Raw genomic sequence first — 72089 nt, forward strand, 5'->3', positions numbered from 1 at the left:
GTTGTCGAAGTCCGTCGGAATACACAATGGACATGAATGAATGCAAGTGATCATACAGGATGCTTACGTACGTGTCACCTGTCAGAGTCGTATTAGGGATCCTATACCACTCCAGTTGGACACGTTCCAAAACGTTACAGAGCCTCCACCAGCTGGAACAGTCCCCTTCTGACATGTAGGGTCCATGAGACTATCTCCATACCTGTAGACGTCCATCCGCTCGGTACAATCTGAAACGAGACTCGTCCGACCAGGCAACATGTTCCCAGTCCAATGTGTGTTGACGGGCCCAGGCGAGGCGTAAAGCTCTGTGTCGTGCACTCATCAGGGACACACAAGAGGGCCTTCGGCTTCGAAAGCGCATATCGCACGCTGACACTTGTTGATGGCCCAGCATTTAAATCTGCAGCAATTTCCGGAAGGGTTGCACTTCTGTCACATTGAACAATAAAATTCTCTTCGGTCGTCGTTGGTCCCATTCTTGGAAGATCTTTTTCCGGCCGCAGCGTGTTCCATCGCTCGTGCGCTGACTGTAACACCACGTTCAAACTCAATTAAAACTTGATAACCTGCCACTGTAGCAGCAGTAACCGATCTAACAACTGCGTCAGACACTTTTTGTCTTAAATAGGCGTTGCCGACCACAGCGCCGTATTCTCCGTATTCTGCTGTTCACATATATCTGTATTTGAATACGCATGTCTAAAGCAGTTCCTTTGGCGCTTCAGTGTACTTTATTACTTACGCAGATCGTGCCAGTGTTGACGTGATCCTGTTGCATTTCAGTACTGATCATGTTATGGGAATTATCAGATAACCTGGATGATGAAAGAAAGTGCTTCAGTACTAGAAAAAATCGCAGTTCTCTAAAAGGACAACATCACCAAAACAAGCAGGTTCGATATCAATAATGATTACCGGTAGTGCAGCAAGATGCTCGATCGTTCGGTCATCAGATGAAGCATCAAACAATTCAGGCGGTGTAAAGGAAATCCATAATGGCGGTTCGAAAATATAAACAATTTCAAGCATTAGAATTAAGAGGAATGTTAACAGCAAATAACCAGTACGATAATACAGTATTTGCTTAACTTCGCTATAGTATCTGGCGCATTTATCATTAAGATAACACGTTAGTACAATGGCGCTAATTTGCACACACATCACTTATATCAGCTCTATTCTAGACAGCAAAGGCAATAGAGAACGCTAATCAGAACGAGTAAAATTTTATCAGTTATTACTAAAATAATTGAGTCATAATATAGATAAACTGTAGCTCGCACATCGTCGCTGGGATGTGTGCAGAGATATAACAAAACATTGTTGACAATTTTATGCATAAATTCTTCGTGTTATATATCGATCAAGAAGCCAGATAGCATATCACACAGTCTAAAAGTATAGGATGACCATAATTAAAGTTATATATCGATCAAGAAGCCAGATAGCATATCACACAGTCTAAAAGTATAGGATGACCATAATTAAAGTTTCAGTATCAAAACGCGTAGAAAAAGAAGCACTGCTCAGAATGACGTCAAATTTGAACAGCACATTATTGACACTGGGGGGGGGGGGGGGGGGGAATATCATTGGACAAAAAAATTTCACCAGTAGATGTAAGCGTCTTGATGTAAATGGAATCGGCTACAAATAACAGACGAATCGCAATAAGAAGGTTATGGTTTGAGATGCACATTACACCAGTCATACTGTTCGATGTGCATGATTGCACAAGTTCGGTGTGAACAGTTGTGCCACTGTTAGGTAAGCCAATCGACCACGGTATGGTTGTATTACAATGGTAGGAAAAAATCGGTTTTTAGTTGCCTGAAGCCAAAAGCCGCATAAAAAGGAAAATGACATCGGTTTTTATTTGTCCTGGGACCAAAAACCGCATATAAAGCAAAATGACATCGGTTTCTAAATGCCGTGAGACTGGCATAAGACTGCCACAAGTAGAAATCGATAAACAGCGTGTTTCACAAGAGAGCGGAGAGTCTCGGGAGTCACGTTCAGAATGCGATGCGCAGTGCGTGCTTTCAATTCAGCTACGTTCGTAATTTGAGCACTGAACACAGCATCTTTCAGATAAACCCACAACCAGAAGTCACACGGATTAAGATCATATGATCTAGACGGGCAAGCTGATAATTCTAGCATTACCGAAGTCCCTCTGCAGCAGCCGCATCACGGACTGTACAGTATGCGAAAGAGTATAAAAGTGATCCTACCCAGACATCTACGCTGTTGAAGGGTTGGAATGACGATGGTGCGCAAAAGGCTCCTATAGCGTTTACCAGTGACGGCACAGCTGACACGACCCGCAGTAATAATCACAGTGCCCTACGATAAACCATGCTGTCAACCCCCGCCGCACAGTCACCTTTGCCGCATGAAGTGGTACCGGTTGATGTGTGTGCGGATTTTCCGTTGCCCAAATTATGCAGTTCTGCGTCTTGACATGTCCTTGGAGAAAGGAATGAGCTTCGTCCGTCCACAGAATATTCCAAAGCCACCCATTATCCACTTGCATGCGAGTAGTCAGGTCAACAGGAATCAACCCCTGAACACCGGTAATTTTGTATGGATAGCAATGCAACATGTTTCGTAGGGTTTTACGCATCGTGCTCATAGGCATGTCCAACTTTCTAGCTGTTTCCGGTGCACTGCATTTTTGCACATCACCGTTCGACCCCTCTTGCAATGCTGTGGCCACATCTTTGACTGACGTCGGACCAACTGCTTTCCTGTCCCTGCGACACTGCGCTTCAAAACAACCCGTCTTTTCGAATTTTGTCATCATTTTCTCCAGACCCTTAGCAGATATCAGACCAACGCCTTTTTTTTTATATACCCTTGAGTATCCGCAGTTTCTGCGGGGCTACAGGCGAACAGTCGCCGTTCTTGTAAACGAGCTTTACCAGCAGTGCGCGATCCTTCATGGAGACAGTAACGTTTGGCGTCTCCGACCCAAACTGAAAAACAGTCGTGTGCCACACGTCTGTTGGTGTGCATGTTCTGGTGTCAACTACTAATCAAATTTTCGTTAATTTTTCTGTTTTACGACGTTTTCCTCTGCGTCAATAATATTCTGTTCACATTTGGCGTGATTCTGAATAGTGGTTATCTTTCTACAGCATTTTGAAACTGGAACTTTAATTATGGACAACCTATATAAGATAAAAAAACTACAACTTGACTTGGAATCTAACTCTCGATTCAAATATTCAAACGCAAAACTCCACTCACTGCACTTACTGTGCAACAGAGCTGCGTAGTACTGAAGGAAAATTCAAGTGCCAGACAAAAATATGGAATCACAAGAATAAATAATACTTGAACATAAATGTGCATGCTGGACAAGTCTGCAGATGACACTATTGTACACTACTGACCATTACAACTGCTACACCAAGAAGAAATGCAGATGATAGACGGGTATTCATTGGACAAATATATTATACTAGAACTGACATGTGATTACATTTTCACCCAATTTGGGTGCATAGATCCTGAGAAATCACTACCCAGAACAACCACCTCTGGCCGTAATAACGGCCTTGATACGCCTGGGAATTGAGTCACTCAGAGCTTGGATGGCGTGTACAGGTACAGCTGCCCATGCAGCTTCAACACGATACCACAGTTCATCAAGAGTAGTGACTGGCGTATTTGTGACGAGCCAGTTGCTCGGCCACCATTGACCAGACGTTTTCAATTGGTGAGAGATCTGTATCCAGAAAGGCCCGTACAGCACCTGCAACATGCGATCGTGCATTATCCTGCTGAAATGTAGGGTTTCGCAGGGATCTGAAATGTAACGTCCAATGTTCAAAGTGCCGTCAATGCGAACAAGAGGTGACCGAGACGTGTAACCAGAATATATGCTTCCAATGTGCAATCACCGCGATGTCGCCAAACACGGATACGACCATCATGATGCTGTAAACAGAACCTGGATTCATCCGAAAAAAAGACGTTTTGCCATTCGTGCACCCTGGTTCGTCGTTGAGTACACCATCGCAGGCGCTTCTGTCTGTGATGCAGCGTCAAGCGTAACCACAGCCATGGTCTCCGAGCTGATAGCCCATGCTGCTGCAAACTTCGTTGAACTGTTCGTGCAGATGGTTGTTGTCTTGCAAACGTCCCCATCTGCTGACTCAGGGATCGAGACGTGGCTGCACCATCCTTTACAGCCATGCGGATAAGATGCCTGTCATCTCGACTGCTAGTCATACGAGGCCGTTGGGATCCAGCACGGTGTTCCGTATTACCCTCCTGAACTCACCGATTCCATATTCTGCTAACAGTCATTGGATCTTGACCAACGCGAGCAGCAATGTTGCTATACGATAAACCGCAGTCGCGATAGGCTACAATCCGACCTTTATCGAAGTCGGAGGAGGAGGAGGAGGAGATTAGTGTTTATCGTCCCGTCGACAACGAGGTCATTAGAGACGGAGCGCAAGCTCGGGTGAGGGAAGGATGGGGAAGGAAATCGGCCGTGCCCTTTCAAAGGAACCATCCCGGCATTTGCCTGAAGCGATTTAGGGAAATCACGGAAAACCTAAATCAGGATGGCCGGAGACGGGATTGAACCGTCGTCCTCCCGAATGCGAGTCCAGTGTGCTAACCACTGCTCGAAGTCGGAAACGTGATGGTAGGCATTTCTCCTCCTTACACGACGCATCACAACAACGTTTCACCGGTCAACTGCTGTCTGTGTATGAGAAATCGGTTGGAAACTTTCCTCATGTCAGCGTTGTAGGTGTCGCCACCGGCGCCAACCTTTTATGAATGCTCTGAACAGCTAATCATTTGCATGTCACAGCATCTTCTTCCTGTCAGTTAAATGTCGTGTCTGTAGCATGTCATTTTCGTGGTGTGGCAATTTTAATGGCCAGTAGTGTATTTAACCACGAATAGCACCCGTCAAAGTCTTCAATACTTTGCAAGTATAAGTCGTGTTCTCTTCTGGTTGGTTGGTTTGGGGAGAGGGGACCAAACAGCGAAGTCATCGGTCTTAGGGAAGAATGAGGAAGGAAATCGGCCGTGCTCTTTCAAAGGAACCGTCCTGGCATTTGTCTGAAACGATTTAGAGAAATCACGAAAAACTTAAATCAGGATAGCGGGACCCGGACCTGAACCGTCGTCGTCCCGAATGCGCATCCAGTGTGCTCGTGTTCCCTGTAGTTGTGAGTGCATCTAAGTGAATTTGAACGGGGAAAATGTTTGGTGCTCGTATGTTGGGTGCTTTCGCAACCAATAAAGCTGAGTTGTTTGGTGTTTCAAGGGGCACCATATCGAAGATTTATGCCGCACACATGCGAAGTGGGAAAACAGCATAAGCTACGTCACAGCGCAGCCGAAAGTGTGTGTGACAGACGGGTATTGGACTGTGACGCAAAATAAGAGGACAACACCTTAAAAGTTGCTGCAGACACGAAAGTCGAATTCGTGAACGCTGTCAGCACCAAAACACCACGAAGGGAACTTCACAGCAAGGAACTGCAGGCCGAGCAGTAATTCTAAAACCACTCATCAGTGATTCAAATACCTGTAACAGGAGAGATGTGGCAGTTCATCGCCGTGTTCATAAAACCAGTCCTGGACGAGGAGAGAAATCGGAACAGCAGCTTCGGTATCGAAGCTATAAACTCAGCAGTCGGATGAATCTCGTTTCACACTGCTTCCAACTTCTCGCCGAGTTCATGGCCCAAAAGTAAAACGTGGTGTGGGTGCGGAGACGATTTAGGCAGCAATATCGCGGTAGTCCAAAGGCTGCATGTTTACTGTGTCGGGTCACATTATTGGCAACGATTTTGTGACCGTTTTAACAAATTAGGTCCGCCCCCTGGTACAAAGTTTGTCCCCCACTGGTGATACTGTGTTTCAAGGCGGCCGAGCCCCTGTTCACATTTCTCGCATCGTCCAGGACTGGTTATGAGAACACAAGGACGAATTGCCGCATATCCCTTGACCACCACAGTCACTAGATTCCAATATTATTTAGACTTTGTGGTCTGCTTTGTAGAGAAGGCTGCGTTGTTGCTTTCCACCTCCATGATCGTTACGTTAACTTGCCACTATTTTGCAAGAAAAATGGTACAAGATTCCCTTGAAAACCGTGCAGGACCTGTATTCATCCATCATAAATTGTAAATTTGTGGTATGTCCTCATGGGACCAAACTGCTTAGGTCATCGGTCCCTAAGCTTACACGCTAATTAATCTAACTTATGGACAACACTCACACCCATGCCCGAGGGAGGACTCGAACCGCCGACGGGGGCAGCCACGCAGACCGTGACAAGACGCCTTAGACAGCGCGGCTACCCCTCGCGGCTTATCCATCATAAACGATTGGAAGGCGTCTCAAACGCCAACCGGTTTCTTACACAATGTTAGGCAAACTAACGTGTTTCCAGAATGTGATTTTCACTTTTCAGACTTTTCAGCGAAGTGTGCGCTGAAATGAAACTATGAGACGAGGTACTAGCGGAAGTAGGGCTGTGAGGACAGGGCCTGAGTCGTGCTTGGGTAGCTCAGTTTGCCGAAACCGAATGGTGGTTGTAGGTGGCAGGACTTTCGCCCACTCACACTCCTCAACAACGACTACAAGATCTTCGCCCGTATCCTCCGCGCGCGTCTCCACACCGCTATCGGGAAAGCCATCCACACCGATCAAACATGCTTAGGTGGTGTCAGCAACATTCATACGGCGTTAGAAGCATACCGCGACGTAATTGCTTTGACGGCGGCCTGCAAAATACGAGGCGCCCTTGTCGCCGTAGATTTTGACCACGCATTCGACCGCGTCGACCACGGCTTCTTACGCGCAGTTTTGCAACGCATGGGCCTCTCTCCGGAGTCTGCACAGGTGGTCCTTCGACTGGTCCACGGAGCGCGCTCCCGCATGATGGTCAACGGTTATCAATCTGGTCACATTGTTGTTGGACGGTCAGTGCGACAAGGGTGCCCCCTGTCGGGTGTATTATTTGCTGCAGCGCTTGAACCAGCTTTACATGGTCTACGACAGCGATTAACTGGTATCTCCTTGCGGGACGAGACCTTTCGTTGTGGTGCATTCGCCGATGACGTGGTGTTCCTGGCCAGATCAGAGGATGAAATGCATATGGCGCTACAGTGGCTACGCCAGTACGGGGCGGTCGCTGGGAGCGTCATCAACGTGAAGAAGACAAACTACATGGATGTCGGAGGGGGGCTTTCCCACACAACGGCGGTGCCCTTTGACAAGGTGCCCGTACTCAAGTGTTTAGGAGTGCAATTTTATAGCAATGTCCGCCGCACGGCGGCGGCTACGTACCGCCGGCTCCTACACCAGACACGTGCTCTGCTGCAGGACAACAAACTGCGTCGCTTGGATATGCTTCTCAGAACACGTTATGTCAACACCTATCTTGTCTCAAAACTGAACTATTTTGCGCATATCCTTCCCTTGACGGCTACGATGGCCGACAGATTTCAAGCAGCATATGGACATTTCGGTCTGGTTTTTAAAGTCCGATACGCCACCCTGACGCTGCCGCAGCGAGCGGGCGGTATCGGTTTAATTCATGTATATAACCGTGCGCGATCGCTTTATCTCAACACTATGCGTCGCAAGTGGACCTCTGCCCACGCCACTCTGACGGGCACCCTGATAGCGGAAGTGGCACCACACTCTCTGCATCCCCCGGTTTCTGTAGGACACATTTCACCGGCAGTCACCCACATCAGAGAGTTCTTGACTTCAGCTACTTACGGTCAGAACTCCCGACGACACGGAAGCCCAGCACAAAAGACTATTATAGCCACTATCAACAGCAGCAACCTGTAAATACGGTCACCCACAGACACCCTGAAGTTGCCTGGAACACGGTGTGGCGAGCGGTACACACGCCTTTTCTACCTACGACGGTGCGTTCATTGTGGTACGTGGTTGTGAATGGGAAGTTCGCTACTCGTCAGAGGCTACATTCCATACATCTGACGGACGACCCCTTGTGTCCGACATGCTCCGTCGCTGACTCGGATGCACACCGTCTGACTTGTGCCGCGACCAGCGAGTGCTGGCTACTAACACAGCGCATGCTGGCGTTACTCTTGCGGCGATTGCCGGAGTCTATCTCCCCTGATGAAGTATTGCGCCCCGACAGCGTATACTTTCCATCAACGAGAACGAACGCCGTTAACTGGCTAAAAGGCATGGCCGTTTACTACATGTTTTGCGATGCTCCCGAAGGCACACTCGACTTTTGGTCCCTATTGATGACGACACATGCAGCTTTCAGCCGCCACCCGAAGTACAGAACTCGTTTCGCAAATTATTTAGGTTCATTATTTGCGGATCCTCCTGCTCACTGGGGCGTTCCGGGTATGAGACGCTGAAAATGAAGAAGAATCCTGGAGCATATTGATCCTCTACGGACGGAATAGGGGGGAACCCCTCCCAACAGACGAGAAGACGACTCGGACGCACGGCTACGGCAGTTGTAGGATCTTTCTTTGTAATGAAACAAAAATATCTATATAAAAAAATGTTATAAAAATTAAAGAAATAAATAAAACAACATCGACAAACCCACTACATCCTCTTCCTGATCCTTCGATCCTCGAACTCGAACACGTTGCTTGGGCGTGGCGGCGGGATGGCCAGGCTTCGGGTGTCGACCCCTGCCCTACCCGTCGTCCTGCTCCTGCAGCGGTTCATTAGATTTATATATATATAAAAAAAAAAAAAAAGTTGGTTGACCACCTGCCCGCGAAAGGCAAATGTCCCGAGTTCAAGTCTGGGTAGGGCACGCAGTTTTAATCTGCCAGGAAGTTTCATAGCAACGTCTTGATTTTGTGGTCATTATCCACTGAAAATATGCACAGGGCGATAATTTGGTACAGACATTTTTGAACTTTTAGAACTCCAGGATCGCGCAGTGGTGTAAGAGTGGGCGAATTTTGGTTCACCCGTTGTACCCAGATAAGTGGATACTAGATGGCAAGAGGAACAATTTCGTTGGAACCCAAGAGATGAAAAAGAGAACTTAATGGAAGGTAGACACAAGACCTTATAAGAACTGCAGGAGTAACATTAACAAGTATAACTAAAGACTGCAGTCCGGGCAGTCGCCTCGAGGAGGTCGTCGCTCAGGATTCGATGTAGAATGGCTGCAGCTGCTGATGACGATAATGACGATGACGACGACATAGAGATAAGCTATAGTTGCTAATTCAGTTTTCTCTGTTTAACTGACATTTGTTGTCATCATCAGCTATTCGTAACACATACACTACTCAAAATCTGCACGGCTTACATGGACAATGAAAGGAAAACAAGTAGAGGGCAGCTTATTCAGAGTAGTTATTCCGAAAAACTAAACCTTCCGGACACCAAAAGGCAAACCACAAACTAAAATTTCTGTAAATCTTCATTCGAGAGTCATGTCTATTAGGTACAATGATACACAGGATAATTACCAGAGGCGTTCAGTAACCAACGCAACACATTTTTTTCTCAGCCAGTGTCGGTTAAAGATGTCGAATTTGTTATGAGACATCGTGGAATACTCCCGCTTCAGTTCCTATAGTTTCGTGAAGTTCTGATAGGTGTCGGCGCTACACGTACCCTTCAAAATGGCCTCTCTATCGGAGATGCGTTCCAAGCAGCGAGCTGTTACTGAGTTTCTCTTGGCGGAAAACCAGAGCATCGCAGATATCCATAGGCACTTGTAGAATGTCTACGGAGATGTGGCAGTAGACCGAAGCACAGTGAGTCGTTGGGAGGGCGTCCGTCATCATCGTAACAATGTCGCGCAAACGTGTCCGATCTCCCGCTGCACACAGCCGTGACCCTTGTTGGAGCGTGCGGACACTCACACTCGAGGTGACGGACGGACCACAAACACCTCGCTCTTCAAGGGAACATCTGTGCGGAATTGCTTGCGCGTTACGGGGCTGATCGTGACAATTTTTTGTCAAACATAGTAACAAGCGATGAAACTTGGGTTCATCATCTCGAGTCGGAAACATAACCGAAATCGATAGCGTGGTGCCACACAACCTCACCTCTAAAGAAAAGGTTCACGGCCGCTCCCTCTGCCGGTAAAGTCATGACGACGGTATTGTGGGACTGTGAAGGGACTGTTCTGTTTCATGTCCTCTCTCAGGGTGCAAGCATCAACTCTGAAGTGTTTTGTGCTACCCTCTGGAAACTGGACAAATGACTTCATCGTGCTCGTCGCTACAAAGATACAAACCAAATTCTCCTTCCCTTCTCTATGACGACGCAATGTCTCACACATGTATGCGCGCCCGAGAGGCCCTCACAGAACTTCACTGGACTGTTCTTCCTCATCCACCCTGCAACCTGGACCTCGCACCTTCCGACTCCCATCGGTTCGTCCCAGTGAAGGGTGCACTCCGGGGAAGCAGTATGTGGATGAAGGTGAGGTTATTGACGCAGCAAGACGTTGGATCCTACGTCTAAAAGTAGAGTGCTATCATGCGGGCATACAGGCCTCCCTAGTAACGTGGCGTAAGCCCGTCGCATTGAATGGAGGTTATGTTGAAAAAGAGTTTTGTAGCCAAAAGAGTGGGAACTAGTATGACGTATTGGAATCCTAAGCAAAACCAACCTGCTTTCAGAAAAATAATGTGTCGTGCTACTTAATAAACGCCCCTTGAATAAAGTTCATGAAATATTTCAAAAAAATGATGCAGATACCGGCAAGAACAACAAAACAAATGACACAGTATGTGATAGCCAAACTCTCAAAGTTTTTTTTATAATGTTAAAAATGTTCTGTCTGTCCATCCTTCCTCAAAAGGCACACATCTAATCGGTTGTCCAATTCTGTTCACACACGACCCAGTAAATCAGTAGAAGTCTTTAAGTTTCAGTGGTAGAGGCAGAGCAGAAATGCGCTCCTTGATAGAAATCCAAAAGAACAAATCGCAAGGCCTCAAATAAGGCTACCATGGTGGACAATTGAGTAGCACCAGCTCAGCAGTCGCAACACGGCTTATCCAGAGAGGTCTACAATGCCTCTTTCAGGCAATAGGGACACAATTGTGGAAATGTGGAGACCAGTTCTGCTCTAGCTCAATAGGTATAGTTTGTGTGACTTGGCAACGTCGCGTCCTTCAAAGGTCCCCTGTCTGTTCCGACATTCCCGGTCGGCCGAAAGCCCTGCATAGCACAACCAACCATCCTAATTCACTATGTTGTTGTATTCTTGTGGTGTCTTGTGAAATTTGCAATGGTAAGCTCTTTGCACACTCACTACAGATTGGCAACGGGCAAATCCTAGCATAAAAAATGCTTTCTCTGCCTGGTTCGCCACCATTTTCAACAAATAAGGTCGATGGTGCCCTTGCCTTGTCGTCGGTTTACCAAACTGACGTGCTTGCACCACTTTAAAACAATTGAGAGTTTGGCTTTCACGCAGTGTATCGTTCGTAATGCTATACCAATTTTTTAAACTTTTCATCGTCTTTCTTATTACCCTCTACTTTACGGGTATTATCCAAGCCTCGATTTACTAACCAAACTTCTAACATGCAAATATAAGTAAAACATGGTATATCTCTCAAAATCTGATTTAAATCATGTGAACTGTAATAATCACGCCATACAATGCGTTTTTAATTTTATAGCGGGCAAACATCACATTAACAGTTTTTTTTTTCTCTAATCACTGTAGTTGACGTATTCGTTGACGTATATAAATCACTTCCAGTATCGTCTCTTCACGGCTATAATATTTCAGCTGGCGCTTTTCGTTTGTCTGCAGTTTCTTGAAGTATTGAGAGTAAATACAGCTACATTAATTTTCCTTAAAACTCTATTAATTAACGGTAACTCTAAGTCAAAAAAGAGGCCCTGTTGTTGGTGAACACATATTGCACTGCTTTATGACTGAAAAACCAGCAAAAATGTGAACCTAAACTCCGCTGAAATTCTCTAATAGTTTCTCTCTGATACGTTCACTAAAGACAGGCAGACTGTCACACAAAAGCTAAGGAATGGGTTTATCTGTTGTATTATTCATTGAGATCTCTTAATAGCTTTGTGAACTATATGTAGAAAAAAGCCACATTTATAGTTCCATCTCATATATAGGGCGAATTATATCGATACGAACCGTTTTAGATGTATAGACAGAATATGGAATAAGACACTTGTCCAAATTATCTTTACTAGGGACATCTCAGACCAAAAAAATTAAATTTCTAGACACAGAATAAATATCACCGAGGTACTACGAACAGGTTGTTGAATTTTTACATGCAAAACATGGGTGTTGCGTTTCTTTTCTAGAGCACCCGAGCGTAACAGGTGGCGAGTGGGAGATCCGTTTACGTGGGTCCCGTGTTCAAAGAATGCTGCCCACAAAAAGCGAAGCCCACGTACGTGGCGCGACCCTCCACGTGCGTCACATGAGGACAAGTTCTCGTTCCCCTTGGGCGAGTCACGTCAGCAGCCAAGCGCGAGGCGACGGCGGCGATAACCGCAAACAGCTACGCCGTTGTTAAGGCGCGGAACACATTGCTCCATTTGAGTCAGACATGTGTGAGTTTTTCTTATTCTGAAACATTCTACATGCAATTATAGCCAGTATACTTTAAAACAAACGAATCTAAGTGATAACAGATTAACTGTGAAATGTTAGCGCGAGGCGACGGCGGCGATAACCGCAAACAGCTACGCCGTTGTTAAGGCGCGGAACACATTGCTCCATTTGAGTCAGACATGTGTGAGTTTTTCTTATTCTGAAACATTCTACATGCAATTATAGCCAGTATACTTTAAAACAAACGAATCTAGGTGATAACAGATTAACTGTGAAATGTTAGCGCGAGGCGACGGCGGCGATAACCGCAAACAGCTACGCCGTTGTTAAGGCGCGGAACACATTGCTCCATTTGAGTCAGACGTGTGAGTTTTTCTTATTCTGAAACATTCTACATGCAATTATAGCCCGTATACTTTAAAACAAGCGAATCTAAGTGATAACAGATTAACTGTGAAATGTTAGGATGAAAATAAAATGTAAATCACAATAACATTTTGTGTATGTTATTCCATCTAGTTTATGGAGTTTTTTTTTAATAATTACTCACCTTACAGGTGCCCAATGTTTTTAAGGGCTTTATATTTGGTATCGGGGTTTTCACAAGATCTAGAGAGCGCAAGGACGTTCGAATTCCTGTTAAGTTGTTTGCTAATGAAAGTCAGAGAGAAATGACGTAAGATGACAGAAGACAGAACCTTATTAAAATGACTGAGGAGAGAAACGTATAAGAATTAAGAGTAAAAATCTATTAGAATAGAGAGCCCATTTAAAACCATCGAGATATGAGACAAGCCAGAATGTAGTCTAAAAAACACTTCCTGACTTTTCGAATGATACAGAGTTGAAGGAAATGGTTTGCAAAGGAGCAGAAGAGAAAATTATTGTGGTATGGAAGCGCAGAACTTAACGGATTTGTGGATATTGTTTCCAATAAACCGAAAAATTGTCGAGTATTAAACAAAACACAAACAAATTGCATCTATACATTTAAATATCTTCACGTATAGATCCAAATAACAGACTGGGGGTAGAGGAGTTAAGAACCATGAAAATGAAAATACAGTTCCAGACTTCCCTCCCATGATATATACAAAAAGAGAGGACGTGCTCATTTCGGGAAGCACTATGAGTAAATTTAGAGAAGCGGCATTTGAAGTAGACTACAGAAAGATTCTACTGCCGCCAAAGTAAATTTCGTGTAAGGACCTTGAAGATAAGGTAAGGCAAATAGGGCTCATATGGGGGCTTATAGACAGTTGTTTTCCCCCGTTGTATTTACGACTGGAGTAGGAAAGGAAATGACTAGTTGTCTACCCTCTGAAATGCACGGTACGGTGGCTCGCAGAGTATGTATGTACATGTAGATATAACTGAAAAGAATTATTGGGTAGTCAAGCAGATCTACAGTATTCCAGTGAGTTACCTCAAAGGAACAACGGAATAAGTCCACTTAGTGACAAAAAGATTGGTGTGACGTCACGTACGCTGAACTGCTGTTGAAGTTGTTCGTCAATATTTTATAAAGTTTTAGAGTTCAGTTACTTATTTTAAAGTTTATTTGTGTTAATATTCGCTGTAAAAGTAACTTATTAGTGGATTGTCATTAATCTCAGTCATTGTTTCTGTGTTATTCACTCGAGTGATCTGTTATTCGTGAGTGTGCTTACGTCGTTTCTCCAAGCCTCAAGCTTCAGTAGTGTGTTAAAATTTCGAGGCGTGCAGTTGCAGGTGTAGCGGGTATAAAGCTAAGTACTGACAAAGTTACTTGTGCGCTGTTATACAGTTATTAAATTTAATAGTTTTCAGCGGTGTTTCGTGATGTTTGTGGCGAAATTAAGATTTAATAAACTTATGGAAACGTTCACTAGCTGTGTTTTTTAGAGTTTTCTGTGCGTTGAAGTAGTCTAGTAAATTTCGTGCTTTAGTTTTCAGCTGATGTTTCTTATTGTTTCTAGTGAAATATTTCAGTAAAATTTTCATTCAGTGTTTTAACTTCGTTGAGTGTTGCAGTGGCAACTCAATTTTTGGCTTTAGCTAATAATTTTGTGAAGTTTTGTTGGTATTGGTATTAGCTGTGGTGTAGTAGTATTAATACAAGTAGTTGCTTTCTTAGTAGACAGAGAATTTCGAGACAGCTATTGTTAGTTCTATAATTAGTTCTACTGGTGTAACTGAACTTAGGTATAGTTTTTTTTTCAGTAACAGTAAAATTTTACCACGAGTGAGTGGTGTGAGCTCTGTCGTAGGTTGTGAGTAGTGGATTAACGTGTGGGATTTGTTCAAAGTATTTTCTTTGGGTGCAATGCAGTAGGGAAGCCAGTGGGCATTCTAGCGAGATCCCCTTCTGGGAATGCAGAATCTGTAGTAGAAATAAGTTGATGGAGGAGCAGGAGCATAAAAGTGCAAAGGAGGAACTAGATAGGTTGAGGAGGGCGAAGGGTGGTGGGGAATGTAAACTGGCAGTTGGCAAGAAGGCAGCTAGGAAGAGGAGGTGTTCAGACAGTTATACTTGGCGTATATGCAATAGATTTGACCAAATGTCAGAGTTGAGTGGAGAGGAACCTCTTGTAGCTGTAGATGTAGGGAACATGCAGCAGCCCACAGCAGTTAGGAGACCTACGTTAGTTGCAAAGTCAAACAGAAAGAAGGTTCTGCTGCTAGATAGTTTGCACAGTACAGATGTGCGCCATTGGTTGCACGAAGTGTTGGGGCGTGAGTAACAGGTCACCAGCATTGTAAAGCCTAGTACAAGGTTGGCTCAGGTGACTGACAGCATAGAGGAGTTATGTATGAATTTTACAAAGGAGAATCAGATAGTGATAGTGGGTGGGGCAAAGAAGTCTTGATAGGGACGGGGAATATGATGTAGGTGGTGACCTGATAAAGATAGCTACTCAAACTGGTGGTACTAATGTGCATTTCGTGCAACTGTTTCAGCGTCATGATCGGCATCTTAATGCGGCTCATATTTCGGTGGTGCCAGTTCAGTCTATCAATAGATCAGGTGTCACTAGGCATGGCTTGCACCTATATAGGTATGGGAAGGGGAGGCCGGAAAAGCTTATAGGTGACAGTGTAGTCGGTGGTGGTGGGATCACTCATGGAAAAATTCCTGTAGTAGTTGTGTTAGAGGTGCACCTTTTTTAGATTGAAGTCAGCTGATAGGTATACCTGCTTAAAGGAAGTCCCTCTAACTGAGGAATCATCTTCAGAGGATGTTATGTTTCCAAGTAGAGAAGGAATTAGCATACTTCATCAAAATAAAAGAGGTATTAGAGATAAAGTTAGTGAACTGCTTATAGATGTTGACTCTGAAACTATTGGTATGTCGGAGCACCACTTAATTTGACAATTCAGAGGCTTCCTTCACCAGGATACAGATTAGCAGGCTGTTTTTCATGGAGTTCCTTGTGGGGTGGGGGAGTGGCTATGTACGTAAAAAACCGTATTCAATTTGAGTCCATAGACGTATGATGGCACTACACTGAACAGATATTTGAATGTTGTGCAGGGGCAGTTGAATTTAGTTAAACTATACATCCAATTGTTGTTATTTATAGGTCCCCTAACTCTGAATTGAGAGCATTTCTGCTCAAACTAGAGATGGCTCTTGATTCACTTTGTAGGAAGTACCAGAAATTAGTTATATGTGGTGACTCAATATAAATTTTGTGTATGATGGTGCAAGAAAAATGATGTTGGAAGATCTAAGTTGATATGATCTGATGAAGACTGTGTTTTTTCCAACTAGGGTGCAGGGAAACAGCAGCACAGCCACAGACATATTTTTATTCACTCTTGATTAGTAGGTATACATTCTGTTAGTAAAAGGGTGAATGACGATTACGGAATATGGGGAGTAGCTCACAATTGGTTCATCTCTTACTTTAGTGACAGAGAGCAAAAGATTATTATATACAAGGTTGGGAAAGGCTGTGATGTGGGGTCTGAGTGGGGTACAGTCAAGTGCAGGGTGCCCCAGGGATCAGTATTGGGGCCACTCCTGTTACGGGTAACTCTAAAATATTTCTGTCTGCTGATGACACTAGATTGGTAGTAAAGGACGTGTGCAGCATTGGCTCAGTTTCAAACACTGCAGTTCATGATCTAAGTTCAAGGCTTGTAGAAACTAAACTAACGCTAAATCGCAAAAAGACTCAGTTTTTACAGTTTCTAACAGAATTCAACAAAACATGACGTTTTAATTTTACAGAATGTGCATATGGTTAGTGAAACTGAACAGTTCAAATTTCTAGGTGCTCAGATAGATAGTAAACTGTCGTGGAAAGCCTGAGTTCAGGATCTTGTTGAAAGACTTAATGCTGCCATTTTTATTATTCGAACGATATCTGAAATGAGTTATCGTTCGACACGAAAATTAGTCTACTTTGCTTATTTTCATTTTCTTATGTCATATGGTATTATATTTTGGGGTAACTCTTCCTATTCTAAAAGGATATTTTTGACTCAGAAATAGGTGGTTCGGGCAATAAGTGGTGTAAGTTCACGAAACCCTTGTCGACCCCTGCTCACGAGTCTGGTTATTTTGACACTGGCCTCTCAATATATATACGTATATGTATTCCTTACTGTCATTTATTGTCAACAATAGTAGCTCATTCCCAAGAATAAGCAGCTTTCATTTAGTTAATACTCGGCAGAAATCAAACCTGCATTTGGATTGAACTTCCTTAACTCTTGTGCAGAAAGGTGTGCAGTATACTGCTGCATTCATTTTCAATAAGCTACCACTCGACTTCAAAAATCTTAGCAGTAATCCAAGCGCTTTCAAATCGAAACTGAAGAGTTTCCTCATGGGTAACTCCTTCTAATCCGTCGAGGAGTTCCTTGAAAATGTAAGCTGATTCTTATTGTGTTTACTTAAACTAATGGACCGACTTCTTTCAGGTTCATAAACATTTTATTTTTATGTTATTATTTTTCTGTTGTATTTTCATGTACTGACATGTTCCAAGACCTTGGATAATTGTTCCTGAATTTGGTCCTACGGAACTTGACGTGTAAATAAAAAAAAATAAACAAAAATATTAAAACGGTTATAAATGACTGACAATTATCTCTGAAATACTGTTTTTACACTACGTATAACCATGAAGGATGTACCCACTGTTACGGCACAAAGTCAAGCGACCGCAAGCCAGTTGGGAATGATAGGGAAGAGATGGCTGTAAGGTGTCCGGATTTTAGGGACCTTACATGAGTTTGGTCCATAACAACAGGACGGTACAGTATGAGATGCTCAGAAAATAATTTCATTATATCAGCAAAAGGCATAGTTAAACTCATGTACTGAAAACTAACAAAACAATCTCTATCAATATGGACCGTGGTATGGAACAAAACAAGTTAAAGCGAAACGCAATTTGGAGACGAACCGAGCAGGTGGTTAATGGTATCGTAAAACTCCCATTTAGCAAGAGAATGGCGAGCTTCAGAGCAGAAAGGGATAAGACCAGAACATTACATTCATTTTTACGTTAATAAGGCAGGGACCGCGGGTAAGTGGCTGCACGTCACTAACAGGGCTAGGCTGCGACCCAGCAAGAAAAATATAAATGTTTATTCACCTCTAGGGAGGCGGTGACTGGCTGAAGCCATGCTTGGCGACGCAGACGCGGCACGACGGGGAGATCCTCATTATATAAAAGCATTTTGAGGCCTTAAGGCTCTCCCCCCCCCCCTCTCTCTCTCTCTCTCTCTCTCTCTCTTTCTCTCTCTCTCTCTTCTCGAGGCCGACCGCACAAGTGTGTGGAAAGAAGCGAGGGCGTTGAGAGCTCGTTTTCTGCAAAGTGAGGGCGATATGCTTCACGCATAGTGGCGACAGATAGCAAAGCGGTAGTTAATTATTCCTGCGGGAATTTTTGCAGGCAAAGAAATTGCGCACGTCGCTCCAGCCAATAGCGAGTGTGCGGTAGCCATTATTTCATTTAGAGAAAGATTAACGTTCTACAGAACGCTGGAAAGTTGCGACTGAGTGAATTCTACCAAGGCCAGAGTAGGGAATCAGTGTTTCAGATCCAGCACGGAGACAATGCCGTTGTAGATCCCGCTTGATAAAGTACCATCGTGCATTAGGCCACCGTAAATGTTGAGTCTAGATTTTGGTCACTCCAACTTGCTTACACTTTGACCATTGAATATCAAAACCTACGATATTAGCCTACCCTCACATCGAGTACATGAGGTTTTTCATTGGTTCAAAAAGTAAATTTATTGTCCACCAACTCACCACAATGACCAGTTACGACAACGCAGATTTAAATGAGCTGATGAGAATTTTTAATAATCATTCTTTCCTGCGATAAAAATTTTCTTGAGTAGAGGTAAAGATTTTAATAATCGTCATTTCAATATGTCCAAGAATTAAATATTTTGTTGTAAAAAATAATTGAACATAATTGTTTTTTATCACTTGACCCCTGAAAGCAACAGTTGATAAATTATATGTAGAATAAAAGAGGAAACAGCTGTGTTGTCTTTCTAGAATAGACTGCAAACTTTCACTTTTATTAATTCATGCATTTTAGGTACGTGACAGCAGCATTTGTAATGATTTTTGTTACAATCCACACCTGATATTAGCTGCCTTACAGGGCCACGGTCATATTTATTTAGAATGTCTGACACCCTGGGCTTGAGAAGACAGTTCATATGTTTTATCCATTTGCGTGCTAAGTGGTAAGCTAAGTTTGCACACATTAGTACACTCACTGTGCAGATAAAAAGGTCGGACGTACGACATGGCTGTGAGAAGACATCAGCAAATCACACATTGACATACCCCTCTCGAGGATGTCAACCCGACAGCATCGGCCCCTGTGCGTAGAGGACTAAGTGCCCTGTCTGACCGGTTGCGGCCCAGTGGAATAGTAGCTTCAAGGGTAGCGAGTTCTATAGCAACTTCGAGATTAGACACTTGTATAGCAGCGACAGGATTGTTTATACTGAAGACGATTGCTTATTTTGCATGTCGACCTTTGCTTGGGACACATTGACCAAGTTAATTATTGTAATCGTTTAATATGTTTGAACTGTTTGTCTAGCAAACTTAGTGCGTAGGATTCCTAGACTCCCCATATTCAACGACGAGCTTAGAGACATAAAACCCACGGTCACTGTTCTTAACCAAAGACTACCTCTTTACTAGCCAGAGTTCTATCAGAATAATTTGAATTCAACTACTGTCCTCTCTAGACTAATACGTGAACAAGTCTTTGGTCTCCATTTACTAACACAGGGTGAACATTAACATAACCGACAGGCTGCAGGAACGGATTCCTGACTGTAAATGGAAAAGAAAATGTCCTATGAACACTCCCAGAAATGCATGGTTGCCATGGTGGAATGCAAGTTCCTCTGGCCACCTTGCATTCGTTGCAGGTGATAGGGGTCATACCGGTCTCATGAAGGATACATATAATCAGACTTTGGCCATGGGCGCTGATGACCACGCTGTTTAGCGCCCGAAAACCTCAAACCACATACACACACTCCACCGTTTACACCATGTTGGCGAGCCACATTCCTGGTGCTTGCACCAGGGTTCGTCCAATACCCTGTATGAAACCGGTCCTCCAAATCCCGTGTGTGTACAGCCCACTGCCTCCTTGCACGTTCGTCTGTCTGAAAGGACCCTTAACAACACAAACTACCAAAAAGGGCTTGAAATGCTATGTGATGTGGTTGGTTTCTGTGAGGGTACTTATTTTGGTATAGCCGTGCTGCCTCTCGACCGTTTCCATCTACTAAGCCGTACACAAACACCAGCTCGGCTTACAGTACGCTGAGTCAATCAGTCAGCCTGCAACGCACAAGGAACACACGGCATGTGGTCAGAGGAACTTTCATTCGTCAGCACCATTTACCGTGAAAATGATACATTTCTGGACACATGTTCATAGGACCGTTGGAATTAATGCTCTCCTTCAAGATAACAAGGACCTAAGGCTTGAGTTTTATACGGTAAAGTAAAGTCTTCGACTGCGATTAACAATCCAATTTTTCCCAAGGATAAGAAAAAAGGGTTCATTATTAACTTTAGGAATAAGCTGTTCATAAGCACTTTGCTGTTAACTAAGTTTTAAATGTTTCCCGCCAAATGTTATTCACTTCACATCTAGGCATTCGTGTCCTTGTTGTGAAAATGGCTGTCCAAAGATGCAGGATCATTTTTCTCAATGAGATGTAATTGCAGAGGCAGAAGAAGATCGCTGAGTCTGCGGCGCCGCAGATGATCTCCTGGACCAAAAGAAGCTGGTAGTAAGGCGATTTGTCATCGAAAATTAGATAAAAATTCTCACATTCGGCGACATTAGTGAAATGACTTCAAGACGAGGAATAGAGGTGCTAATTCTGTAGGTTATATTACTAACACAAAGTTATCTGGTATTAAAAATGGACACCCATGCAATAATATATTTAAGTGGCATGGCGTCAATTTATTGAAACTTTCACTATCAAATTAATCAGTGGTCGGCCCACACAAGAAATAACCTTCACAACCAATACACCATTCCAAGTCTGTTGTGTACCGCAAGATGTTTGCGTAACATTGTTTTGATCACGCCGTCCAGTTCTCTGCACTGCTCTCAGTCGAAATAAAGAGCTGCTCATTTCTTCATACAATTTCACTGCTGTCGTTCCATATACCAATGTTTCCTTACGAAAACCGTAGGATTCTCGTTCATTGGGCGTCTTGAATTTTTCGTTCTTGGCGACCTTCTGCATCAACTCTCCTGAGAAACCTGTGTCGGTAAATATTGAATGGCTCATTATAAAAAATGACGCCATCGCCCACCTTACCATCCAACCGTTACGACGAAAGTACAATTTCCGTTATGTGAAATACAACACATTTCTCCGCTAATAAAGTCTTGTCCTCTTCGGCCATCTTTCCTCTTTCGCCTTCTGTTGTCAAGTGTCTCTTTCTTCTCGACAAAATTCCAAAGATTAGTTTTACTTGCCGGACCAAAGCATGTTCTACTAAATGAATATTACATAGGATTTACATTTGAAGGTACAGGAAATTCGGTAAATACGTATATATTTACATACAACATTGTACTCGTGTGCGCTTATATTCCTGCTATATTTTAGAATTTGTGTGGACATTTATGAAAAGAATCAGTCAAGTACATATTACATTGACTCAGTGTTAAATTCATCGTCTATAACGGAAACTATTCTGTGCTGATTTACAGCGGGGAAAATCGCCGACACAATACAGTCGAGAAACACTTCAGGTAGTGTCCAATGTTTTGTGAAACGAGGTAGACCAGCAGTGAACAATAACGTAGTACTCCACTTTTAAAAGTTCATCTATGCTGCATGATCACACTACAGTTTCCAGTTTTTGAAATGCATCGCACAAATAAATAGAGGCACGCAATGACATAATCTCTAAAGGGAAATTGGCATGGCGTAGATACTTTTTGCGTTGGTATAATTCAACAGCTGCACTTGAAAATTGGTGCTGGACCAGGGTTCGAACCCGAATGCTCCGATTCTCTAGAACGGTCTCCTTAACTACCGTTTTCGCAAATTTTTATTTATTTTGGCGACGAGTTAAAAATATGTTCATGACCGAGATTCGAACCCGGGATCTCCAGCTTACTTTTTTAAAATAAAGAATAGAGTCTTGGTTTTAAAGAATAAGACAACAAACGCCAACTACACGTTGCAGGTAAAATGATAAAGCAAATAAAAATCTCTGTCGTTTGAAAATAAAAGACGATGTTCTGTTCTTCACAAAGTAGAATATTTCTGGAAAACGTGAATAACTACGCTTTTTCAGTGTCACTTTTCTTCTTATTGACATAAATGGTGTAATAAATAACTAACATAAACGGCTTATTATAGCATAAAAAATAACGGATCGCATACCTCTTTGTGAATGCGTTCCTCACCAATCCGTTGTACCTCTTGTTGCAGTCAGGCACGTCTCCACCTATGCTGGCGGATCCTCTCCACTGTCCTGGTCCTATCTTGGTCAGGACAATCATTTGTAGCAATTACATTATCCTATCCGGTACACCCTAATTTGAGTAGGGTGGGGGAAGGGGAGGGGGATCAAGCAAGGCACTGCCTAAAATATTTGCATATCATGTTCGGTATCTCGGATTTTGCAAAATCAGTGAGTTACGTTCTTGCAGTAAGGCCCTAAAGTCTAGCACATTACCACTTCCCTCTCGGAAAAGATAAACCGAGCTGAGTTGCGCAGTGGTTAGCACACTGGACCCGCATTCGGGAGGACAATGGTTCAAACACGTGTCCAGCCATCCTGATTTAGGTTTTTCGTGATTTCCCAAGAGCGCTTCAGCCCAATGCCGGGATGGTTTCTTTGAAAGACCGACATCTCTCCCCAGCCTTCCCTAAGAGGATGGGATCGATGACCTCGCTATTTGGTCTCTCCCCAAAAACACCAGTCGAAAAAGATAAAGTACAGTCAGTTCCTGAACCCAAGTCACTGCGTTGGTGTTTGTTGCCGGCCGGGGTAGCCGAGCGGTTCTAGGCGCTACAGTCTGGAATCGCGCGACCGCTACGGTCGCAGGTTCGAATCCTGCCTATGGCATGGATGTGTGTGATGTCCTTAGGTTAGTTAGGTTTAAGTAGTTGTAAGTTCTAGGGGACTGATGACCTCAGAAGTTAAGTCCCATAGTGCTCAGACCCATTTTTGGTGTTTGTTCGGGGAAAGTATGTCACATCTAGGAAATGTAGTATCCGCGAATCAGTTGCTTGCGGCACCACCCAGAGGGGGAAGGCGATAATTTTCTGGACCAAGCTCCACATTGCCGCCAAAGTCCCACATATCAGACGATTTTCATCCGTGTTTATAACATTGCACTATGTGCACAGTGGAGTATCCATCATGTGAACTGTAACCAGGAAAATCTCACATATTCCGCATTTACAACCTGATACCATATGCAACCGTCCCCTTATCGAGGTGTAGGTGGTGCACTGTAGCCCTACCACTGAGCATGTCACTGTTTGTGCCGCTTCTCTACGGCCTTACTCGGCCGTCCTCGAGTCAAGATGCGAAAGAAACTGGCACACCTGCCAAATCTTGAGTCGGGCCCCGCAGAAGTGCCGCAGCATTACGTCTGCAGTAATGCTGCTGGGAATTGACTCCATGAATCCGTAGGGCTCTCCATAAATCCGCAAGAGTAAGAGAGGGTGGAGACCTCTTCGGAGCAACAAGTTCCAAGGCATCCCAGATATCCTCAATAACGTTCATGTCTGGGAAATTTGGTGCCCAGCGAAATTATTTAAACTGAGAAGAGTGTTCCTGGAGCCACTCTGCAGCAATTAAGGACGTGTGAAGCAATTCTGGAGTGAGTGAGGAGGGACACATTGTCCTGCTGGAATTGTCCAATTCCATCAGAATGCACAATGGACATGATCAGACAGGATGCTTACGTATGTGTCACCTGCCAGTCGTATCTAGAAGTATCACGGGTCCCATATCAATCCATCTGCACACACCCCACACCATTACAGAGCCTCCAACAGCCTGAACAGTCCCCTGATGACTTGTGGGGTCCATGGATTCACAAGGTTGTCTCTGTACCCGCAGGCATGCATCCTGTAAGTAGGCTGTTTAGGTTCTTATATTGGTAATGCCGCCTCCACGTAGCGCTCTCTGTATGAAAATCACTGACTGTGCTGTGTGCAGTCTGTGGCTGGTTTGCATTGTTGTCTGCCATTGTAGTGTTGGGCAGCTGGACGTGAACAGCGCGTAGCGTTGCGCAGTTGGTGGTGAGCCGCCAGCAGTGGTCGATGTGGGGAGAGAAATGGCGGAGTTTTGAAAGTTTGTAAAAATGGATGTCATGAACTGCTTTATATATTATGACTTTAGATGACTATTAAGGTAAATACATTGTTTGTTCTCTATTAATATCTTTCATTTGCTAACTATCCCTATCAGTAGTTAGTGCCTTCCGTAGTTTGAATCTTTTATTTAGCTGGCAGTAGTGGCGCTCGCTGTATTGCATATGAAACGTCCCCTTTGAAAAATTTATACAACACTGTGCTTAAACTGACACACAATGTTTTTAGCGCAACGCAATCTGACTATCAAAGATCCCTGCAAAAGAATGGCCCTGAGTAACATTAAACTATACCTTTCAGAAATCGCTTACCTCACAAAAATCTTCATTACTCGAACTACTGCAATACAGCGAGCGCCACTACTGCCAGCTAAATAAAAGATTCAAACTACGGAAGGCACTAACTACTGATAGGGATAGTTAGCAAATGAAAGATTTTAATAGAGAACAAACACTGTATTCACCTTAATAGTCATAATATATATAGTAGTTCATGACAAATTACAAAACTCCGCCATCTCTCTCCCCACATCCACCACTGCTGGCGGCTCACCTCCAACTGTGCAACGCTACGCGCTGTTCACATCCAGCTGCCGCTGCCCAACACTACAATGGCAGACAACAATGCAAACTAGTCACAGACTGCACACAGCACAGACAGTGATTTTCATATAGAGCGCTACGTAACGTTGCCAATAAGAAAACCTAAACAGCCTACTTACATAGCCCCCATGCTCCCCACAAAAAATTTTACAAATTGTTTTGGGCACTGGCCAATAATGATTTGATAAAATTTTTCATAATTACAATACCAAAGATATCAAATACACACACTTATTGATACAATGTTGGTCAAAAGCTAAAATTTTCTCACAGTCCATAAATTACAGTTTTTTTTCACAAAGTCTCATTAGTAAAATAAATTGCACACAGAAGTAGTGGATTTCCATGCAGGCTTGAAGAAGTAGTGTTGTCCTTCCAACGGAAAGACAGTGCTGACTCTTGACATGCAGACGCCTCCACGTAGCGCTCTCTGTATGAAAATCACTGGCTGTGCTGTGTGCAGTCTGTGGCTGGTTTGCATTGTTGTCTGCCATTGTAGTGTTGGGCAGCTGGACGTGAACAGCGCGTAGCGTTGCGCAGTTGGAGGTGAGCCGCCAGCAGTGGTGGATGTGGGGAGAGAAATGGCGGAGTTTTGAAAGTTTGTAAAAATGGATGTCATGAACTGCTGTATATATTATGACTTTTGATGACTATTAAGGTAAATACATTGTTTGTTCTCCATTAAAATCTTTCATTTGCTAACTATGCCTATCAGTAGTTAGTGCCTTTAGTAGTTTGAATCTTTTATTTAGCTGGCAGTAGTGGCGCTCGCTGTATTGCAGTAGCGTGAGTAACGAAGATTTTTGTGAGGTAAGTGATTTGTGAAAGGTTCAGGTTAATGTTAGTCAGGGCCATTCCTTTGTAGGGATATCTGAAAGTCAGATTGCGTTACGCTAAAAAAATATTGTGTGTCAGTTTAAGCACAGTCATGTATAATTTGTTCTAAGGGGACGTTTCAATCCGCTTGATACAATTTGAAATGAAACTTGTACAACCAGGCAACATGTTTCCAGTCGTCAACAGTCCAACGTTGGTGTTGATGGGCTCAGGCGAAGCGTAAGGCTCTGTCATGCACTCATCAAGGCTACAAGAATGAGCCTTCGGCTCCGAAAGCCCATATCGGCGATGTTTCTTCGAATGATTCGCACGCTGCCACTTGTTGATGGCCCGGCATTGTAATCTGCAGCAATCTGTACAAGGGTGGTACTTCTGTGACGTTGAACGATTCTGTTCAGTTGTCGTTGATCCCCATCTTGCACAATCTTTTTCCAGCCACTGCGATGTCGGAGATTTGATGTTTTTCCGGATTCCTCATATTCACAGTACACTCGTGAAATGGTTGGAACGGAAAAATCCCCACTTCATCGTTAGCTCGGAGATGATGTGTCCCATCGCTCGTGCGCCGACTATAGCACCACGTTCAAACTCACTTAAATCTTGATAACCTGCCATTGTAGCGGCAGTAACTGATCAAAGAACTTCGTCAGACACTTGTTGTGTTATATAGGTGTAGCCGACCGCAGCGCCTTCTTCTGCCTGTTTACATCTCTCTGTATTCGGATATGCATGCCTATATCAGTTTCTTTGGCGCTTCAGTGTATATCACGTTCAGTTGAAGTCCTGGAGTCGGTAGTTCCATACCTACATAACTGTATTTCTTAAAAGAACATTCGTATGTGGGCAAGTTATGGTGCTCTATGAGCCACCGTTACTAGTGCCACACGAGAAGATGGTGGCAGTTCCTCTATCAAGGTGCCCGTCAGACTTGTTGAGTGTCGTATCCACATCTTAATAGTCGTGTGTACATAAACCGCCACTGCTCGGTGGCAGAAGGGGACTAGCCCAAGACTTCCACGATTACTAGGAAGGGTAAGGGTTTCAAATCCAACTTTAAAAAGAGCCTTGTCCTCATAAAATATCCTAATACATGATCAATGCATGATAGACACGATGCACCATGTAAGGCACCCTTTCCCAACTGGCTCGCTCTTCCGTAAAATTTTGAAAAATTTGGCAATGGAAGGACTTGGACCAGATGGGGGATACGGAAAGCTAGATAAACGTTGGCAAAGGTGGACCCATTATCCATGTGTAGTGCCCTTAACTTGTCCGCTCCCCCCCCCCCTGATGGTCAGGGGGTTAGAATAGGCCCGAGGTATTCCTGCCTGTCGTAAGAGGGGGCTAAAAGGAGCCTCACACGTTTCAGCCTTTATGTGATAGTCCCCTGTAGGTTTTGGCCTCCATTTTTCAAAATTTTACCGAAGAGCGAGCCAGTTGGGAAAGGGTGCCTTACATGGTGCATCGTGTCCATCATGCATTGAGATCTTTAGCCCACTTTCTCGTCATCTCATTGCAGTCCCGCCCATTCTCCATCTCTTGGGCGAGGACACCTTCCTGGGTGCGTTTTCCTCCAGGCCTATGTAGTGTCATTTTCTGTGCTGACGATGACCTTGGACTTCTTTGCATCTCATACGCAGCACGGTAGCCAGTCCATTTTGTTGGCGCCCCCCAACATCACAGGGATGGCTCTGCCGATGCCTGCACCATTAACTCCCCATATATTCCAAGGAGTAGATGCCCATCACCCTGGGGCGTCGGGACTCTCAGCAATTGTCATCCTGCCAGGTGGCCTTTGTTGTGGCTGGGTGGCGCCCGTGGGGAGGGTCCCTGGTCGGAGTGGGTGGCATCAGGGCAGATGACACGCCATGAAGCGTAGTACGTCTTTCACCATGTATCGCCTCCCATATCTCGTTTAGATTCATTTCCTGTAGCAGTCGTCCTCGTGTGTTTTATGACGTGGCTACAAATCCTTTGTTGCGAGCGAGCAGCTGAAGTCACCTCCGATTAAGATATGCTCGTAGCGGCTTAAAAGTAGTGGCGCAATCTCCTCTGTGTAAAATAGGGAATGATCGCGCCTTTTGTCGGACCCCGAAGGAGCATAGATATTAATGATCAATACTAGCGCTGTTAGCACCTGCCCTCGCGCTGACGGCAGGCACACTACATCCTCGGTTACTGTGCCATCGCGTAGAAGTATCGCTGTTCGGCTGCCACCGTCTATTGTGTGTGTAATGTATGTATCGTTCTCGGATCTGGAAAGCTCTCGACACATATTTTCTGCAGAAGGACGATATCGACCTCTAACGAACGCAGCATGTCTCGTAGTAAATACAACTAGATCGGCGTTCTGACTGTATTAATTTTAATACAGGCTTTTCTACATGCTGCGGCTGTGCCTCAATAGGTAAAGTACACATGAATGCCGCTCCGCAACCGTCTGTAATTTTAATAGAGGCCTTTCTATATGCTGCCGCTGTGACTCAATAGATAAAGTACACATGAATGCCGCTCCGCAACCGTCTGCATCTTCTGCGTTGCTAACGTCCGGTGGACGCCACACTCACCACTGTGGCTGCGTCATCGATCTGTGGATCAAAGTCGCAGCCATCGGCCCAGTTCCCGTGGTGAAGGTGCTTTTTTTCGGCGTGTTTCTCTCACTGGGCAGATCGACAGCAAAGGTGCTGTTGCGGTGTATGGAGGGACTGCTACTGGCGAATCTCCGTCTGGTTGTTGTGCCTTCGGTCCTTTCCTCGTGTGATTCGCTCCCTACTGCTGCGAGGGAGGAACAACCTCCAGTTGCGCATCCGGATTCACCGTGTCGTCGTTGTGCTTAACTCCGTCTGCCGCGTAGTTCCTCAAGTAGGTGTACGACGGCCCTAGCCGTCGTTTCGTGTGGCACTTCGGCGATCGTCGATTGCACGTGTGCACCTACGTTTCCGAGTGCGGAAGTGACTCCCGGCGCTCAGGAACGAAAGCACTACCATGGACGCCATTTTGCATCCCTCCTACTGATAGCTCCCCGTAGGTCAAAGTCGTCACCGAGGAATTGTACGTCGTTTCTTTAGGGGTAGCGGTCTCTGCTTACGGCGTTTGTCGCAAACTGCCAGGTCGTTAGTGTCAGCGAACACGGCGTGGCCGTAGGCATGGGTTCGTCACTTGCAACTTGCACAACCCTTCTCTACATGCATACCAAAAGGACGTGGCCTTCTTCCTCACATCCCGAGCATGTTTGGGGTTGTCCATCAGAGATGATTATTTCTCTGCATCAGCCGATGGACAAGTAGGAGGGTATAGGCTATATTGTGTCAGTTCTATTCTGATCTGTCTCACCCCACTGAGAACGGAGTAGGTAGTGAAGTTAGACCATTTTTCCTCCACGTGGCTAAGCACCCTTCCACACGGACGTGCTGCATTCATCACCAGTCAGACGGAACCTCGAAGGGTAGTTCGAAGATGCGTATGCTTCGTAACTCAAGTCCTGCATGGACATGTTTGTCAGAGTGATGAAATTTAAAACCATATTTCCAACATCGAATGATTTTGTAACACACTGCATCGTTAATTAGTTTGACGTAGACGGAACTGCTCAGTATCGAAAGAGTTCGTTGTAATGAAATTTAACTTCGTCCCGTAGTGACCATTCAGTTTCATAGGCCTTAGATCCTGCATATTCGTTCGAAAAGCAGATCTTGAGAGTCGACTTTCGATACGCATCTGCCATTCTATATCGGTTGCTTCAAAACTTGCGAATACGCCGATGGGGTAAACAATCGCGAGCGAGCGAACTTCTGCGGCTAGGTCACAAACGGACGTCCGTATAGCAGCATCGCCGAAGGCAGAGCGTCCAACGTTTTGTGAAACAAAGTAGAACAAAACTAAAGCAATAACTTAATACTCCACTCTTAAGAGTTCACCTATACGGGATGATAAAACTACAGCTTAGTCGTTTCCAGGTTTTCCAGTCTTTGAAATGCATCGCAGAAAGCAACTGAGGGAGGCAATGACATAGTTCGTAAATGGAAATTGGTGCGAAGTAGTTACTTTAGGCGTTGTCTTGTGACAGCCAGAGCGAGAGCACCAGCAGCAGCGAGTACTGTTTGTATAAAGCGTTTATTTTGCATTTTGTTTACGACCTTCCACTAAGGAAGGGATTCTATTTGTGTTTATCTGCTCTGCATAGTAACTAACAGTTCTTGATAAAACTTTACGTAGTTTTCGTGTTAGATTTCTTAGTGTTTTCTTGATCGTTTAGAACAGAAAGCGCCCTAAAACCGTCTTTTGTTTGTTTCGCGGCCGTTAGCCACTAGTCACTTGAATCAGCAGTTGTCTTGTGACAGCCAGAGCGAGAGCACCAGCAGCAGCGAGTACTGTTTGTATAAAGCGTTTTTGTACTTATTTGCTGCGCTTAGCTTTTAAATAGTTTTTCTGGGAAAACCTAGCGTAGTTTTCGCGTCTCGTATTTCCGTGAGTGTTTCTTGATTATCAGAGTAGCTCATCAGAAGATTATCTTGAGAATTTGTCATCGTATAGAGTAGGGTAAACATAGTCATGTGTAGGGACTGTGGTTGTTGTGAGCGGACGCAAGGAGAATTGGCCACTCTTCGGGGGCAGGTGGAGGCTTTGTCTGTTAGGCTCATCGAGCTCGAGGCGCAGGCGTCGGCTCGTAGTGGCGTTGGGGCAACTGTGGTGAGACCTATGCCTACTTCGGTGGCCTTGGAGTCACATGGAACCCCTGATGTCGCTGCATCTTCCGGCAGTGAGCATCTTACCGGTCAGCCATCACTCCAGGGTGAATGGCGGACAGTGGTGGGCTCGCGCGTGCCTGGCCGAAAGGCGAAGGTGGGATCTGGCCGCGTGGCAGCTGCCTTACCCCTTTCCAACAGGTACGGGGTGCTTCCTAGTGGTGATGACATCGTTTCCGAGCCACCACAGGATGCCTCGCCTGTTGGGCCAGTGGCCGATTCTCCGGCAAGGTCCCGACAGTCACAGAGGGCGGGCCTATTAGTTATAGGGAGCTCCAACGTTAGGCGGGTTATGGAGCCCCTCAGGAAAATAGCGGGTAGGTCGGGGAAGAATGCCAGTGTGCACTCGGTGTGCTTGCCGGGGGGTCTCGTCCGTAATGTGGAGAAGGCCCTTCCGGCAGCTATTGAACGCACTGGGTGTGACCGGCTGCAGATAGTAGCACATGTCGGAACGAATGACGCCTGCCGCTTGGGTTCTGAGGCCATCCTTGGTTCCTTCCGGCGGCTGGCTGATTTGGTGAAGACAACCAGCATCGCACGCGGAGTGCAAGCTGAGCTTAATATCTGCAGCATAGTGCCCAGAGTCGATCGCGGTCCTCTGGTTTGGAGCCGTGTGGAGGGTCTAAACCAGAGGCTCAGACGACTCTGCGACTATAATGGTTGCAAATTCATCGACCTCCGTTATTGGGTGGAGAACTGTAGGGCCCCCCTAGACAGGTCAGGCGTGCACTACACACCGGAAGCAGCTACTAGGGTAGCAGAGTACGTGTGGCGTGCACACGGGGGTTTTTTAGGTTAGAGGGACCCCCCCTTGGGCGAAACGATAAAATACCTGACGGCTTACCAGAGAGGACATTATCATCGTTGATAAAGAACGTCCGTCCTCAGAGACCAAAAACAGGAAAAGTTAACGTAATATTGGTAAACTGCAGGAGTATCCAGGGCAAGGTTCCTGAATTAGTATCTCTTATTGAAGGAAATAGTGCGCATATAGTATTAGGAACGGAAAGTTGGTTAAAACCGGAAGTGAACAGTAACGAAATCCTAGACACAGAATGGAATATATACCGCAAGGATAGGATAAACGCCAATGGTGGAGGAGTATTTATAGCAGTAAAGAATTCAATAATATCCAGTGAAGTTATTAGCGAATGCGAATGTGAAATAATCTGGGTTAAGCTAAGTATCAAAGGTGGGTCAGATATGATAGTCGGATGCTTCTATAGACCACCTGCATCAGCAACCGTAGTAGTTGAGCGCCTCAGAGAGAACCTGCAGAACGTCGTGAAGAAGTTTCGTGATCATACTATTGTAATAGGGGGAGACTTCAATCTACCAGGTATAGAATGGGATAGTCACACAATCAGAACTGGAGCCAGGGACAGAGACTCTTGTGACATTATCCTGACTGCCTTGTCCGAGAATTACTTCGAGCAGATAGTTAGAGAACCAACTCGTGAAGCTAACGTTTTAGACCTCATAGCAACAAATAGACCGGAACTTTTCGACTCCGTGAATGTAGAAGAGGGTATCAGTGATCATAAGTCAGTGGTTGCATCAATGACTACAAGTGTAATAAGAAATGCCAAGAAAGGAAGGAAAATATATTTGCTTAACAAGAGTGATAGGGCACAAATCGCAGAATATCTGAGTGACCACCATCAAACGTTCATTTCTGAGGAAGAGGATGTGGAACAAAAATGGAAAAAATTCAGAAACATCGTCCAGTACGCCTTAGATAAGTTCGTACCGACTAAGGTCCAAAGCGAGGGGAAAGATCCACCGTGGTATAACAATCATGTACGAAAGGTACTACGGAAACAAAGAAAGCTTCATCATAGGTTTAAGAGTAGTCGAATCATAGCTCATAAGGAAAAGCTGAACGAAGCGAAAAAGAGCGTAAAGAGAGCAATGAGAGAAGCATTCAACGAATTCGAACATAAAACATTGGCAAACAATCTAAACAAGAACCCTAAAAAGTTTTGGTCATATGTAAAATCGGTAAGCGGATCTAAATCCCCTATTCAGTCACTCGTTGACCACGATGGCACGGAAACAGAGCACGACCGAAGAAAGGCAGAAATACTGAATTCAGTGTTCCAAAACTGTTTCACTGCGGAAAATCGTAACACGGTCCCTGACTTCAGCCGTCGCACGGACGCCAAAATGGAAAATATTGAAATAAACGATATCGGAATTGAAAAACAACTGCTATCACTTAGTAGCGGAAAAGCATCCGGACCAGACGAGATACCCTTAAGATTCTACAGTGATTATGCTAAAGAACTTGCCCCCTTTCTATCAGCAATTTATCGTAGATCGCTGGAAGAACGTAAAGTACCTAGCGACTGGAAGAAAGCGCAGGTCGTTCCCATTTTCAAGAAGGGTCATAAATCAGATGCGAATAATTATAGGCCTATTTCGCTTACGTCAATCTGTTGTAGAATAATGGAACATGTTTTGTGTTCTCGTATTATGACGTTCTTAGATAATACAAATCTCCTTCATCATAACCAACATGGATTCCGCAAACAGAGATCATGTGAAACTCAGCTCGCCCTATTTGCCCAAGAAATTCACAGTGCCGTAGACACTGGCGAGCAGATTGATGCCGTATTCCTGGACTTCAGGAAGGCATTTGATACGGTTCCGCACTTACGTTTAGTGAAAAAAATACGAGCTTACGGAATATCGGACCAGGTTTGTGATTGGATTCAGGATTTCCTAGAAGAAAGCACACAACATGTCATTCTTAACAGTTCAAAATCTGCAGATGTAGAGGTAATTTCGGGAGTACCGCAAGGAAGCGTGATAGGACCTTTATTGTTTACAATATACATAAATGACTTAGTTGACAACATCGGTAGCTCCGTGAGGCTATTTGCAGATGACACGGTTGTCTACAAGAAAGTAGCAACATCAGAAGACTCGTACGTACTCCAGGAAGACCTGCAGAGGATTAATGCATGGTGCGACAGCTGGCAGCTTTCCCTAAACGTAGATAAATGTAATATAATGCGCATACATAGGGGCAGAAATCCATTCCAGTACGATTATGCCATAGGTGGTAAATCATTGGAAGCGGTAACGACCGTAAAATACTTAGGAGTTACTATCCGGAGCGATCTGAAGTGGAATGATCACATAAAACAAATAGTGGGAAAAGCAGGCGCCAGGTTGAGATTCATAGGAAGAATTCTAAGAAAATGTGACTCATCGACGAAAGAAGTAGCTTACAAAACGCTTGTTCGTCCGATTCTTGAGTATTGCTCATCAGTATGGGACCCTTACCATGTTGGATTAATAGAAGAGATAGACATGATCCAGCGAAAAGCAGCGCGATTCGTCATGGGGACATTTAGTCAGCGCGAGAGCGTTACGGAGATGCTGAACAAGCTCCAGTGGCGGACACTTCAAGAAAGGCGTTACGCAATACGGAGAGGTTTATTATCGAAATTACGAGAGAGCACATTCCGGGAAGAGATGGGCAACATATTACTACCGCCCACATATATCTCGCGTAATGATCACAACGAAAAGATCCGAGAAATTAGAGCAAATACGGAGACTTACAAGCAGTCGTTCTTCCCACACACAATTCGTGAATGGAACAGGGAAGGGGGGATCAGATAGTGGTACAATAAGTACCCTCCGCCACACACCGTAAGGTGGCTCGCGGAGTATAGATGTAGATGTAGAATAATTGAACAGCTACACCTGAAAAATGTGTGCTGGACCAGGATTAGAACCCGGCTGCTCAGCTTCTCTAGAACGGTTTCCTCAACCGCCTCGGCTATCCGGACACACTTCCCGTGCACCCCAGCTTTCCAAGTGCTGCTCACCGTTGATGTGGCTACCCCTGTTCATTTTCCCAGTTGCTCACATCCTCACAGTATCCCTGCAAGGAACGAACGATGGTATGTTTCGAAAATGAAACCTTGAAACTGTGCAACTACACTCCTGGAAATTGAAATAAGAACACCGTGAATTCATTGTCCCAGGAAGGGGAAACTTTATTGACACATTCCTGGGGTCAGATACATCACATGATCACACTGACAGAACCACAGGCACATAGACACAGGCAACAGAGCATGCACAATGTCAGCACTAGTACAGTGTATATCCACCTTTCGCAGCAATGCAGGCTGCTATTCTCCCATGGAGACGATCGTAGAGATGCTGGATGTAGTCCTGTGGAACGGCTTGCCATGCCATTTCCACCTGGCGCCTCAGTTGGACCAGCGTTCGTGCTGGACGTGCAGACCGCGTGAGACGACGCTTCATCCAGTCCCAAACATGCTCAATGGGGGACAGATCCGGAGATCTTGCTGGCCAGGGTAGTTGACTTACACCTTCTAGAGCACGTTGGGTGGCGCTGGATACATGCGGACGTGCATTGTCCTGTTGGAACAGCAAGTTCCCTTACCGGTCTAGGAACGGTAGAACGATGGGTTCGATGACGGTTTGGATGTACCGTGCACTATTCAGTGTCCCCTCGACGATCACCAGTGGTGTACGGCCAGTGTAGGAGATCGCTCCCCACACCATGATGCCGGGTGTTGGCCCTGTGTGCCTCGGTCGTATGCAGTCCTGATTGTGGCGCTCACCTGCACGGCGCCAAACACGCATACGACCATCATTGGCACCAAGGCAGAAGCGACTCTCATCGCTGAAGACGACACGTCTCCATTCGTCCCTCCATTCACGCCTGTCGCGACACCACTGGAGGCGGGCTGCACGATGTTGGGGCGTGAGCGGAAGACGGCCTAACGGTGTGCGGGACCGTAGCCCAGCTTCATGGAGACGGTTGCGAATGGTCCTCGCCGATACCCCAGGAGCAACAGTGTCCCTAATTTGCTGGGAAGTGACGGTGCGGTCCCCTACGGCACTGCGTAGGATCCTACGGTCTTGGCGTGCATCCGTGCGTCGCTGCGGTCCGGTCCCAGGTCGACGGGCACGTGCACCTTCCGCCGACCACTGGCGACAACATCGATGTACTGTGGAGACCTCACGCCCCACGTGTTGAGCAATTCGGCGGTACGTCCACCCGGCCTCCCGCATGCCCACTATACGCCCTCGCTCAAAGTCCGTCAACTGCACATACGGTTCACGTCCACGCTGTCGCGGCATGCTACCAGTGTTAAAGACTGCGATGGAGCTCCGTATGCCACGGCAAACTGGCTGACACTGACGGCGGCGGTGCACAAATGCTGCGCAGCTAGCGCCATTCGACGCCCAACACCGCGGTTCCTGGTGTGTCCGCTGTGCCGTGCGTGTGATCATTGCTTGTACAGCCCTCTCGCAGTGTCCGGAGCAAGTATGGTGGGTCTGACACACCGGTGTCAATGTGTTCTTTTTTCCATTTCCAGGAGTGTATATGTGCGGTGCCTGTTCTTTCGGACATGTCCTAAAGAACAGACACGGCACATATAATTGTATGATATAGCTTTTAGTGGGTTTTATCCCGCCATTGAAACAAAGGCGTTTTTTCGTTGTGGCAGGACGTTTTCACGAAATTTCAATCTCGGACTTTCTACTCTGAATGAGCAATTATTTTGGTGGCGCCCACGTGCAAAGAGAGAAGTGATCATTATAATGGAAAATGGAAATGAGCGTTTGGCGCTATTGTCCAGGAGGCCCCTTGCAGGGAAGGTCCGGCCGCCTTGGTGCAGGTCTTATTACATTCGACGCCACATTAGGCGACCTGCGCGCTGGATGAGCATGAAATTATGATGAAGACAACTCAACACCCAGTCCCTGAGCGGAGAAAATCTCCGACCCAGCCTGGAATGGAACCCGGGCCCGTAGGACGGCAATCCGTCACGCTGGCCATTCACCTATCGGGGCGGACAGCATTGTGATAAAAGAAGAGAAATGAGAGCTTGCATGGAAAGATGGCGTTAGACGGTTGAGTACTGTAGAAATAGCTTGAAGGTACTTAATTGTGAATTTGAGTGACTCCATATAGATGTAGCCCTATTCCATTGCTCCCATTGTTACTTTGCAAGGTCGAATTACTGCCACGAATTATGTATCGAGTTTGGATGATGAGCTCCATCCCACGGTACAATGGTGGTAATTGCGTTTCAAGAAGACAGAACACCTGTTCATAAATCTCGCATCGTCCAGGACTAGATTTATTAGCACGAGGGTAAACCGTCCCATCTCCCTTGGCCGCCAGCCACCAGATCTCAATTGTATTGAGCCTTTGTGGTCTACCCGGGAGGGGAGAGTGAGTGATCGCTATCCACGTCAATCGTCGTTTCCTGAACGTGCCGCTATTTTGCAGGAAGAAACGCATGGAAACCATACGGGACCTGTACTTATCCATTCCAGGACGAGGTGAAGCTGTTTTGTATGCCAATGTTTTTCCTACGCCTATTAGACATGATAATGAGTTGCGTTTTTCATATTTCTACAATTTATGCCATCCCCTGACATCTATCGACAAACCATGCCACAATATCCTTTCTAGTGCCGCTGTGGTATAGCCCCTTCCTTGTTCAGTTTTTGGATAGGGAGCGGAACGCCTTCGTATGAGCTGCAATTCCTCAGATTTTTCCCTTATTGTAATTTTGCAAAAAGGACGGGAACGGAAGCAATATGTTGCCCAACGCATGCCCTCGGAATTCTAACAATATACTGTAAGAAGCCAGTTAATTCTAAGCCTGCCGGCCAGAGTGGCCGAGCGGTTCCACGCGCTACAGTCTGGAACCGCGCGACCGCTACGGTCGCAGGTTCGAATCCTGCCTTGGGCATGGATGTGTGTCATGTCCTTAGGTTCGTTAGGTTTAGGTAGTTTTAAGTTCTAGGGGACTGATGATCTCAGAAGTTAAGTCTAATAGTGCTCAGAGCCATTTGAACCAATTTCTAAGCCTTCGTGGAAATACTGAAACAATTGAGGAAATAAAAGAGCCAAACAGCAGAAGCCGAAGTCCATGGGGATGAAGATCGTCCAAGAATATGAAAAATTTGTATTGTGTTGTATTCTATGTCAACCGGGGGCCTAGAAACGACGGAAAGGCTCCGTCCCCGCCCCACCCGCTGTGGTCCACAACCCCACGGCGACTACCGCAGTACACTTCACCCCTCCGCCGCCCCACCCCTCCGCTCTTTCAGGGTTATTGTGCAGTTCGGTCCCCGGTGGACTCTCAGGAACGTCTCACACCACACGAGTGTAACCCCTATGTTTGTGTGGTAGAATAATGGTGGTGTACGTGCACGTGGGGAACTTGTTTGCACAGCAATCGCCGACATAGTGTAGCTGGGGCGGAATAAGGGGAACCAGCACGAATTCGCCGAGGCAGGTGGAGAACCGCCTAAAAACCATCCACAGACTGGCCGGCTCACCGGACCTCGGCACAAGTCCGCCTGGCGGATTCGTGCCGGTGACCAGGCGCTCCTTCCCAGTCCGGAAAGCCGTGCGTTAGACAGAACAGGCTAATCGGTCAAGCTATATGAAAACTACTAAGACTAATACGAAGTATTCACACAACGAAACACAAACAAGATTACATATCATAAGACGTGTTCACACATTTAGTGAATCAGTTCTACTGAAAACAAGAAAACACGTTACATAAGACACTATGGAGTCATATAACATCACACGCCACTGACGTACTGCCACACGCCAAAGCGCAGTGTTCGACAGTTCGCTCGGGGACAGGGGCGGTGCCACTCCAGTCGGAGTCGATTACCCCCGTAGCTTCTCGATGTCCACATCACGGCGTCCATCATCTTGCATTGGCTGGCATTGTGACAACTCGCTGCTGGTCATTGTTCTCCATGGACGAGGCTGTACCCTGGGCCTCGCTAGCGCTTGTCTGGTTGGCTGATTTGAGGGAGGGGACGAAACAGCGACGTCATCGGTCCCATCGGATTGGCTAACGATGGGGAAGGAAGTCGGCCATACCCTTTGAAAGGAACCATCCCGATATTTCCCTGAACCGATTTAGGGAAATCACGGAAAACCTAAATCAGGCTGGTCGAATGCGGGTTTGCGCCGTCGTCGTCGTCCCAAATGCGAATCAAGTGTGATAACCACTGCGCCACCTCACTCGGTGGCGAATGGGTGCTACCTTGCAGTGTACAGATTCATGTGCGTGGCGCGTACAACACTTCCCATTCTAAGGAATTGATTGGTCACTGACTGCCACATGACAGTAGGCCATGTGACGTCAATGGAAATACATATTTAATTGCTGCTCGACTGTACGGAAACAGGGAATGGCAAATTTATGTGTTTCTGGAACATGAGTCATCTAACGTCCATTCGTTTTACGTTTACTAGAACCGAGACGTATCAGCTGGGGAAGGACTGATGCTTCTCAAACACAGGAGAATATCAGCTCAGAGGCCTTCGCTCAGATGTATCGTCTATCACGGGTTTTCTATAGCGTTTTGCAACAGAAATGGGTATCCCTTGATGGCTAACACCTCGTGTATCATAGCGACGCACTCAGATGCAAATTACTCGTATACTGCCCACCTTCCATGCTCGCTCGAGACCTAACAGTTGTCGTCAGGGGGATCAGCCGTTTGGTAACTAGCCACGCAGCTAGCTAGAAGAGGTTCAGCTGGGTCGTTCATTGACCGGCCGCTTGGTGCATGCGGCGGCCCGGGTCACTGGATTCCCTGTAAGCTGTAAGCTGTCAGGCTCTTGGGAAGTCAACCGGCTCTAATTGGCCCCCTTTAAGCCTCAGCTTACAGCTGACTTCAGGATACGATCCTGGCACGTCGTGTCGCATCGAGTCCTCTGCACCAACCGGCTGTGCGTGAAATCGTGTACCGTGTTTGCAACTTCCGACAATCACAGTGTTTGCTGCTCAGTGCGTCATCTGCATCAATCTTACAACGACTTAGGTTCCTTAACTCTACAACACGTCACATCTCTACCAACAAACAAGAACCATATACAAAACGTACACTGTCGGAATAAATCGCAACACGAAGACAGAGTTGTGAGACATAAACGAAAGTTGATAGGCGTGTTTCTACATCGGAAAAGTGATTATAAAAATTTCGCGCCAGTCACATAAGTTAGTGAGTGAGTTGATATTTGACAAGAATGCCTCTGAGGCGACAAAGACGGCGTTATCAACACCTCACTGAGTTTGAAAGAGATCGTGTAATAGGGCGGCTACGTAAAGCTTCATGTTCCTTATGCGATATTGACGAGAGACTTGGTAGGAATGTGCTGGCAGTAGTTGTGAAACATCCCCTTTGAAAAATTTATACACGACTGTGCTTAAACTGACACACAATATTTTTATTAGCGCAACGCAATCTGACTTTCAATAATCCCTACAAAAGAATGGCCCTGACTAACATTAACCTATACCTTTCACAAATCACTTACCTCACCAAAAATCCAAAAATCTTCGTTACTCGAACTACTGCAATACAGCGAGCGCCACTACTGCCAGCTAAATAAAAGATTCAAACTACGGAAGTCACTAACTACTGATAGGGATAGTTAGCAAATGAAAGATTTTAATAGAGAACAAACAATGTATTTAATAGTCATAATATATATATCAGTTCATAATATCCAGTATTACAAATTATCAAAACTCCGCCATCTCTCTCTCCACATCCACCACTGCTGGCGGCTCACCTCCAACTGCGCAACGCTACGCGCTGTTCACATCCAGCTGCCGCTGTCCAACACTACAATAGCTGACAACAATGCAAACTGACCACAGACTGCACACAGCACAGCCAGTGATTTTCACACAGAGCGCTACGTGGCGTTACCAATAAGAAAACCTAAACAGCCTACTTACATAGCCCCCATGCTCCCCAAAAAAATTTTACAAATTGTTTTGGCCAGTGGCCAATAATGATTTGATAAAATTTTTCATAATTACACTAACAAAGATATCCAATGCACACACTTATTGATACAATGTTGGTCAAAAGCTAAAATTTTCTCACAGTCCATAAAGACAGTCCTGATCATTCATCATAATAGTAATTACAGTTTTTTTCACAAAGTCTCATTAGTAAAAGAAATTGCACACAGAAGTAGTGGATTTCCATGCAGTCTTGAAGAAGTAGTGTTGTCCTTCCAACGGAAAGACAATGCTGACTGTTGACATGCTGACATGTAATGGGCCACAACAGAGCAAACCCACAGCAGAGTCATTCGACGGTTTGAAGAATATTGGTAGGTAGGTCATCACAGAGCAGACCCACTGTAGTCCTGGTAGAGATTGTGGTATTGGTGGGCCACCACAGGTGCAGACCCACTGCAGTCCTTGTAGAGATAATGGTATTGGTGGGTCATCAAAGGTGTAGACCCAATGTAGTCCTCGTAGAGATGGCCAGCAGCTATCTGCTGCGACTGTGCAGGTGCACAATCACCATCGAAGAGTCTTGCAGAGAAGATAGCAAGTCCATAAACCACCACTTGTGCACGCACAAAATGTTTGGAATTGTCCTTAGAAGTCTTGCAGACATTATAGCAAGTCCATAAACCACGACTTGTACACTCACGAAGTTTTTGGAATTGTCCTTAGAACCAGCAATGCTGTTATCCAGTCCCTTGCTGAATTATTAACACACGTGCAAACACTAACAGTCCCTACTTCTCACATATTGTCCATATACTATGACCAACAGAAAAGTGTGCAGTGAAATGGAACTTACAAGTTAATAATACGATGAACTGGTGTCAATTACAATTTTATAACATAAGAATACAATTACAAAGGTACAAAATACATCATTAAAACATAATAATACAGATAACATTTGTAGTACAAGCTTTACAAAAGAATAGAAATAACATATACATCAGTGTTACAGGAATTATAACATAAGTTCATACATAAAAGATCAGAGTAACTTTTGAAACATTAACTTTACACATGAGCATTAAAACAAAACAGAATAAATAATGTCTAAACATCTTTAGAAGGTAAATAACATATTATTAATGCCAATTACATTTGAGGAGAACAGTATTCCTCATCATAGTGAATGTAGCTTAATATTAGAAGAAGAAAAAATTCTATGAAACTACACAGAGACAGAAAGAAAACAAATACACAAGGGTACACAAACACATAATGGGATAACACAAAAGGAAAGGACAGGGTTTGTTTTCAGTGTAACATTTGGTACTGCAGTCCAACCCAAAACTTCATTCCATAGATCTTCCGTCTTATTTCGATATTTGCTCCAGCCAAAACATCCTATTTAAGCATGCTTTCTGTATTTATATGTTCACACATTTCTTACCTCATTATTTATTTTCCATTATCTTACCTCATCATTTATTTCCAAGAAAATCCTACCTATACCTGCTTTCTGTACTTTTTTCGTATAACTTCTCAATGCATTTCTCCCAATTCATCGCAACTCATTCTCTTATAGTCTCCCCCCTCTTAAGCTAACTTAAATCTACTGAGCTCAGATGCTAAACTAAGGGATGAGGCAATGCAGCAGTACAAAACAATTAACGCACACAGCAATGACAAAAAAAAATGGAAAAATCGCAAAGCAAGCTACAGTAAATCTAAATTACCAAGCAATGCAACATTACAACTAATATGAGCCAATGTGCAGCAACAATAAAAATAAATCAGTAGTAAACTGGCTTAGAAGAGCAACACAAAGTCAAATTCACTAACACTATGCCTGGCAAACAGCAGTAACTTATACCTAAACATGACAAAGCTCAAGCAGAAAAAATATTACAGGAAAAAACAACAAGGCAGATAAGGGAAATGTATATTCACATCTTAATGTCTATGTAATTAAAGTGGTGCACCACAAAAACTAATTCTACAAAAGAAATTACCAAGTACTTGAAAAGAAAATGATATATGCAGTTACTGTTATTAGTCCCTTCTTATTGTTCTTTCCATTCCAAGAGCTCCTACTTCGAAGAATGTGGGTCATAAAATAATTATTTACTAGATCTGTTGACAGAAAGTGTTCACATTAGCAAATGCATTTAATTTTATTTTATGAAACCAATGCTGCAAGACAGCTGGAAACCAGATATCAAATGAAATAAGCAACTATGTACAAAGTAAAGCATAAGAACATCATTCAGTAGTCATGAGGCATTTCATAAGTTAGTAGAAAAATCTCTCAACTAGAGAGACAGTAGTCATAATCAGGTGTATAGACATAAAAATATTTCTCGTCATTTCATTAGGCTTTTCAGTAAATATCGTAAATTAAGAGCTCCACAGTGTAATCATATGTTTTCAAGTTCGACCATGTCGTTTTTGCGATGCTTTCTACAAAGGAATGTCAATAGCGAGGATAATGGCCTCCCTTTTTTTTTTCTCTCCACCTGTACCTCTGAAAGGGGCACATGCTAATGGCTTTTTTCCAGGCGACTGTCGCCCAGCTGCATTACGTGCAGGTGGTCACTTAACTTTCTTACGGAAATATTTACGACACCAGTTTCTGCTACAGTGACAGTCTCATATGAAAATTTCACAGGTCGAAAATTTACGTTACAAATGTGTAGAAACAAAATCCTATGAATATAACAGTGTCCAAAAAAAATTTTCGCCAGCATTGTGATACATTCACGCATTTACACACACATTTCATAACTCTTAAAGTACATTTCTTGGTTTCCAACATCCTTTTCATAAATCAGAGTCCCTAAACACTACTCATTATTCCTTACCTTATTCGTCGACACTTCTGCAATATTTCATCTTAATAAATATGTAGCATAATCAAATTCCTCATATAACATCGGCTTATTGATCATAAACATACCTCAACAGCATAATACACATTGTCGTCGTAAAAATAACATCATAACACCTCAGTCGAATCTCAAAAAAGTCGTAGCTTTCTGCAATAATTTCAAACCATAAAAAATATGCTCTGCTCATTTCAATAGTGTCATCTGCCTCAAACGTACTTTAAAAATCATGATCTCATACCAAATACATCATTCAAAGCTCTCATAGTATCACAATGGTTCTGACAAAATATGAAGAGTTCACACAGTACAGACAAAATACAATTTAGTAAGTGTGAAGTTATCCAACGGTGTAATTACATAAACATGTGTCACTGACGAAGTAAAAAACATGTTTATCTCTCAGTTAAATGATCAGATAGCTGTGTAATTTATGTGTTAGAGAAATATGGTACCGATGTGTAAAGTTGTATAAGCAAATACCATATTAGCTAGGGCTCCTTGTGCTTGCCAAACACATGGTACACAAAGTAGGTGTGTACCCCCCTGAGGATTAATGTAATTATACCCTCAGGTGTTACAGATTACAGCAATGGAATGAAATGTATCACGGAAAGCTTTCTTTGTAATTCAAAAATCTTTAAAAATAAAATGTTTTAAGTACAAAATTAATCACTCAAATACGTGTCCTGTAGCACTAAATGTGTGTCTTGCTGTAAGATAATCTCTGTGGAAGTGTCGTAGTTATCGTCCTGCAAAAGCTAAGTTCTGCAGAAGTCGATGTACTTATCTCATCATAAACAAAAGTGAAATGCTTCACGTATAGATATCTTAGTTATTACGCTTATTGTTGTGATGAAGAAATTACTGTGCTGTAACGTATTGTTGTGCTACGGAAAAGGCTGTCTCATTGTAGCTATACCACCAAAGTTACTATTAAAACATGTTTTACTTTACAGAAGAATTGAGAAAAACTGTGCAGATATGAAACAGAAACACCACAAAAGCAACATTGTAAATTGTCACTCATTAGTAGTGTCGTGATAAAATCGTGTAGCTGTCACATTAACTAACCACTGTGTCATCTGGTATCTCCCAGAAAGTACTTTAATTCAGAATGTATTTTCAAGTAAACCAAAATGTTGCATTTAAATCTCATTAGCAGTACGGGTAAATGTTCTAAGTATGTGAGCCTTATAGTTGTTACGTAATCGTGCAACTAACAAGCAAGAATGTACACACACAACAACACTGTGTCGTCTGTTCGCAATAACAATGCATTCGTAATTTCTGTTTAAATAAGTTCTCTTGGTTCTTGAGTGGATATTGAACTTCAAACATTGTTGCATGGTAACAGTTTCTAAGTGTGACAATGCATACTAGAAATGTGAAGCGAAACGTTTTATGGCAAAGACAAGTTAAAAAGCAGATTATTTTTCAGTAAACGGTTTTACATGTGAAATGTGGTGTAAACCTTTACTCTTCCTAGTACGCAGAGTTTCAACTTGAACGGAATTATCATGCGGTATACGTCGGTAAGGAATGCTAAAATTTGCTGAAGGTTAGCGTCTATGTTATTTTTCTCTGAGCCAGCCGGCGCACGCGGCAGCTGCGGTGCGAGTCATTGTCTGTTCCTTTGTTGGCGTGCGTCGTTATTGGGATTGGGAGACCTAACTTCTACAAATTCACGTTGTCGAAAGTGCCCTGCTCTGTTTAAATCCCGCCAGTTCTGATGCAATTCAGGTCTGTCGTTACGATCACATCGTCTGTCGTCATGTCGGTAGTTCCTGTAGTTTCTTTCTTGTCGGTTAAGTGGTGGAGAATTTCTCCCTGAATCATAACTGCGAGCTGGACCGTTGCGTCTAAAGTTATTCTGTCTCCCGTAATAATAATTGTTTTGGTTCCCATATTGTCTGTTTCTATGAGTGTCTCTGTCATATTCATTACTACGGAAATGCGATCTCTCTCTGTAACTATTACTCTGCCAGTGGTTGTCATACGGGTGGTGTCTCTTTTGGTCACGATTTACGTTGTAAGAATAGAATTGTCGTGTCCAGTTATTGTTTCTATCGTCACGGAATTGTGACGGATGTGACCTGTAGTGATTGTTTTCCTGTTTTCGCATCCTGCGACTATCTGTGTCAATTTCTAATTCTTGTAAGAGTCCCTGAAAAGCTTCAATGTCGTCTTTGCAACGCCCTACCAAAATAATATTTCTTAAATGTTCAGGCAATTTCATTAAGCAAATGCGGATGAGTTCTGAAGGGCTGTATGGGTTTGAAAGATATTGATTCTTATGCAACATGTCTTCAAAATATTTCATAAGACTGGGAAATTCAGATTGTTCGAAACGTTTCATCATTATGATGCTATGTTTTACTCGGTCTTGTGTAGCTTGAGACCAATACGCTGAGAGGAAGGCATGATAAAATTCTCCTTCACTGTGACAATCGTGAATGACCGATTGCATTCTTACAGCTGGTTCATTCTCCAAGTAGCCACACATAAATTCTAATCTGTGCTCCAATGACCAGTTGGGAGGAAAACAATGAGAAAATTGATGAAGCCATGCTTGTGGATGAATGTCGTTGTCAGATTTCTTAAATGTTTTGAATTTACGTGTAGTAATGAACAGCTTATAGTCAAAATCATCGTGTCGGTGAGTAGCATATCGGTCATTGTTACGTCATGTCGGCGGTTCCATCTCAAAATTTGGTGTACCTTGCCAATTCCTTTCATAATTACCGAAATGCCCTGTGTTATTATTTTGTGGCTTTTCCGTATTTCTAAGTTCCTCTTCCCGTGTTGGAGCGCGAGTGTCCTCTGAAATATGTAATTCTTGTATTACCTGCGTCAACTGATCTTGTACTTCCCAGATTTCTCTTTTGTACTGTGTACTGATTTTATTTTGATTTTGTTTGAATTTTCTTATTTGTTCATACTCTTCTGTGTCAGTAAAGGCTACGGGTCTTGTGTAATTCAGATCATCATCTACCTTTGTAGATAAGTTAATGACCTGATCCGAAAGTTCGGCTACTTTCTCCGATAGTGTACTTATTTCCTCCATGTGTCTTTCTGAACCAATTTTCAGGGTATCTACTGAGTCCTTTAAATTTTCCTGACTTTTTGCAAGTTGCGTAACCGAATCGGTAGATGCAACTTAGTCACTTTTAGCTTCCAAGGTCTCATGATTTTCATGAACAATAGTTTGCAGTTCTTTTATGGCTGCTTCGTGATTCTGTAATGCATTTTCATGACGCGAAAAAATAGGTTGGAAATGCTCACAAATTTGTGTTTTTACGTCATTACAGACTTTTTGACATTTCGATTCGAAGTTATGTAATTCAGTAGTTAAATCTTCACGTGTTTGTTCAAGTGTGGTGTCTAACTTTTGAAGATTTTGTTCCATTGTGTCTAACTTTTTAATATTTTGTTCCATTGTGTCTAACTTTTTAATATTTTGTTCCACTGTGTCTAACTTTTTAAGATTTTGTTCCTCTGTGTCTAACTGTTGCTGTGTTTGTCTCTGGTATTGTTCCATTGTGTCTAACTTTTGAAGCTTTTGCTGTGTTTGTCTCTGATTTTGTTCCATTGTGCCTATCTTTTGAAGATTTTGTCCCATTTGTTGCATTAATTGTAATAACAATGCATTAGTGTCTGGAATCTGTTCCTCTACGCTTTTCGGCAGTGCATTTGCACCAGCAACATTCACATTTTGACAAGCAGAAAATGTGTCTTGACTCATTTGAGAAAACGGTGAGGACCCAAAACCTAAGTCTACAGTATTTGCAATGTTGTGTACTGTCATTTCGGATTCCTGAGGGGAGCTGTTGCCGACCGATCGATCGATAATGCTTCCCTGTTCACTAATTGTTTCACCGTCTACACCATTATTTGCCGCCCGCTCCATTTCCCTATGCACAGTTACCAAATTACTACTTTGAATGTCTGTTAATTCACTATACAGTGGTGCTGATAAGCTACGCTCGTCGTCACTATTATTTCTCAGTTTACTTTGGAGCCTAGTGTTACGTTTTTCACACGCCATTATTGTCACAATATTTCACACGATAACACAGAAAAGCACAATTTGAAGAGCAAAAATAAGAGAACACATTAACATAGCACTGAAAATAATATCTAGTTAATTGCAAGCGTAGCTGCGAAATATTTGGTGCAAATCTACATGCATGCCACAACTGTTTTACTGTACAACAATGAAAGACTGCAACTACAAAGGAAATTCTCTCTATAATTACGCGCTAGCAGTAAACAAAAGCTACACTAAATACACAAACTACAAGAAAAAATCAGAAGATTCCAGTGAGGTATCCTCGGCTAAGGATCGACATATGTAACGTCCCCTTTGAAAAATTTATACACGACTGTGCTTAAACTGACACACAATATTTTTATTAGCGCAACGCAATCTGACTTTCAATAATCCCTACAAAAGAATGGCCCTGACTAACATTAACCTATACCTTTCACAAATCACTTACCTCACCAAAAATCCAAAAATCTTCGTTACTCGAACTACTGCAATACAGCGAGCGCCACTACTGCCAGCTAAATAAAAGATTCAAACTACGGAAGTCACTAACTACTGATAGGGATAGTTAGCAAATGAAAGATTTTAATAGAGAACAAACAATGTATTTAATAGTCATAATATATATATCAGTTCATAATATCCAGTATTACAAATTATCAAAACTCCGCCATCTCTCTCCCCACATCCACCACTGCTGGCGGCTCACCACCAACTGCGCAACGCTAAGCGCTGTTCACATCCAGCTGCCGCTGTCCAACACTACAATGGCTGACAACAATGCAAACTGGCCACAGACTGCACACAGCACAGCCAGTGATTTTCACACAGAGCGCTACGTGGAGTTACCAATAAGAAAACCTAAACAGCCTACTTACAGTTGTCACTAGAAGTTATGGTCGTAAGAAGACTGGTCTCCCGACAGCCACGTGGCACTGCCGATAGGGGAGACCATCATGTTCGGCTTATGGCTCTGGCACATCCTCCTGCATCTGCAGCAGCAAAATCGAGCAGCATCTGGCATCAGAGTGAAACAATGAACCGTTGCAAATCGGTTACTTCAAGACGCTCTGTAGCATGCAATCTACTGTCTCGAAACCATCACCATCTATGAATTCAGTGGTGTCAAGCCAGAGCCCATTGGAGGGCAGGGTGGTAGGATGTTGAGTTTTCTGATAAAAGCTGGTTCTGCCTCGGTGCCAGTGATGGCCGTGTGTTTGTTAGAAGGAGGCCACTTGAGGGTTTGCAACCAATTAGCCTGCTTGCTGGACACATTCGACCTACACCTGGAGATATGGTCCGAGAAGCATTTCCTATGATAGCAGGAGCACTCTCGTGGTTACCCCACGCATCCAAACAACGAAACCGAGCGAGGTGGCGCAGTGGTTAGACACTTGACTCGCATTCGGGAGGACGACGGTTCAATCCCGCGTCCGGCCATCCTGATTTAGGCTTTCCGTGATTTCCCTAAATCACTCCAGGCAAATGCCGGGATGGTTCCTCTGAAAGGGCACGGCCGAGTTCCTTCCCAATCCTTCCCTAATCCGATGAGACCGATGACCACGCTGTCTGGTCTCCTTCCCCAAACCAACCAACCAACCAAACAAACAACGAATTTCTACCTCAGTTTGATAATTCGACTTATTGTGCAGCTATTCATTAACACCACTCCAGGGGGAGCTTTCCAGCAAGAGCCGGCCAGAGTGGCCGTGCGGTTCTAGGCGCTACAGTCTGGAAGCGCGTGACCGCTACGCTCGCTGGTTCGAATCCTGCCTCGGGCATGTTTGTGTGTGATGTCTTGATTGAACCATTTGAACAATAAATTCGTGTCTTATTCACTAGGCGACAGTGCGTAACTGTGCAGACTGATTTCCAGAAGTAAAAGAAGACGGCATCAGTGGTGTCGCCGTTACTTCTTGAGGTCGTTGATCTACAAAGGGAGCTGAATTTTCCAGCATCGTCGTTTGTGGAATCCGTATAGATTCCCACGTATGAGATTTTGTTCTCCAAAACTATGTGAGTGTGCAGGTGTTCCATCATTCTGCAGCAGAATGACTTCAGTGTCCCCCTGTTATCCAAATTGATCAGTTACTCTTCCTCAAAGTCGGAATAGCCTGCGGCTTTTTACAGCGCCCGTGGAAGGATTGCCGCTTTAGTTACCTACAATATACTGCAGCTACAAACGGACGACTACTCTCGCGCTGTCTACATTATGTCATTGCCTTTCCTATATTCAACAGTTTGAGTCAATTTTCAACTACATGATCAGTTATCTGAAAATCTGTCAACCCAGCATTCGTGTGGCAGTTAAGAGAAGGAACAATAATAGGATCTTTCGCAGTGATATCATTTTTGAAAATCTCATCCAGTATCTTGATTATGTCTTCCATCCTCAATTTCTCTTTGTTTTTGCTCGGCCATCTATTGTATACACCAATTTTTTACGTTTATTGGCGTCACGCAAAACCAAACCGTAGTAATTTTCAACAGATCAGTGAAAATAAATTTGCTGTCAAATTAATTAAACACTTCCTTGTATTGCTCTTCTTTTGGTTTCGATGAACTTTCGTTTTCAAACAAGGCTTTTACTTCTTTTAAATCTGTGGTGATAAAGGTCTTTTTTTCCATCGTAGTAACGATCTAGGATGGCTGCTGAACCACAGCCGACCTCTCCCACGATCCGAAGTTTTATTCAGCATATACATATTTGAAACATATAGTACAATACCCTCGAATTACACTATGTAATCAAAAGTATCCGGATACCTGGCTGGAAATGACTTACAAGTTCGTGGCGCTCTTCTTCGATAATGCTAGAATTCAACATGGTATTGGCCCACTCTTAGCCTTGATGACAGTTTCCACTCTCGCAGGCATACGGTCAATCAGGTGCTGGAAGGGTTCTTGGGGAATGGCAGCCCATTCTTCACGGAGTGCTGCACTAAGGAGAGGTATCGGTCCGTCGGTAAGACCTGGCACGGAGTCGGCGTTCCAAAACATCCCAAAGCTGCTAGAATGAGATATTCACTCTGCAGCGGATTGTGCGGTGATATGAAACTTCCTGGCAGATTAAAACTGTGTGCAGGACCGAGACTCGAACTCGGGGGCCTTTGCCTTTCGCGGGCAAGTGCTCTCGATCCGGCACACAGTTTTAATCTGCCAGGAAGTTTCATATCAGCGCACACTCCGCTACAGAGTGAAAATCTCATTCTGGAAACATCCCCTAGGCTGTGGCTAAGCCGTGTCTCCACAATATCCTTTCTTTCAGGAGTGCTGGTTCTGCAAAGGTTCGCAGGAGAGCTTCTGTAAAGTTTGGAAAGTAGGAGACGAGGTACTGACAGAAGTAAAGCTGTGAGGACGGGGCGTAAGTCGTGCTTGGGTAGCTCAGCTGGAGGAGCACTTGCCCACGAAAGGCGAAAGACAAAGGTCCAGAGTTCGAGTCTCGGTCCGGCACACAGTTTTAATCTGTCAGGAAGTTTCATTCCAAAGGTGTTCTATAGATCAGGACTCTGTTCAGGCCAGTCCATTACAGGGATGTTATGGTCGTGTAACCAGGATGCCACAGGCCGTGCATTATGAACAGTTGCTCGGTCGTGTTGAAAGATGGAATCGCCATCCCCGAATTGCTCTTCAACAGTGGGAAGCAAGAAGGTGCTTAAAACATCAATGTATACCTGTGCTGTGATAGTGCCACACATTATTTATTTATCGTGTCAGAAGCAAACTAATATTAGATACATTACTAAATACATACATACATTATGGTTTATAAATTAAACTAGTCAAGAATGTGTTGTCAAATATAAGGTGATTTTAATATATACAGTGGATGCCCAAAAATTTGCAACGTCCAGTGCACTTTGTGTAGCGTTTACGAGGTCCTCCATGGTGCACACAGTTAGAGGTAATGTGCATTGTAGTAGATGTGTTGATGTCTGCACGGCAGCTCCGCAGTCACACTGGAGAGAGTCCATCTGGAATCCCCACCTCTCCAGATTACTCTTGGATCTTGTGACAGAAGAACGCAGGCGGTTGAGTGATTTCCATGTGGACCATTTCTCTGTGTGGCCTGGGGGAAGAACTTCTTGCGGGATCAGCCACTCATCCAGATGCTGGCATCTGACCTGCCATCGCCCGCATCTCGTGGTCGTGCGGTAGCGTTCTCGCTTCCCACGCCCGGGTTCCCGGGTTCGATTCCCGGCGGGGTCAGGGATTTTCTCTGCCTCGTGATGGCTGGGTGTTGTGTGATGTCCTTAGGTTAGTTAGGTTTAAGTAGTTCTAAGTTCTAGGGGACTGATGACCATAGATGTTAAGTCCCATAGTGCTCAGAGCCATTTTTTTGACCTGCCATCTCTTCTCCCGGTGTTGATGTGGAGTGTCAGCGAGTGGTTCTGTACTGTGAAGGAAGCTCTTTCTAGACACAAGTCTCTGCTGTGCCGGTTGGTGGCCATGTAGTGGGTGGGCTTCGGATGTTAATGCCTTCTTCATCTCACTCCGTGCTGCTGTATCTCTTCGGATGTCCGGGGGGGCTATGCCGGATAACCAGTACAGTTTTTCCACAGGTGTGGCTCTTAGACAACCCGTAGTGATACGACATGTCTCATTCAGAGCAACATCAACTTTCTTTGTATGTGTAGATCTGCACCATACTGGGCAAGCGTACTCAGCTGCAGAGTAGCAGAGGGCTAATTCGGATGTGCGCACTGTGTCTGGCTGTGCTCCCCATGTTGTTCCAGTCAGCTTCCTAACCACATTGTTCCTGGCAGTCACTTTTTGCTTTGTTTTTAAGCAATGTTCCTCATATGTAAGAGCACGGTCCAGAGTGACTCCGAGGTATTTTGGAGTCTTGCAGCGTTCTAAAGAGGTTCCTTCCCAATCTATCTGCAAGGTTCTACTAGCCTGTCTGTTTCGGAGGTGGAAAGCACAGGTCTGGGTCTTAGAAGGATTTGGTTTCAATTGATTGTCCCTGTAATAGGTAGTTAATTCTTTCAGAGCATCAGTTAGCTTCCGCTCCACCCTCTCAAAGCTGTGATCTTGTGCTGTGATTGCTCGGCCATCTGCATATATGAAGCTTTGTGTTCCTTCTGGTAACGGCTGGTCGTTAGTGTATATATTAAAGAGGGTGGGTGCCAGTACACTGCCCTGTGGCAACCCATTTTTCTGCTGCCTCCATCTGCTTCTTTGTCCTTGCCACGCAAAACAACAAGGGGTACAAACCCCTCCGTGAAAAACCCGACCACACCATAACACTCCCGAATTTTACTGTTGGCACTACACACGATGGCCGATGTTCACCGGGCATTCGTCCTACCCAAACCCTGCCATCGGATCGCCAAATCGTGTACCGTGATTCGTCACTCCACACAACGTTTTTCCACTGTTCTGTCGTCCAATGTTTACGCTCCTTACACCAAGCGAGGCGTCGTTTGGCATTTACCCGCGTGATGTGTGGCTTATGAGCAGCCGCTCGACCATGAATTCCAAGTTTTTCGCTTCCTGCCTAATTGCCATAGTACTTGCAGTGGATCCTGATGCAGTTTGGAATCCCTGTTTGATGGCCTGGATAGATGTATGCCTATTACACATTACGACCCTCTTCAACGGGCACTAGATCAATTGATTCGGAATGATCGGTTAGTTAGAAAGATCCATTACACTGATCATGTAAGTCATCTTTCAAGAAAGGTACCTAGAATTATTTCACTCGAACGCCCGTCAATAATACAGATTTAAATCTTGCGACCTCCTCATTCTACTAATAAAGCATTATCTGAAAATCTGTGAGTGGTATTCCGCAACATTCTACGTATAGATCAACGTAGCTCTATGAGGCAGTTTGTGGATGGTAATACTGTATATTGGAAAGCATGCATACGTAGGTCATTGGAGTTGAATCTCTGTAGTCACAGATATTCTCCGGAACCCATCATCATGGAATAAGTATGTAGCGACAAGCATTTAATGCGTCTGTTGATATATAATGTGACTAGTGGGAGTTTATTAGTGGGAAAAGATACGTCATTTCTGATTGTTAATTGTTAGTAAAATTCAAAAGATTGAGGTTCTTTGTTCAAATTGAGTGACGTAACGTGCTATTACGAGCATTTATGGTTGATTAGCATATCTACTGGTTGGATATTTACATTTAACTGAGTGGGTCCCTGATGTCCAGCCTCAGGTGATGTCGAGATATTGTGATGGTGCAGCACACATTGTGAGGCGATGTACGGACGAAAATTGAAATGTCGTGAATGGTGCACAAGCTGAGGTCATAAGGTTTAGGATGGCACGTGGTTGAGGTCATTCATTCTGAGAGGCACCGAGGAGGACTATCCGAGAAACTGAACGGGACGAACGTTTGGCGTTGTTTAGTTACTTGCATAATATTGTCTTCGTTGACACGTTAGCTTTGTTTTATTGGATCTCGTCAGATGGTATCTGCGATATATTAGGATTTTAGGACTTTGACCCACAACTAGGGACGTTGGAACCATTTTATAACGATATTTCTTGTTGTAGTTTTAGTCTCAAGGAGCCAGTAGGAGAATGATGAGCGGGAAAGGAACCTGCTATATTGTGTTGAAGTCGGATTCGCGGATGAGAGAGAAATTCCAATTGCCTTGTGAGGCACCCAACTGCTGCCAACGGAATGTAGGTATAAGGTATGATAGTAATCATATAACTCTATGACGCTCTGTTTCTTTTTGTTATATAGTAGGTGCGAGAGAACTGCCATAAGAGAGAAACAAGGAGAAGAGAACAGTATAAGATGTTAGAAGGAAGAACATATTGTTACAGCGGCAGTAGAATTTCCATCTACAGGGAAATATACAGATATAAGTGTTCGAGGTGAATAAAATGTCACACCGAAGGTATATAACGAGGTCGAAGAGGAACAGTAACCTGAGAGAATACTATCTATGATAGTCTGGCTTAGAAAAATAAATTTTTGTTTGTTGTAGGACTAAGTTTATGGCAGATTTTGAAGTTTTGGATCAGTGAAGCAAATTTGAAAAAAAAAAAAAGGGATGATGGAAATGAGAGATGAAGGAGCCAGTGCATAACGTATCTGACTTAACGGAGAAGCATTTATGGAACTCAAAGGAAATTTAATTTGTTTATTCAGCAAGGATGGGAGCTTGATGTGTGCGATTATTTGAGAAATTTTAGCTATGCTTGAACACATTATCAAATATTAGCTACATCAGGTGGAATGACTAGTAACATAGGTAACTAGAGTAATTTTCAAACCCTAAATTCCATAAGACTGAAAAGATCGAGATGCTCGTCATAAATATTATAAGTTCCCACTTGTATGAAATAAATGCTAGGACTTCTGTCTCGCCATCCTACATTTGACTCGAGGTGGACCTTCAGTTTATACACTGACGGGAAAAAATTCGCAACACAAAAATTATTAATGTAGAGTCATAAAATTTTGGGAATATATTTGTCTAGGTAACATATGCGAGTCATTAACATTGCAAGATCACAGGTTAATGTAAGCACAAGATAAGCCACAGCAAACGTGAAACGTTCGTACAATAATAACCGGTGGAACTGCCAGAATTTTGAGTGTAGCGTTGTGTTGTACAGGTGCCGTATGTTCCATGACTGTTGCGCTTGGTCGGACAGTACATGTACGGTGAATGCTGGTTGTGGATGACGCTGCAGTTATCGTCCGATGATGTACCATAAGTGCTCGACTGGAGACAGATCTGGTGCTCGTGTAGGCCAAGGTCACATGTCGACACTCTGCAGAGCATGTTGGCTTGCAACAGCCATATATGAGTGAGCGTTATCTTGCTGGAAAAAAAAATGTTTCAAATGGCTCTGAGCACTATGGCACTTAACTGCTGTGGTCATCAGTCCCCTAGAACTTAGTCTTGCCGACTCACCAGAGGAGAAACACCCCTCTGAAGATGTCCAGAGCAGCTCTGGACGAAACGTTAGGAGCTGAAGAGTTTCATGGACCACGACCTTACATCCCGGAAGGTTTACCAGAAGATACAGACCACATTGTTCTAGGCATTTGGTCTCTTCGGATGTCACATGATACCCCTTCAAGTTCTTGACTGATTCCTTTACTCAGTTTCCTTATTACCGGGAGCAGCCAGCCCTCTGAACACGTTGAGCCACCGTGCCAGGTACCACTCACCTATAGAGGCGGACAGACTTAGCGATATTGGAGGTGTTTACAAAATCCAAGAGACCTTTCGTGGTCTAGTTAAGATGCTTTATAAAATAGTCTGAATGGTAGGAGCACAACTGAGCGTTTTCTCATGTCACACTGACTCACACCAATACAAGAGCACTCACTGGCTGCTAGTATGTGGTGTGCAGCTTCCTGAGGCTCACAAGATGAAAGGAGTCCAAAGGGAAATTTTCTCTCTTGCGGTAAGTCAGCAAATAATCACATTTTCTGGCTGGCTGAAGTCGGTTCTCGGCGGAATTATTTGTGGTGAGACGCGAGAGTTAGGGAACGAAAAGTGTTGGACAGCACTCTGTTTCGGAGAGCAGTGAAGGATAGCTAGCTTCCATTTCGTAAAGCGATAGAGGACGGAAGGCGTGCTAGTTTTGAGACTGATGGAAAGCAGCTGATGTCCGTTCGAGACCCGAGGCGGTGGGAGAATGATAAATATTGTCGCTGTTTTGTTAGGACTTAAATGAGATTAGCATTGTGTGAAGTTTAGTAATCTGGCGATCAAGCTGGAGTCGCTCTACAGCCATAGTCATGATTTTTAATGGTATTATTTCAATTGTTTTGCGATTCATGACTCGTCGTTTATTATAGTGAATCTTGAACTACTATCAATTGCTCGTTAAAATGCCCAGTCCACGAATTAATTCCGGTGCGTGTATAAGCTCTCCTTGATAGTACGATTAAAGCAACTATTTCTGCCACATCATTTAAAGTCGATTCAATCTCGATTCCTGGAAGTAACTCCTCTTTTTTCACTGTGTTTCCCAATACTTTACGGATCTCCATTAAATGGTGTACTTGTAACTGAGACAGTTTAATACTGCATATATTTTTTTTCATTTTGAACGAACACGTTCGTCATATTTACTTTTTTTTATGTGTAGACTCTTGTGAAATAAATGTCCAGTAATTGAATTCCTCTTGACATCATTTTGTTAGTTTATTAAACTCACGCCAGCTGAATTCAGATTAATTTATATGTGAATAACATGGTTTCTTATAATAATTCCATGAAAATTTTCTTTTAAATAACAGATAGCCTCTAATGAGTCTAAAGGCCACAGGATATGTTCCTTTTTTATTGTATTAATGATCTGGCGACCGTTGTATTGCATTATTAGTAGAATCAAGCAACATCTTACATTTCTCCCCACAGTAGACATCTTGTATTTTAAAACAGGATGGACAGACGGATACTGAGATCAGTCTCCTTCCCATTACGAAATCAGTAATTAAGTACGGCGCAACTCGGCTCGCTGAAAGGGCGCTAGCGTGTCGAGTAAGTGGCTCGAGATTCCGTAAATTGCCTTGTCAATTAGCCTTAAAGTGCCTGCAGACATCACACGGCAGAGAAATGGCTCTGAGCACTATGAGACTTAACTTCTGAGGTCATCAGTCCCCTAGAACTTAGTAATACTTAAACCTAACTAACCTAAGGACATCACACACATCCAAGCCCTAGGCAGGATTCGAACCTGCGACCGTAGCGGTCACGCGGTTCCAGACTGTAGCGCCTAGAGCCGCTCGGCCACCCCAGCCGGCACGGCAGAGATGTTTTCTTTTTTTTACTGTTACTACCGACGGCGCTGCTAGTATCTTTGTAGTTGGTGTCGCACTCACGGCACTTGGTGCACATTCTTACAGGTATCTGCGTGTTGTAGAGAAAACGTAGCCGATGAAGGTTTGATGAAGAACCCATGTCTGCGAATGTACCGTTTTGATCTAAAATAAGTTTGAAGATCAGATCACTACGCATACAGCGCGGGCAGCGTATCAAAACTATCTTCCGCTCCACAACCCATAGAAACATGTAAGAGGAATTTTGAAACACCCTGTATAGAGACGCCGGTTCCAATGCAGTATCCTCCTCACCGACTTTTACATCATTTACATTGCAGGCATTCTCGCACCTGTCTTGGGTTCGTGCAATATACTGACGACACCGCCTATGTCGCCACCCACCATAATCTCTGACTCCCCCGTGTCTCTCTCTAGTGTCACTTCCTTCTCCTAGTCTAGTTGAAATCCACAGAAATCCACAGCAATAGCAATAGCAACCCACTACCTTTGGTCGTACCACTAGGCGTGTCTGACTTTCAGATTCCCATCTCCCTGTCTACAACCATCCCGCTTACTCTCACAGTAAAGTAATTAGTAGTAATCCTTGACAGGAAACTAGTGTGGAACGCACACCTCCTTGCCATCCAACATAATCCCGAAACCGATTAAAGATAGTAACACTCTGCACCTGGCGTCTACATCATTCTACCATTATCCTCACTTATAAATCCATCATCTGCACACTCTAACATATGCCAGCATTCTCTGTATCTCCATCTCCCCTAAACTGTGTAAATCCTGTGAAACCCTGGAAAGACATGCACTCCACATCGCCTTCTGCATCCGCCTATCTTTCCCAACTCCTATCCTGTACCAACTCATCCACTTCCTATACCTTTTTTCCTTCTTTAAACATCTCCAGATCAAATATGTTAGCTGGAAAACCGAATCCCGCTATTCAATATCCTATCTACTAAACGTCAAGCCTGGTACTTCACTAGGGCACCCAACAGTATTCAATCTTCCACGCACCTTCATGGCTTATCCATCTTCTTCCGTCGGAACTTGAACCAATTATCAGTATCCAGCTAAGAAATACGTCCCAAATACAGCCTTATTTCCAGGCACAACACTCCACCTCATACCTGCCTTCCAATTTCGTCAGCGTTGTGCCCCCCTTCCCCCCATTTCTACCCTCGAAGACGTGTAGTCGCCACCTGCGGATTCACAAGACAGCACACTCATACTCATCACTCCCCCTCCATTATGAACGTAATCATGCGCCATCAGCATCACCTTTACATCATACCAGCATTAGCATTATAATCTATGATTATATTTTTATATTTTAACTGTAATAAAAAGCTATTTAAAAAGTTTAAGAATCATAAAAATTCTATTTTTGATAAAATCACTAATTTTCATCATTTTTTTATGTATTTCAAAGTTTCTAGTAATATATAAAATCTTTGGTTGAAAAACGGTTTTATCCAGCCATCCCTTTCGTGAGTAACAATAACAAATAAAAAGACTAGCATCATTTCGAGACTCAGCAACAGTAGCGTCTCATCTGAAGAAGAGGACAACGTGGAACGTCGAATTTTGTGTCAACTTGAACATCTGGTTGCAAACCCAAGAAGAGCATCACACCATACTAGCCAATTTTTTTCACACGTATGGTTGAAATTGTGATCGAGAACAGGAGTTTCATGACTGAAGGTAACTAGTACCACATCGCTTTAAATCGCAATCCTGGCACAGCGGGTGGCTTATGTGATGTACACAAAACACCAGCACGAGTGTCGCGACAAAGTATTGGGCAGACACCTATTAATTTGAGAATCTTCATATTTTCACAGTGCAGTGATTCCCCCATAAAATTTCGGACGTGCAGCCGAATAAATTCCACTTCTTCTTCTGATATTTCGGATGCGTCTTCTGCATCCCTTATGTTTATTGTTGGTTTCTTTCGCAGTGCCTTACATACCTGCTGTGGAGAATTTCCGTTGGCTTCAAAAACTCTTCTCAAGTGTAGAAGCTCGTCCTGCAGACTGCCCTAGTCGGCCATGACGAGTGCTCTGTGTACCAGAGTTTTGAGAACACGCATCGTCAGCGAAGAATGGTGGCAGCTATTTGCACCCAGTTCTTACAACCTAATAAATCGGTGGTGATAGAGCACCGTATTCACACCGGGCACTGTAAGTAAGATAACGTAGAAATTTCAGCTCCGACTTCATATTTCTGGGACTCTGTAGAGTAAGAAGCAACTGAAATTCAATTCGCGACGAATTTAATTAACATAGTTAGCGGCTTCAGGTAATAAACTCACAAAGACGTCGCAACGGTACAGCTCGCAGTAATACGTCGATATCACCATGTGGATCGGCCGTGCAGCCACAGATATTACGTTTCATGCATATGTTGTACCTGTTTGTCTCCCATCAACGTCTCTGGTGCACAGTGTATCTGTGGCCATATGCGCAGTGACGGAGTCATCGTGTTTAAAAGGACGGAGCAAGAGTTGGAGCGTCTTCTCCCTTACTGTCTGCGCACGTCCTGTCCGCCTCACCCCCACCCTCACCTACCTTGGCCTCACCATTGACCGTCACCTCACCTGGATCCCTCATCTCCACACCATCCAATCCAAAGCCCACAACCGCCTCCGACTCCTCAAAATCCTCTCTGGCCGGACGTGGGGGTTGCACCCCTCTACCATCCTCCACACCTACAAATCCTTAATCCATCCCATCCTCTGTTATGCCAGTCCTGCCTGGATATCTGCCCCCCCCCCCAATTCTATAAGTCCCTCCAAATCCTTGAGCATCATGCACTCCACCTCGCCTTCCGTATACACCTCCCGTCCCCCACGCAGATCCTCTATGATCTCATTCCTTTCCCCCATCTGCTCCTATTCCTCGAACATATCCGCATCCTCTACACCTCCCGCCGTCTTGAACCCCCTCACCCCCTGGTTGCTCCTCTCCTCTCCCATCCCTGCCCCCTGCCACGTCTTCACCGTTGTGTCCCCCCTACCCTCCACCTCTACACCCTACATCCCCTTTCCCAAGGTGGCTTCCATCAGCTCCCCATCCCGGATGATGCCCTCTCTCCCTCCATTTATCCTTCCTATCAACTCTGATCCTCAACCCCCCCTCCTTTCCTCCGTCCTTTCAAAAAAAATGGCTCTGAGCACTATGGGACTTAACATCTATGGTCATCAGTCCCCTAGAACTTAGAACTACTTAAACCTAACTAACCTAAGGACAGCACACAACACCCAGCCATCACGAGGCAGAGAAAATCCCTGACCCCGCCAGGAATCGAACCTGGGAACCCGGGCGTGGGAAGCGAGAACGCTACCGCACGACCACGAGATGCGGGCTCCCGTCCTTTCCCTGGGCTCCCTCTTCCTCTCCCCTTCCTCCTTTGTTTTGTCCCCGCCTATCATCTCCTTTCTCTCCCCCTCCCCCCGAGTCCTTTTGTACTCCCCTCCTCTGCCTTCCCCAATCCCTGGCCCGTCTGCTCAGCACCCCCACCCCTCTTATGGATCCTCCTCTTCCATTGGCTCATTTCCCCCCTCCCCCTTCACTTTTCCTCTCCTTCCCCTCCTTTTTTCCCGTCATCTGACCAGTTTCCCCCACCTGCTCTCGGGTGTGGTATGTCGTATTTGTGCCAACTTTTAGCGCAGTGTTTAAGCGAGTGCTCAGTGTTGTGCGTCCTTCCACAGTGTTGCGAACAGAAATCATGCTGTCGCTGGGTGTGCTTTTTATATCTCTTGCGAACAGAACCCAGAGTGTCGCCGTGTTTTTTTAATTGTCTGTCTATTGTTTTTCTGCTTCCTGTGTGTTTTATTAGCTTCATCGACCCTGTGTTTTATGTTTTACGCTCCAGAATTTTCTGCCATTTTTACCTTTAAGTCACCGATTTTATCGCCAACTGTTATTATTTTTTATTATCTTCATCTTTTTAAAAAATTCTGTAGGCTGAAGAGTGGCGTAATAAGCTGCTGCCAGCCCGCCCCCTTTAGGGGGAATCGAAACCCAATAAAGGAAAAAAAAATATTGGAGCGTCAGTCACCTCGGCGTACTCTGAAGGTGGCTGGACGGTGTACAGCCAAATGCGAAATGCTAGAAGAAAAAGAAGAAGAAGGAGTGAAATTTATGCGGCTGCACGAATTAATTTTCTTTTTCCATCCCAACTTAGTATTCTAACTCTGGCCTTTCTGCAGGGACGTGTGCACAGTTTAGGAACGTCCGGGTGGATTAAAATCTGTCCAGCCACGATTCACGACCCACGCTCACAGTTACAGATCTCGCAGTAGCTGTCTCTTACTTTCTAAACTTTGCGAAAGCTCCCCTACATACCTTGCTGCTCTAGCGCTCCTGGTCCACCACACAATTTCAAACTGCCAGTAAGTCCCTGCTGACGCTGCAACTCGAGTCTAGCTCACTGCTCCATCCTTAGTTGTGGAGCCCATCAAGGTAACAGTGATGGCATATAGTGGTACCCGGCGTCGTTCTTCAGCAGCAGTTTGCGTAGCCTGAACTCGTTCCTATCTGAAACGACTTCACAGCGCCAGTGCTTGTTCCGCCATTCCCAGACCGTTGTACTCTACCCTGGTGTCTGGAAACGGGTGAACGGTGAGGTGATAGTTGTTACCCTCGAAGGAGGCCCTTTCACTCAGTTGCGTCTAGCCAGACTGATAATTAAAAGATATTTTCATGAGGACCAATAGTCTAAGGCTAAAAATCGAGGAGGAAACCTTGAAAGCAGCACTTTCCAAATGAAAATAGTTGTACATACCACTCTAATGAAATGTGTCATACTATTATGGTATAAATACTGACATGGGAGGCAGTCCTATTTTCTGTTGAATAATGTCCGAAGTTCACTGAAACTCACTGCTGTGGTCAGCATATAATTACTTATACAGCTACTGGGAGACGGTGAGAAAAATATGTATCTCTTCTTTCCTCTTATTTCAATTTTAAATGTTTAATTACTACTAACACAATTTCTTATTTGCTGCAAACTTATGTTAAACCACAGATTTTCTACGTGTATCGCACTGTGCGTATGCAACTATATATATATATATATATATATATATATATATATATATATATATATATATGTATGTATATATGTATATATATATACAGGGTTATTATAAATTATTGAAGCGGTTTCACAGCTCTACAATAACTTTATTATTTGAGATATTGTCACAATGCTTTGCACACACACACAAAAACTCAAAAAGTTTTTTTAGGAATTCACAAATGTTCGATATGTGCCCCTTTAGTGATTCGGCAGACATCAAGCCGATAATCAAGTTCCTCCCACACTCGGCGCAGCATGTCCCCATCAATGAGTTCGAAAGCATCGTTGATGCGAGCTCGCAGTTCTGGCACGTTTCTTGGTAGAGGAGGTTTAAACACTGAATCTTTCACATAACCCCACAGAAAGAAATCGCATGGGGTTAAGTTGGGAGAGCGTGGAGGCCATGACATGAATTGCTGATCATGATCTCCACCACGACCGATCCATCGGTTTTCCAATCTCCTGTTTAAGAAATGCCTTTTCCGTAAGATTTCCCAAGCCGTCGGCTGTGGTACGTTTAGCTCTCTGCTTGCTTTATTCGTCGACTTCCGCGGGCTATGCGTGAAACTTGCCCACACGCGTTCAACCGTTTCTTCGCTCACTGCGGGCCGACCCGTTGATTTCCCCTTACAGAGGCATCCAGAAGCTTTAAACCGCGCATACCATCGCCGAATGGAGTTAGCAGTTGGTGTATCTTTGTTGAACTTCGTCCTGAAGTGTCGTTGCACTGTTATGACTCACTGATGTGAGTGCATTTCAAGCACGACATATGCTTTCTCGGCTCCTGTCGCCATTTTGTCTCACGGCGCTCTCGAGTGCTCTGGCGGCAGAAACCTGAAGTGCGGCTTCAGCCGAACAAAACTTTATGAGTTTTTCTACGTATCTGTAGTGTATCGTGACCATATGTCAATGAATGGAGCTACAGTGAATTTATGAAATCGCTTCAATCATTTCTAATAGCCCTGTATATATATATATATATATATATATATACATATATATATGTGTGTGTGTGTGTGTGTGTGTGTGTGTGTGTGTGTGTGTGTGTGCACGCACGCTTACAATTCGATGTGGCGTGGACTCAACAAGTCGTTGGAAGTCCTCAGCAGAAATAATGAACCATGCTGCTTCTATAGCCGTCCGTAACTGCGAAAGTGTTGTCGATGCAGGACCTGACCTCTCGATTATGTCCCATAAATGTTCGATGGGTTTCACGTCGGGCGATCTGGATGGCTAAACCATTCGCTCGAACTGTCCATAAAATTCTTCAAAATAACTGCAAATAACTGTGGCCCAGTGACATGCTGCATTGTCGTCCATAAAAATTCCATCGTTGTTTGGGAACATGAAGTACATGAATGGCTACAAATGGTCTCCAAGTAGTCAAATGGTTCAAATGGCTCTGAGCACTATGGGACTCAACTGCTGAGGTCATTAGTCCCCTAGAACTTAGAACTAGTTAAATCTAACTAACCTAAGGACATCACAAACATCCATGCCCGAGGCAGGATTCGAACCTGCGACCGTAGCGGTCTTGCGGTTCCAGACTGCAGCGCCTTTAACCGCACGGCCACTTCGGCCGGCTCCAAGTAGTCAAACATAACCATTTTTCCTGCACAGTGCCTTGTTGACAAATTGGGTCCATGACTTCGTGGGCTGAGCGCCACACTTGAATCCTACCACTAGCTCTCACCAACTGAAATCGGGACTCATCTGACCAGGCCACGGTTTCCAGTCGTCTAGGCTCCAACCGATGTGGCTACGAGTGCAGGAGAGGCGCTACAGGCGATGTCGTGCTGTTAGCAAAGGCATTCACGTCGATCGTCTGCTGCTATATCCTATTAACACCAAGTTTCGGCGCACTAACGCATATGTTCTGCGATTATTTCACACAGTGTTGCTTGCTTGTTAGCAGTGACAACTGCACGCAAACTCCGCTGCTATCGGTCGTCAAGTGAAGACCGTCGGCCACTGCATTTTCAGTTGCAGGAGGTAATTAATGAAATTTGGTACTCTTGGCACACTCTTGACACTATGGACCCAAGAACATTGAATTCCTTGACGATTTGAGAAATGGAATGTCCCAAGCGTTTAGCCCCACCTCTTTTAGTTCCCATTGTGCGGCCATAATCATATCGGAAATCTTTTCACATAAATCAGCTCAGTACAACTCTGCCAACACACTGCCCTTTTATTTCTTGCGTTTGCGATTCTATCGCCATGTGTAAGGGCGCCAGTCGTTATCCAGTGACTTTGTCACCTTCTTGTAAAGACGATCTCATGAGTGCAATAGTGTTGTCGAAACAATGCCCAAGTGATGTTAATATGGATCTGGTTGTGCCCGAAGTAAATGGGTCGAATCCCTTTGTTGTCATGCAAATGCTGTCACTAGAAATTCCCGCATACCAGCTGAAGTTTAATATAGCTGTACTTATGGATGCAAAGCATGGGTAACAACAAAATAGTGAAGGCACTACGAAAGTGGAATAAGGGCCTAAGGTAGGAGTTTTCTAAAAATAGTACAACGATTTACAAGAGAACGTCAAAAAAGAAATGACAATATACTCGGGAGGAAAGAATTTAAAATATATAGCTTAACCGAAAAAAATAAAGAAATATGGAAGGAAGATCCAGAAAGCCTTAGACCTGTGGAGTAATAAATGGGCAAGAATGGCCATTCAGATAACAAAGGAAACATGAATATTTCTGCACCTTGTTCTTCGGATATCATCAGGTAGTAGTTGCCAGTGAAGATCATATCAGCATTGCGCTAAGGAAATTATAAGAAAAACATAATGTTTTGGTGGTTGAAAGTACGGTTTCAAAAGACTGAACACCTGTCCAGGGGAAAAAATGCAGGAAAATTAACAGCAGAAAGTCAGCACATCAAGGCTGCAAAATTTTCAACATTTTGGTGGCGTTTTGTCGGAAGACGGAACAAGCCATTGAGAAATACAGCACCGAGTAGCGCATGGGAAAGCAGCAGTCCAGAAGATAAAACGACTGTTATATTCTTCAAACACAAGTTCGAAAGTAAGAAGATGTTTTTTAGACGTTTTGGGGAGCCTATAACGACCTATGGAGGTGAGTACTCGGAACTTATTTCAAAAGATCTTTGGTGTGACGTCATAAGCGAGTGACTGCGTGCGAGATCGCTCTCTAAGTTTTCATATATTTTTAGGTTTCACATACATATTTTAACGGTTTTTGTGATAATATTTACTATATAAGTGACGTATTAGTGGTTTCTTCATTCACCTCTGCCTTTCTTGTGTTGTGACCTGATATTTGTGAGTGTTTCGTATCGAGCAACTTAACCTCTTGCCTGTGTTTACATTCCGCGCTGACCAGTTGCAGCTGTAGCGGCGCATCGAAAGCTAAGTACTAATTAATTGTTTGTGTATAGTGGTTTATTTAGGAACTTTAGTAGTCTTCAACCGGTGTTCTTGGTGTTTTCTGGTGAAATAATTTCAGAAGAACCTTTTGGGAATTGTTTTCAGCTTCGTTACTGTGTCATTAGACGTTTGATTCTCTTTCTGTATTAGTCTTTTGTTATATTCACATTTGTTGTTTATTAATACTGTTAATAATAGTAGTTACTTCCCTTGTAGAGTAAGTTTGTGATTATTGTAGTCAGGTTTTTAACATCTTCTTATTGTAGTAGCGGAACTTAGAAAAAATAAAATTTTACCATGAGTGAGAAGTGTGGGCTTTGCCGTAGGTTCGTGAGTAGTGGATTGCGGTGTGAGACTTGTTCGAAGTATTTTCACTGGGGGGGAATGCAGTGGGGAAGCCAGTGGGCGTTCTGGTGAGATCCTCTCCTGGAACGGCAGGTTATGTAGCAAGAGTAAATTGATAGAGGAGCAGGAGCGTAAGATCTGTGCCCTTCAGGTGCAGTTGAAAAACGCACAGGAGGAGCTAGATAGGATGAGGAGGGAGAAGGGGGTTGGGGAATGGGAGCTGGCTGTTGGCAAGAGATCTGCTAGGAGAAGAAGATTTTCAGATAGTTTTACTATTGGTGTTTACAATAGATATGACCAACTATCAGAGTCTAGTGGAGAGGAATCTCTAGTAGCTGTAGATGTAGGAAGTATGCAGCAGACCTCAGTAGTTACTGTGCCTAGAACAGTTGCAAAGTCGAAGAGGAAGAAGAAGGTTCTGCTGTTAGGTAGTTCTCATGGCAGAGGTGTAGGCCAGCAGTTGCAGGAAGTGCTGGGGAGTGAGTACCAGGTCACCAGCATTGTGAAGCCTAATGCAGGGTTGGCTCAGGTGACTGTTAACATAGGGGGGTATGTAGGGATTTTACTAAAGAGGATCAGGTAGTGATTGTGGGTGGGGCTGGTAATAGTATTGATAGGGATGGGGAGTATAACATAGGTGGTGACCTGGAAAAGATAGCCACTCAGACTGGCAATACGAATGTGCATTTCGTGGAACTGTTTCAGTGTCACGATCGGCCTCATCTTAATACAGCTGTCAGGCGTAATAACATGAGACTTGGGTGTGCGCTGATGACAGAAAGCATGGGTCACATTTCAGTGGTGTCGGTGGAGTCTGTCAGCAGGACGGGGTTCACTAGACACGGCCTGCACCTCAACAGGTATGGGAAGGGGAGGTTGGCAAAGCTTATAGGTGACAGCATAGGTGGGGGTGGTGGGATCACTCATGGGAAAATTCCTGCAGTAGTGGGTGTTAGAGCTGCACCTTTTTTAGATTGAAGTCAGCTGATAGGTATTCCTGCTTAAGGGAAGTCTCTCTAACAAGGGAATCACATTTGACAAAGCTTAGGTATCCGAGTAATGAGGGAATTAGTATATTTCATCAAAATATACAAGGTATTAGAGGTAAAGTTAGTGAACTGCTTATAGATGTTGACTCTGAAATTATTGGTATATCTGAACACTTCTTAAATAAGGAGATAATTCAGAGGCTTCCTTTACCAGGATACAGGTTGGCTGGCTGCTTTTCGAGGAGCTCTTTGCGGTGTGGGGGAGTAGCCATGTATGTGAAAAACGGCATCGCATTTGAGTCAATTGATGTTTCAAAGTACTGCACTGAAAAGGTGTTTGAATGTTGTGCAGGTGTGGTTAAATTTAACGGAGCTGAACTTGTAACTGTTGTTATTTATAGATCCCCAGACTCCGATTTCGCAACATTTTTGCTAAAGCTAGAGGAGGTTCTTGGTTCACTTTATAGGAAATACAAAAAGTTAGTTATATGTGGTGACTTCAATATTAATTGTATAAGTGACTGTGCAAGGAAGAGGATGCTGGTAGACCTCTTTAATTCATATAATCTTATGCAAACCGTATTCTTTCCAACGAGAGTGCAAGGGAACAGTAGAACAACCATAGACAACGTTTTTGTTCATTCCTCATTACTAGAAGGGCATTCTGTTAGCAAAAAGGTGAATGGCCTTTCAGATCATGATGCGCAAATTTTAACTTTAAAAGATTTTTATGCTGCAACACGTGTTAAATATAGTCATCAGCTGTTCAGGAAAGCTGATCCAGTTGCTGTAGAGACCTTTGTAAACCTTATAAAGGAACAAGAGTGGCAAGATGTTTATAGCGCTGATACAGTAGACGATAAATATAATGCTTTTCTCAAGACTTTTCTCATGCTCTTTGAAAGTTGCTTTCCGTTAGAACGTTTAAAACAGGGTACTAGCACAAACAGGCAGCCTGGGTGGCTGACTAGAGGGATAAGAATATCTTGTAGAACAAAGTGGCAATTATATCAAAACGTTAGAAACAGTCAAAATCTAAATGCAGCAGCCCATTACAAACAGTATTGTAAGGTGCTTAAAAATGTTATTAGCAAGGCAAAAAGTATGTGGTATGCAGATAGAATAGCTAAGTCTCAGGATAAAATTAAAACCATATGGTCAGTCGTAAAGGAAGTTGCTGGTCTGCAGAGACAGGTCGAGGATATAGAATCAGTGCGTAGTGGGAATGTCCGTGTTACTGATAAGTCGCATATATGTACAGTATTTAATAATCACTTTCTGAATATAGCAGGTGAACTAAATAGAAATCTAGTCCCAACAGGGAATCATATAGCGCTCTTAGAAAAAAGTGTTCCGAGACTGTTACCTGAAATGCTCCTCCATGATACTGACAAGAGGGAGATTGAGTTAATAATTAAATCACTAAAGACCAAGAACTCTCATGAATATGACGGGGTATCTAGCAGAATACTGAAGTATTGTTCTATGTATGTTAGCCCAGTTCTCAACCATATCTGTAACTTTTCCTTTAGGAGTGGTCGGTTTCCTGACCCATTAAAGTACTCGGTAGTGAAGCCACTTTATAAAAAGGGAGTCATTGATAATGTTGACAATTTTAGACCTATTTCTATGCCATCGGTGTTTGCTAAAGTTATCGAGAAGGTTGTATATACAAGGTTACTGAAGCATTTAAATTCACATAATTTGCTGTCAAATGTTCAGTTTGGTTTTAGAAATGGTTTAACAACTGAAAATGCTATATTCTCTTTTCTCTGTGAGGTTTTGGACGGATTAAAGAAAAGGTTGCGAACGCTAGGTGTTTTCTTTGATTTAACAGAGGCTTTTGACTGTGTTGATCACAAAATATTACTGCAGAAGTTGGACCATTATGGAGTAAGGGGAGTAGCTTACAATTGGTTCGCCTCTTACTTTAAGAACAGAAGCAGAAGGTAATTCTCCGCAATATTGAAAGTGGTAGTGATGTTCAGTCCCAATGGGGCACTGTTAAGTGGGGCGTTCCCCAAGGGTCGGTGCTGGGGCCACTGCTGTTTCTTATTTATATAAATGATATGCCTTCTAGTATTACAGGTGATTCAAAAATATTTCTGTTTGCTGATGACACCAGCTTGATAGTGAAGGATCTTGTGTGTGATATTGAAACAGTAACAAATAATGTAGTTCATGAAATAAGTTTGTGGCTTGTGGAAAATAATTTGATGCTAAATCACAGTAAGACTCAATTTTTACAGTTTCTAACTCACAATTCAACAAGAACCGATATTTTGATCAGACAGAAGGGGCATATTATAAGCGAGACGGAATAGTTCAAATTCCTAGGCGTTCGGATAGATAGTAAGCTGTTGTGGTAAGCCCATGTCCAGGATCTTGTTCAGAAGCTAAATGCTGCTTTATTTACCATTAGAACAGTATCTGAAATAAGTGACACTTCAACACGAAAAGTAGTCTACTTCGCATATTTTCATACGCTTATGTCGTATGGTATTATTTTTTGGGGTAATTCTTCTGATTCAAAAAGGGTATTTTTGGCTCAAAAACGGGCTGTTCGAGCTATATGTGGTGTAAGTTCGAGAACCTCTTGTCGACCCCTATTCAAAAATCTGGGAATTCTGACATTGCCCTCACAGTATATATTTTCTTTAATGTCGTTTGTTGTTAGCAATATTAGCCTATTCCCAAGAGTTAGCAGCTTTCACTCAGTTAATACTAGGCAGAAATCAAATCTGCATGTAGAATGCACTTCCTTGACTCTTGTGCAGAAAGGAGTGCAGTATTCTGCTGCATCCATTTTCAATAAGCTACGACAAAAACTCAAAAATCTTAGCAGTAGCCCAAACTCTTTTAAGTCTAAACTGAAGAGTTTCCTCAAGGCTCACTCCTTCTATTCTGTCGAGGAGCTCCTGGAAGAGCTAAAAAATTAAGCAAATTCCAGTGTTACATTGTTGATTGTCTTCATGTAAACTTACGACTTGTCACCTGAATATGTTTTTTTTTATATTTCATTTTATCTGTTTCTAATATCGTGTTATAATTTCATGTATTGACTCGTTCCATGACCATGGAGACTTTTCCTTAATTTGGTCCCACGGAACAATAAATAAATAAATAAATAAATAAAAGATTAAAAAGTAAATTGAGAGCTGTATAAATGCATTAGATCAGAAGATCGTGTAGAATGTATCGGCAAAAGACTAAGAAATACAACGATTAGGGAAACGATCCAGAGTCAAGAAAGCGTCAGAGATAGAAAAGAAAGAGGGTAGCTCGCTTGGTATGGACATGTAATGCGAATGACAAATGGCGAAAGAACATCTTGAAGTACCATCCTCATGGAAGTCGGAGAAGGGGAAGAGCGAAAGTTATCTGTTTAGATGGGATGGAAGAGACCATGAGAAAAAGAGAAAAAGAAGAAGAAGGGGGAGATAGTAACCGATGGCGACAGATAAGTAGAATGCAACGACAGCTGTGGGAACCATACAGGAGAGAGAGATGGAACATGCAGACCGTATGGGTGGAGGAACTCTCTCGATAAAGGCTCGCCTTCTCGCTTCCCGAGCACGGGCTCCCGGGTTCGATTCCTAGCGGGATCAGGGATTTTTCACCTGCCTCGAGATGACTGGGTGTTGCCCTCTCATTTCATCATCATTCATGAAAGTAGCGAGATTGGACTGAGCAAAGGTTGGGAATTTGTACGGGTGCTGATAACCGCACAAACGTTGTGAACGTTCCACAAACCAAACATCATCATCCAAATTATAAATGGACAGGAAGAAGAAATGTAGGAAGGCTGTACAAGAGGTGTAGTTGTGTAACAGGCAATATACCTAATGTATGAAATTAAGAAGAGGAAATAAGTCGTCTACCATCTAACCTGGTATTCGGCTGAAAAGCCCCTCACTCTACAGTATATCATTCACTACTCGAGTAGCTCACTCTACCACTAGGGATAGCAACGGAAAAGTATTTTAAAGACAAAAAAAAGGACTGGGCGCAACTCTGCCTATGCTGCGTCATACAGCCGAATAAACAACTACTATTTAATGACTAAAACGTACAGTAACGGTGCACACCAAATTATATTCACTGATTCGTGGAGATATGTACCGTCTGTGCAACTAAATGGAGGCAGTTTGTTTATTGCCATACGTGTTTCGCTTCTTTTGTTTGAGAAGCATCATCAGTGGTCGGAAAGACACATTTCCTTTTATACATACAATGAACGTATTATGTGGTAGATATAAATTGCTGCTATATTGCATTTTGTCCTGTTTTTCTCTTGTTTATCAGGTTAGAAGTAACTTTCGTAGCACAAGTTGCGTAGTGTGAATGTATCGTTCGGTGTTACTTAACGATTTCCAGCGCTGTTAACACATATGTGTGGTCCTAGAGATGTATTTGTTAGTTTTCACACTCCAGCTGGCCGATTTCTGGCGGTCTTTCATCCGCATTTGTCACAACGCAGGTTTCACTTGCACTTTCCATTTGGTGATCAACATATATGTGTTTTTGGCGTGTAGTGTTGCCAACTGATGTTGTATGGTTGTCTGTCTTTTGTTTGTGTTGTGTTTGATTTTTTTTTCATTTGGTGTGTGTGCGTTTTGTCTTTATTTATTTATTCATTTATTTATTTTTATTTAAATATGTGTGTGTGTGTGTGTGTGTGTGTGTGTGCGTATTTTGCTGGGTGTATTTTTTTTTTTTTTTTAGTGTAGCAGCATATTATATCTACCACATAATACGTGTATTGTATGTATAAAAGGAAACGTGTATTTCAGGCCACTGATGATGCCTCCTAAATAAAAGAGGCAAAACGCGTATGGCAATAAACAAACTGCCTTCATTTAGGTGCATAGACGGTACATACCACAGAATTTAGAGCAACGAAGGGAAAGACGAAAAACAGGGTAAAATGACGATATATTCACAGGGTTTGTGTCGCATGTACAGCTCGTGCATGTCTGAAGACTAGGATGTAAAATTTCGAGAGTAATCAATGCAATAGAGTAACGGTTGGATCGTTATCCGATATGGAAGAACAAATAATCTGCGCTCATCAACTTCAGATCGTCGAATAAGAGCGCCGCCAGCCGTTGTTGTAGTGCAGCTGTGGAATTCAGTCGCGACGTAAA

Source organism: Schistocerca cancellata, chromosome 9, assembly GCF_023864275.1.
Source record: "Schistocerca cancellata isolate TAMUIC-IGC-003103 chromosome 9, iqSchCanc2.1, whole genome shotgun sequence".
In the NCBI taxonomy this organism is placed as follows: Eukaryota; Metazoa; Arthropoda; class Insecta; order Orthoptera; family Acrididae; genus Schistocerca; species Schistocerca cancellata.